Here is a 72,089-nt window from a genome sequence, read left to right as displayed (position 1 = left end):
TATTTATATAATCCTACACTTTGGGTCATCAGCTCACACTTTCTGATTTCACAGACTTCCAAATGGTTTATTGTATGCCATTTTTCGGGGGGCTGCTGTCCAAACCCCTCAGCTATTATTTGGCTGAACACAAGAAGCCGGATGGGAAGGCGATAAGAATGTGAAGATCGGCCCTTGTACCTGTCATGGTATGTCAGCAGCTTAGCAGGTCATTCGGTGTTGTGAAATGCCAACGATGATTTTTCTCTAAAGTTTTAAAGGTTAGAATGAAACTTGCAGTGTATAAGTTTTAAAAGTGTCAGAGTTTACTAGTCTGAAATGACTGAGAAACTTAAATTAACCATAATACAGATAGCCTAAAACAAAAGAGGGTTATTTATATTAGAATTTTTAAGTAATTTGTGTCTTAATAGACATTTTTCAATTACTCTTCTTAAATCCAGATGTGTTGGGATTGGGTCTGGGATTGAGCCAGTGTGTTATGGGCAAAGGATCAGATTTTATTGTGTGTGTGTGTGATGTGTGTCCCTTTGAGCCAGAGTTTATTTACTTATTCATTTTCAAGATTTATAAGGCTACCCAACTCAAACAATGTGACTCTAGGCAGCATGCAGCATAAACACACAATAAATCAAAAAGGAGGAAACAACAAATGAAAGCATAGAACAATATTTGTTTAAAACAGTAGACAACCATTTATAAATACAAAACCTAAAATGGTAATCATGCATACAATGAAATCACAGGAGGTGGGGATTTCTGCATAACTGGTTCTAATGCCTGGGGGTAAGTGTTGATTCCTCATGAATCCCTGCAGTTTTCTTGGCAAGATTTTCATAAGTGCCCTTGGCTCTTTCTTTCTAAGGCAGAGACAAGCGACTGGCCCAAGGTCACCCAGCTTGTTCATTGCCTAATCAGACTAGAACTCACCATCTCCTGGTTTCTTAACCACCATACCAAGCTTCAGGCAAGTTCAGGGCAAGTTCAGACAACTATTTCACCAAAGACATTCAATAAAAGCCCAGTCCCTTTTTGGTATGCAGTGCAAGCTGAGGCTTCAATTGCATAGTTGTGGCTGTCATCTTAACACACATCCCATCTCACTCTGGGCACACCAGCTGTCACCTGTTGCTCTTCCGAGTTCAGGTGCACATGTGGTCTTTGCACACATGGGAGTGCAGGAAGAAGAGCAGTTCCCCAAAGCTCATGCGCGTGCCAGCCAGTTGGTCTTCATGCATGCGGGAGCGCTGGAAATTGGAAGAGAAGCTCCCAGAGTGCATGCGTGTGCTGGCCAGCTGGTTTTCATATGCGTGGGAGCATCGGAAGCTGAAAGAGTAGCTCCCTGGAGTGCATGCATGTGCTGGCCACCTGGTCTTTACATGCACAGGAGCACTGGAAACCAGAAAAGCAGTTCCACTAGTTGATCTTTATATGCGCAGGAGTGCTGGAAACTGGAAGAGCAGCTCCCCAGAGCGCATGTGTGTGCTGGCCTGCTGGTCTTCACACACACATGCACTTTAGAAACTGGAAGACCAGGTGGCCGGCTGACATGCATGCATGTGCCAGGAAGCTAAGCTTCCAGTTTCCAGCACTCCTGTGTACATGCCTGGGAGCTCTTCTGGTTTCTGGTGCGTGTGCACTCCTGTTTCAGCACTCGGTGCCAAAAAGGTTAGCCACCATTGACCTATACCATAACTTAAATTGAAGGAGGAGGATTTGTACAACACCTAGAGATAAGACAGGGTATAAATCTGTTGAATGAATGAATGAATGAATGAATGAATGAATGAATGAATGAAATCACAGCAAACTCTGATATATCATAGCTGTTTTTTTTCTGTACTTTTCATTCCCACAATTCTGCCCAATTCATAAATAGAAGGGTACTTAAATGGAGAGAGATAATAGTATCATATTCATATAACAATTGCCTCCTAAATAGAAAAATAAAAATTACTTGAATAAAGGGACAGGCTGAGTAGTAATTTCAGTTTGGTTTAACAAATGTCTGTCAAGGTAAACAATTCATTTTTGGGTGATTTGGAGAAAAATACTACCCATTCTTAAGGTTAGCATCCTGCCTGATTCTTGGCTCTGTTATTCTAGGATCTTATGTTTATTAGATTTGATAAGCAGAAAGTCACTATTTTACTCAGCCTGTTATTGTATTAAGGTATCCTTTTTCTGTTTTTTCATATTACCATCTTCTGTACCAACTAGTATCAGGTCATTTTTAAAAATTGCAATATCTTTTTTAGAATATAAAATTCTTGGTTTGGATTGTGTTCATCTTTTGCTTCACTAGATGCTTTCAACTTTATTGGTTGCTTTGAAAGGCAATTTAGAACTTCAGTATAGAAATGAAACAAATGCCTTTAGGAAATTCAGTACTATACAAAAGAAGACAGGCAGCCTTCAACAAAAGACAGGATAACGGTGCACTTATAAAATGTAGGCTTTGCAGATTATTAACATGGTAACAATCTTGTATTCCTAGGCAATCTTTTTCAAGTTGGATGACAGTTCTTACATTTATACAGTTTCAGGGTTACTTTAAAAAGCAAGGCTCCTTTTTTATATTATATTTTCTTTGCTCCCATACAGGATTAAACTGGTTATGTCTCCAGGGACAGTCTCACTTTTTCACTTAAAAATATTGATTTGAGATAAGTGCTCTTTGGTTTCTCAATGAGCCAGGCAGCTGAAATTTTTGTTCCTGCTATTTTCCAAATGTGTTACTCTGGTGTTTCTCAACATTGGCAACTTGAAAATGGGTGGACTTCAACTTTCAGAATTCCCCAGCCAGCATTTTGAGGAGTAGATTTTTTTTTTAATTAGTACAAGGCAACTTTTCTATTTTGAGTTATTTGATGCTAAATTTATATTGCCTTATAAGTCTTTATTGCAGTTTTAGACCACAATACAAACTAAAAATGCAGCCAGTAAAACACAAATGAATAAATAATACAATAGTAATAAAACAGTAAATTAGACTTTAATTAGACTTTAAAAATGTAAATCAGAATTCATACAATTAATTCAATTCAATCCTGTAGAGGCTACAGTATGTGAAAAGTCTAGTAGTTGTAAAATAAAAATTTATAAGAACATATGTAACTTTAAGGTCCCTGCCAGCTTATAGATATATTGTCTATATGAAAGGGATAGACTGGTTACTGACTCAAAGTGATTTATATGACAAATAGATAAGATCACGTGTGATGTCTGCTATCTAACATTGTTGCTGACCCTTTGTCTAGGTTATTGAATCAAATGTTGACCTGCTTTTATTGTCATGCATGTCCTCTGTTGTTCAGAAGAGTCTACCTGCTTCTACTGCTCCCTAGGGCAATAAAGAATAAATCTTATAGCTTTATAAGAAGCAATCACATTTTTTTCTGTGCTAAACATACCCAGTTTCTTCATGTTAATGAGTCTCATAGCTTGGCTGGGTAAAGAGTTGTATTTCATACTGATATGTGAAATTAATGTTGGTCTAGTTTGATTTCAAAGGGTCTTTCTGTGTGCATGTTTTTGTGTGTATGATTTTAGCTTCTACAACATTTTAGCTTCTACATCTTGCGTATTAAGAGCTACAATGTGGTTATATTTAATCTTCCTTTTTCAACAGAAAAATAATCATATAATAATCTTAGAAAAAGTATAAGGTGACGATGTCTCAAAAAGGATTACCCCATAAAGCTATAAGAAGAAAGTAGAATATTGAATTGTTGTTGTTAGTCGCAAAGTTGTGTCCAACTCATCGCAACCCCATGGACAACGTTCCTCCAGGCCTTCCTATCCTCTACCAACCCATGGAGTCCATTTAAGCTCACACTGACTGCTTCAGTGATTCCATCCAGCCACCTCATTCTCTGACGTCCCCTTCTTCTTTTGCCCTCAATCATTCAGAATATTGAGTAATAATGACTATTTGGAAGGTATCTAGAAATTCCAGGAAGCCAAACTAAGGCATTATATCCTGCAGATGTTAGGAATGATTATGGATTGATAGAGAACAAGAGTTTACTAGAGGATGGGCTATTGCTTCAAATCTTATTATTGCTTCACTTTTCTTTCTTGTTTATAAAATAGTAATGTGTTTTCATGAAGAAGTTATGTTTCTGAATTTAGACAAAAATGCTAGGAGGTGATGTTTAATAGATAATGTGTGTTTTGTTAACTATTCTTGGCAAAAATGGAAGAAACTGCTCAACTTAATGAGATGGGTTTTATTAGAAGTAAAAAATTTTCTTTAAAGTAACAAAGTTGGTTGGAATATGGTGATCATGCCCCTGTCGGAGTCTGAATCTGAGGAGGAAGACAAACAGCTGACAGGGAGTGGGAGTGTGGCTCCTTTGGCTGTGGAGAAAATTGGGGAAGGCTGGGCAGAGCAGGGAAGAGGTAGAACAAGGGGAAGGAGTTGAAAGAAAGACCCAGGCCCACCCCCTCTTCATCCGAGGGCATGCAGGGAGGAATGGAGAAGAGAGCAACGTGGGTTGTGTGCCTTACAGGGGAGGAAAGGGCCCCGATTCCCTTCATTAGGCACACTTGGGAAGAGAGTTTAAAAGAAATGCATGCTGTGTGCGGCATCTGCTGGGAACAAACGTGAGTTTATCTTGTGTTGACTGTGGTTATCTACGTTCCTGGAATCCTCCCAACGGGGTTGATTTACTGCCATTCCTTCACAACTGGAATTCCTTCTGTTGCCCTGCTAGATTAATTACCTCATTTTGCCTTGATTGGACTTTATAGTTAAAATTTTCATTGACATTTTGGACTTGAATCTCTGCAGCCAAAGGCTGTTCCTGGGAGAGTTTTTCTCCAGACCAGAAGGTAACCAGGACATTGGAGGCAGAGTTGGAGTAATAAAGGGACTCCTACTTATTTGACTGTATTGCCTTTGTGCCATGCCCCGGGTCATCACAAAGGTGGCAGCCAGTGCTTTCATTATCAATATGCATAAATTCTTACTAATTAGTACAGATAGTTCTCTTTACCTTAATAATGTTTCAATAAAGCTGACATTTTTCTGTAGGATACTCAAGAGTTCTCCAATGTTTCAGAACCTTCTTAAATTAGCCTGCAAGTCATAGCACATTTTCAGTGTTATCAGGCTTACAGAAAGAAATCTGCACGTCCTCAGAAATTGCTGCATGGCATTTCTTCTTCCTCCTCCTCCTCCTTCTGAAGTAACTGGCAAATGATATTACAGCGGTCAGAAGAGCGAGGGGAGAGGATAGCTTTAACTTTGCTTCTGGTGTTTGTTATCTCTCTGTGTATCACTTTTGCAGCCAGAGGAAGGAAGTTCTAGAAAATGGAGATAGTAAACAGGTGGATTCAACCATCCAGATGCCTATTGCTTCTCATAGCTCTTCATCTGAACAATTCAGTTTTGGTAGGAAGACCAACCAGACTAATCCAGTGATCTTCAAACCTCATTTATCTTCCTTGTTTCACCTCCTCCAGGCTGCCAGTTGTGAGGCAACCAGAAGCAGGCTATATATTTTCTATGAGAAAATTCAGTGAGAAGGAAAGAAACAGATGAGTAAATGGGAAACTTGCATGGAATATGTCTAGAGATGTTTACCTGCACACATTCATCCAAAGTGTAGAAGATAAATAATGGGATATTTGGGTGAAGAATGACTTCTTTATGTAGGGCATACTTAAGACTAAGGAATTCATTACCTTTTGGCATCCCTCATCTGATAGCTATAACTGGAGATTAGATTAGATAGGTTAGATAGGATATTGGAATCTCATGCAAGATAGTTACTGCCTTCTAAATAAAAGATAACATACTTCTGGATGCCATTTGTTGATCAGCAGCAGTGGGAAAAGAGTTGTGTCTGCATACAAGTTTATCACTGTCATACAGTGTCATTGTATGAATGAGAGTGTTGCATTAGAATGGGTTTTGATCAGATCAAAAATGATGATTTGGGGGCTGGTTAACCTATATTGACCTGTTTACTTGAGGGATTGCCTGTCTCCCATAATGCCGGCCTGGGCAATCTGAAATGGCAGACTTAGTATAGTCCGGGTTCCTTCAATTAAGTAATGCCATCTGTTGGGACAGTAAAACTGAGCCTTCTCTGTAGCAGGATCTGCCCTTAGGAATGGGGTCCCCTCTGAGCAGACGTGGTATTCAGCAGGTTCTGACCAGTTCTGGAGAACCAGTACCAGAAATTTTGAGTAGTTTGGAGAACCAGTACCAGAAATTTTGAGTAGTTCAGAATACTACCTCTGACTGCCCCTGCCCCCATCTATTCTCTGCCTCCTGAACCCCGCTGATCGGCTGGGTCTTCTTTTGTTGCCCTGCAAAGGAGAATGGAGCTGGAAAGCAGGTTAGTCGGGTGGGGAGAGAATGTGAATTTTATAGTATCCTTCTCCTGGAGTGGGGTGGGAATGGAAATTTTGCAGTATCCTTCCCCTGCCAAGCCTGCCATGCCACGCCCACCAAGCCACACCCACAGAACCAATAGTAAAAAATTTTGAATCCCACCAGTGTCCCTGAGACCCAAACAGTCCTCAATCTACTGGTAGTTCAATGGGTCCTAAAGATGTGGCTCTTTGCCCAACCTTTGGTGAAGGTGAGTGAAGCCTCCTTTGCTTTTTACTTTGTTTCATTTGAGTTTATTTTATCTTATATGTTTGTTTCTAATGTTGTGCTGTATTTGTGATTTTTGTGTTGCTTCATCTTTAAATGTTTTTAACAATTTGTAATGTTCTCAAAATTCATATAGCATATAAATTTAAACTACTATTTTGTGTATATTCATAGATATTGTACTCTCTAATTGCAAATGGAGATGTGGGTACTCTATTTTTTTTTTATCTTCATCCTTAAGTGCTCTGGTTTTATTGTATTGTGAAAAGTTGCTGGGGTGCATCCACAGTTTCGTTGTACTTGTACAATGACAATAAAGTTCTTCTCTTCTCTTCTCTTCTCTTCTCTTCTCTTCTCTTCTCTTCTCTTCTCTTCTCTTCTCTTCTCTTCTCTTCTCTTCAGCAACAACAATAATTTTCCTGTATTGCTTTATTAACACAAATCTATTTTGTCTGATAATCAGTTTTTTTTTTCTTTTTGGGTAGAACAACCCTAACCCTTGGTTGACATACCTTGACTGGATTCACACAACATGTTTAACTAATTCATTCACTAACCATATCACAAATCCTCATTATTTATTTGGCAGCATATCATCAGACAAAGACTGCAGCAAAGCCTGCAAAACAAAGTCACCAATTACTTCCTTTAGTTGTGTCTTGTACACCATCAATCTTGCACTGAAAAATATCACTAGCTTTATTAATTCAGTGACTTTTCCCTATTAAGCAGGCAGCTGTGAAGATGCTTGTACATGCTGCAGTGAAACGCAGAATGTGGGAGGCATGTTCTATGACTGCTAGCCGGTGAGATTTGAAACAGACTGTTGTTTTTTTCTGCCTCCTTTTAAAATAAAACCACTTCCACTCACTAGGACGACTAAGTGGGGTTTGATCCTATCTTCATGATTATCTGAGTTTTTCAGACTGCACGAGATGCCTAACTGGAGAGGGAATGCCACAGTAGAGTTTTGGATTAAAGTAGTCTGTCACACTACTGACTGGATTAATGAGTTCATGAAACATGCTGCACTTAACACTGTTCTGGATTACTAGTTTATGATAACATAACAAGTTTTGGCTTGTTGATTAGGCAGAAGCAGAACTGACCACTGGAATATTCTGCTTCATAATAGGGCATTGAACTGGATCAGGGAAAAACAAGCTTGGTCCTCCAGGTGTTCAATTCGAAGCAAGTAGTAAACTACAACATCAAGAGAATTGTACATTGTCCCCTCTTGTTCTAGATAGTTTCACAGTTCTAATTTACTTTTTAATTCTCTTCCAAAGAGAATGGCCTCAGTTCCTTCTCATTGATCCAAACAGCAGAATGCATACGCATTGTGTTAAATATGTAATAGGTTTCCAAAGTAAGAAGATTTAATTGATTACACTTCAACCTCCCAAATTTGATTCTCCTGCAATGATAGCATGGGAAAGGAAAGGAAATTATAGAGTGCTCTGCCTACAATGAGAAATAGAATAAAAGATATCAGGACAGATTGAAGTATATTTGAGAACTGGAGCAGAACTTTCTGATGGGCTCAAAACCTGGGCCTGAGATCTACCATGCTTACAAACTGGCAAATAGTCAAACTGTCAAGAATTACTAAGTTTATATAATTATAAAAATAAAGAACAAGGAATCTAGGATGTCTCTTCAAGCTTTGGAGCAACAAGCATAGAAGAAGGAGACTATAAAATGAAGGGATTCTTTTTACAGATACAGTCTGGCTCTCATAAAAACACATATTTGAGTCAAGGAAAGAATCCAATAAACAATAGTTCTAAAATAAATAATCACTGAATTTGAGGTTGTAATCATGGGAAGCCATCCCTGCCAGCAGTTGGCTTTAAACTTGATTGCAATCAATGAGACTTGATTACATGATTGTATGAGTGTTGGACTGAAACCTTATCTCTGCATTTTTTCTTTTATATTGTTTTTAGTAAAACATATACCTGTAAGAAAAATAACATACCTTAAAACACGTAGCCCAATGACTGTTTTACAGACAGGTAACTTTTCTATGGCACTACAGATATGTCTGTAAAAATTTTATTATTACATAGGCAATCTAATATTGCGCATGTGCAAATGGAGCTTTGTGTGCTTGCCTGCTGCTTGTGAGGCCCAGTTCTCAACAGGCCATGGACTGGTAGCCGCCTGTGGACTGGAAATTGGGGACCCCTGATCTACAGCTAAAATTTTCTCATTGTTCTTATTGTTTATTATATAATGGTGCTCTTCAAATAAACAGTTGGTACTCATTGTTATTGTACAGCAGACGTACTTCACAGTTCATTAACAGCTTCGTTCCCACCCTCCCTCTCTTATTCACTGTTTTATTTTATTTAAACTCTTTTACATAGTTGTTTCATATTGGGGGCTGCTCTTACCCTATAGAAGAGAAAGGAACGAGAGAAAACTACTCTTCTCTTAGCCTCTTGGAAATCCGGCACCTTGGTCATACTTTTCTACATTGACTTTTGAGTTGATCTTTCCAAATCTGCTCAGTCCTTTTCACCAGATTCACCAGATCTGTCTGCAGATCTTGCTTTCAGACCCTGCTGGCTCCTCCTGGGTCATCAGCTCTATGTTCCTTCTTCTTCCAGGGATTTTCTCTCCAACTCTGGCTTGCTTTCAGCTTGCATTCTTATTCCTTGATTCACACAACCCAGAGGTGGGATTCAGCCATTTGGACCAGTTTGGGTGAAGCGGTTATTAAAATTCTACCCAGTTCTACCACTGGCTGACAATACCCCTGATCATTTTCCAGGCAAAAAATGCCCAAAAACTGGGCAAAAATGCCCAAAAAACCAGCCCAAAAACCAGCCAAAAATTAGACCAAAAACAGCCCAAAGAATGGCCATTTTCAGGCCATTTTTCAGCCATTTAAGGGCCATTTTTCAGGCCATTTTCGGGCTGTTTTCCAGGCCATTTTCCACCATTTTTTAGCTGAAAAACAGCCCAAAAATGGCCAAAAATGAAGGAAGAAAAGAAGGGAAGGAAGGAAGGAAGGAACAAAGGAAAGAGATGGGAATGAGGAGGAAGAAAGAATGAAGGAAGGAGAGAAGGAAGGAAAGAAAGAGATGGGAATGAGGAGAAGGAAAGAGAGAAGGAAGGAAGGAAGGAAATGACTTACTTTCCTCAATGATGAGACCAGAATGCTTTGCTGGTCTCTCCCCATCCTTTCACTGGAGAGGGAGGGATTTGCACCAGGAAACTGAGGGTTGGTTAACCCTTTCATTTCTGGAGGTTTTGCATATAGGTCCAAGGCCTAGGGAAAGGGAGAGTGACTGGGAGGGGGTCAGTGTGTGATGAGTGATGTTGAGTTGGCCATGCCAACCCAGTCACATGACCACCCAGCAATGCCTAGCCAGTCAGCAATGCCTAGCCAGTCATTAAGGCAGACAACCCATTGTTAAATTATTTGAATCCCACCACTGACACAACCCCTCTAGTCCTCACAGCAGAACTTAATCTCAACCCTCTCTCCATTGCCTAACAACTTTTCTCTTGAAATATTCTCACCCAAAAAAGAGACCATCTACATTAATTTGAGAAACTCTGAAGGGACTATATGACACTTCTCATGGAGTCAGACAAAAACTCTAACCTAAAGAGCAAATTAGGACTGTTTCAACTGGAGCAGCTCATGCTACTATATAATGCAATTAATAAAACCAGGATACCTTTGATTCAAATGTAGTTCCTGGTACTACAAAGATGCCTCCTCTTCTTTTCTTGGTAACAATATGAAACATGTCAGTCTAGACTGCAATCCTAGATTATCCTGATTGCTTCTCATCGAATTATCTAACCCTGCTTAACTTTTCAAACTCAGCTGCTGTTAGGTTGGTGCTGCAATTTCTAAGGATATCCCTGTTTTAATAGCTGATCTGATCCACAACACTGTCAGTTTCCTACATTCCCCGTGGCCATCTTGATTCTCGGAAGAGTTTGGCTTGGTTTGTACTGCTAAGCAACACCAGGGCTTTGCTCTAGTGCACGGGTGTCAAACTTGATCATGTCATGCAACACACTGTGATGTATCATGACTTTTTTGCCTTTGTGGAGCCGGGCTGGGCGTGGTCCGCAGATGATGTATCCGGCCTCTGGGCCACCAGTTTGATAGATTTGCTCTAGTGGGAAATAGAAAAAAAAAAAAAACCTGGAAGAAGATTTTTTCGGCTTATATCTTCCCTATTCTTTCCAAGAAAACTAGTAATTTTAAGGGCATTACGAGTTGAGCTTGACCTAGGAGACTTTGCTTTTTATAGAAGGAATAAACAGCAACATCAAAGCTAGTATTCCAGTACTAACTGGAATCATATTTTTAACACTTATTAATTCAGTCTATCTTTTCAGACTGAAATGAAGTTCGCTTTGTAAGATTCCTCCACCCCACCCCCTGACAGCACAGCTCCATGAAAAATGTTATGATTTGACTTATGATGCCACAGCATTACTCTGAAGTATCCCTATCCCTGCCTTTGCAACCATTTCCTATTAGGCGTCTTGTCATACTCTGTGCCGATCATTCATTATAGTTGATGGGCCAACAGTGGGAAACCATCACTCTCTTGCTGTTCTCTGGTGGATTTTATCTTAGGCTTTTTGCATTCAATCATGGCTAATAGCTCTTCTGGCACAAATTCAGAAAAGCAAACAACATAATGGTGGGTTTTTTAAAAAAAAACAAACCTGCCTTTATTTATTTTTAAAATGAATATATTTGCATTGGCCAGAATGGGAAGTGTCAAAAATAAGGTTGTGCATAATAATGCATCCCCCCATTTCAAAAGTATTTTTAAAGTTTTAAGAGTCTCTGTTAAGAATTTAACTCCTCCCTAATAAAATAATCACTTTTTGAGATGTACATTTTTGGCTAACAATAACAACAGCAAAACAACAACAATAACGATAATAATAATAAATACTATTTGCCTTCAAGCATGAACTGGTGGGGACACAAAACAGAGAAAGTAATAGAAAACGAAGACGCTAAAGTGCTCTGGGACTTTAGAATTGAAACAGACAGGAACCTGCAATAAAATATCCCAGATGTAACAATTGTCAATAAGAAAGGCAAAAGAATCTGGATAGTGGATATGGTAGTATCTGGAGAAGACAGAGAGAAAAAGAAAGAACTAAAAAAATATAAGAAAATATAAAGACCTGCGAATAGAAATAGAATGACTATAGCAAAAGAAAGCACAGATAGTAATAGCTGACTTGGGTGCAATCCCAAAATAACTGGAGCACCACTTGAACACCATTGGCATTGACAAAATCATCACCAGTCAATTGCAAAAAGTATCCTTCACTCAAATAGCTTACATCAAGTGACACCACCAAAAAAACAATATAGCCTATGAAAAAGGCTAATGAAAAAAACTTGCTAGGTGGACAAAAATGCCAAATCCAGTTTAAACATCTGGGTTTTGTTTGATAATGACAATTTATGTTTAGCACAGAGATCAAAACAGCAATGGATCATTGTATCTTTAGAGATATAACATTCCAATATTTTAACAAAAATCATTCCAAATTTGGCAAATAACTGTATGCCTTTATTTATTATTGGTATTTTTTTTTCATGATAGATATATTTAAGATGATAGATATATTTAAGTAATAATTAGTAATTTTCAACTGCCCAGAGCACTTTTTACAGTGAGATGGATAGTATATAAATTTAATAAATAAATAAAATAAAATTAAATAATGGGACAAATACTCACTCTGTTGCTGAGGGCGAGATTCAGGCTTTCTAGATTTAGAAAGATAAAGGCTTTCCTGCCAGTTGTAACTGACTCTAGAGCAGGGGTCTCAACCTTGGGCCCTTGAAGCCTGGCGGACTTGACTCCCAGAATTCCCCAGCCAGCTTGCTGGCTGGGGAATTCTGGGAGTCGAAGTCCGCCAGGCTTCAAGGGCCCAAGGTTAGAGACCTCTGCTCTAGAGGGTGGTGCTCATCTCCATTTCTTAGCCGAAGGAGCCAGCATTGCCCGAAGTCACTTCCATGGTCATGTGGCTGGCATGATTATATGCCGAAGGTGCACAGAACGCTGTTACCTTCCCACCAAAGTGGTACCTTTCTATCTGCTTGCATTCTGACATGCTATCAAACTGCTACTTTGGCAGGAGCTGGGGCAAGTAACAGAAACTCCCTCTGTCATGCGGTACTTAGGTCTCAAACTACCAAACTTGTGGTTGACAAGCCCAGAGTCTTAACCATGTATTTGCTCTGCAGAAGAACCTCTTTGGAAAGAGGCAATATGGAACAGGGATGGAGGCTCTCCTGTTTTTAATAAAAGGAGCTGTTCTCCTCTCTTCCAGAAAAGAATCGTGTTTCCACTTACAGACAAAAACCCAAATAAATATATTTGCAGACAGCTCTGGATTCAGTCTGCTTTTTCAAGTTTAAAAAAGGGATCAATTAGAAAGTGAGGTAGAGGATGATTGTTTCAAAATTAGGTAGTATTGCCCTAGATTGATTAACAGTGCAATGTGCTGTAAAGCAATGTCCCATTTCTAAGAGATATAATGATTTGATTCAGAAATATCTACCTTTGTTTCTTTTTCCCACTACATGTTTAGATTAATTAAATGGACAATTTAATTTAGAAATATTTATGGTTAGCACTTGTAGTGTTGGTCAAGTAAAAAAAGTCTTTCTAACTTTTTTGTATGTTTCATGGAGAGTTTGGAAACAATAAGTAGGGTTTATAAAACCAGCCAGGGATTATATGATAAATATACATATTTTAAAATTAAATTTTGACTAAAGGGAAAATTCATTCTACATGCTGATGTTTTTAATTGGTTTAACTTAGTGTTACTTTTTGTAAACTCACCCAGAGTCCAATGGGGTGGCTACATTAAATCTGACCTTAATAAGTTAATATTCTAAAGTCTTCTAGTGTTCTTCAGCATTTTAACAGCCAAGATATGATTATTAAGATATTATTATATTCCTTCTGTTCCCTTTAGCATATATAAGAGTAGGACTCAACTGTGATCAAAATAGAGTCTAAATTTGATAAAACCATTGGAACCATCAAACATTACTAGAATGTTGTTATAAACATAAACCTTGTTTTAGTAGTTTGGAATATGCCAGCATTTTTGCAATGTAAGAATTGTAAACCCCATTTACAAAAGCCATAGGCCATATGCAATCAATACTTCAGTCTACTTAATGAGCATGTATTTTCTACAGAATTATCTACAGTATAAACGTATTTACAAAGAGATTTGCACTGTAATTGCAGATGTTAAATACAAAGTAATGGAAGTTAAAATATCTTATATATTTAATTGATACCCATTATAAATCATCATAAGTTATGATGAGATCCAAAGCAAGATTAATCACAAGTAATTGCTACAGAGCTTAATGAAGCTCAATTTTTAGCATTTACATCCCACTTTAACACAAGTCAAGGCAGAATACATCATTTCCCCTCCTTCCTTATCCACAACAACAACCCTATGAAGTAGGTTGGGCTGAGAGAAAGTGATAGACCTAAAGCCTGCCAACTTGTTGTGCCTAAGGGAGGAGGATTAGCATACATGTTATCTTAATTTCTACTCCAGCATCTTAACTACCACACTGAATTGACTCTCTCATTTTTAGAATATTTGTGCAACAACAGTTCCAAATAGTTTGCATCATGCATTTAAATGTCATAGCTAGAAGAAATGAGGGCTCCATTTTTCTTTAATTTGTTGCAAAGCGTAAGAACTTTGGCTCAAATGAAAGATAAATAATGTGGATGAAATTTCTATGGAAATTTAAAATTTACATTCAAAACTGTTTCTTTAATGTAAATAACTTAAGAAGTAATTTGAATAGGAGGAAAAAATAGGAACTATGCAGACAGTCCTTGACTTACACCCATTCATTTAATGACCATTCAAAGTCACAACAGCACTGGAAAAAGTTACTTACAACCACACGTGTAAGCATCCCCACCGTCGTGTGATCAAAATTTGGGCACTTGGCAATTTAGCAAGTATTTATGATAGTTGTGGTGCCCCAGAGTCATTTGATCACCATTTGTGACTTTCCCAGCAAGCTTCCAACAAGCAAAGTCAACGCAGGAAGCAGGTTTGCTTAACATCCATGTTATTATTAACAATTGCAAATGATTTACTTATCAACCATGAAAAAAATTGGGTGTGACTCACTTACTTGCCTTGTTTAACAATGGAAATTCTGGTTCTTAATTATGTTCTTAATTCAAGGACTTACCTGTACCAGGGTTTTTCAACTTTGCAACTGCAAGATGTGTGGACTTCAACTTCCAGAAATCTCCAGCCAGAATGCTTGCTGAGAAATTCTGGGTCAATATATCTTCAAATTGCCATGTTTGAAAAACACAGAACTATGTTGGAGCTCTGTAGTGAACAAAAAAGCTCTACAGAGAATCATTAAAACTGCCCAGAATGTCATTGGGTTCCAGCTACCAGCCCTGGATGACATCTTCACATCTTGCTGTTTGAGGAAGTTGCACAACATTCTCAGAGACTCTTCCCATCCTGCTCACAATCTTTGTGAACTGTTGCCTTCTGGCAGAAGATACAGAACAATTAAAACTTGGACCACATGTTTTCTGAACAGTTTTTATCCCAGAGCTATAATTGCACTTAACAATGAACTTAAGGACCACCATCAATGAGCTGTTGAACAGTATTACTTGGTCTGTAGTGTGGATACTTGTGTGTTTTTAGGAGGCAGGGAATTTTGGCAGGTGGGGGGGTGTTTGGGGATTGTCATGTGTGTGTGCATGTTGGGTTCTGGTCTCTAGGTGTTATGTGAATTTCATTGTATGTATATTATGTATATATGTACAATGACAATAAAGAATTCAAATTCAAATTCAAATGTTGTGGAATCCAAAAAAGTGCCAATCTTGTTCTATGGCTCAAAACTTTTTTTCAGGAGAGAATTTCTGAAGAATGTAAGTCAATCTGCCTTTGCCTGGATGAATAATGATAAGTATCATTTGCATCTGTGTCTTGCCAGACCTATCAGTCAGTAAAGGAATGTTTCTAACATCCTGTCATATATACTTCCTGAAATGAACATCGCTCAAATAGAATAGGCTGACATTGCCAGCTATGCCTAGTTAAATACTACTTCAATGAATTCAGCAGTTTTCAAAACGTGTTTTGTATGAAATATACTTGAGGTTGCTCAAAAGTGCATTAGGGATTTGTCAATAAAATCACAAACTTACTGGACAAATTCATATAAAAGATATAACTTGAAAGGAAAGGATCTTGGTCAGGATACCCCTTGTATTTGAGGCAGTGGGCACAGCTGCATTTTAAGAACATGTGAGAATTGCATCTCCCACCTGCAAGATTGGCCAGAATTTACAAAAACCAGTCATCTAAATGTTGGAAATGTCAGGAAGAAAGGGGTACATATTATCATGCATGGTTATAAACCAGAGACCTTTTTATTGGGAATTATGTCAGCACAGTATAGTAAAGATGATATATATATTTAATAATCCATGTTATCACAGTGGCAAGAATGGTGTTTGCCCAGAAATGGAAGACTAGAGAAATACCTAACGAAGACAAGGGGATAGATAAGATTTTGATCTGTGCTGAAATTGATAGATTAACCTTGGAAATGAAAGATAAAGATGAATCTGATTATTATATGATATGGAATAAAATTTATTATTGGAGGGAACAGAAAGAGGGTTCGCAAAATGAATGATTCAACTGATATGTAACTGAAACTGTTTAGAATATATAAAGAACTAATGTATATAAATGTATATAAGAACTTGCATGAGATGAAAGGACAAAAATGTTATGTCAATGAAGTCTATCATGTTCAATGTGTTTAAATATTGTAATCAATAAAATTTGTTTAAAAATAAATAAATAAAATAAAAACATTACAGCTGTACCAGAATTAAACAGCAGATTCTAGTAAAAACAAAAAAGGATATGTGAGAACCCACCCCAAATGCTTGTTATCTGACATTTCTTAGTTTTGTCTTTTTTCTGGGCAGATATGCACACTTCTTGACAAAACAGAAGTACATGCCAGCCACTTAGAGGGTGATTGCCTTTATGGGGAACCTAGATGTAGTTTTATTGTAGTGTTTGCTTACATTTCATGTCTCTGTTTACCTTTTTATTATGTTATTGTAAATCTTAATCAATATATTGTGTCATTACACTGATATTTGTACAATATTGATTAAAATTATGGTACACTTGAATTTAAGTGAAACAGTAAAGGAAAAGGAGAATTGTGGAAAAGGAAGAGTGGACTAATTTGAGTAGAGTGGCTAAACTGCAAACAAAATGCAGGAGAGGAAGCATAGCTGGGCTTATAGGCCACCCATGAATGTAGCAGTTGACATCAGGTTAAGTAAGATGCTGGGAAGATTGACAGGTGGGTAGGGCAGAGAAAGAGGGGAAAGGAGAGCGAGTCCTCAGCCTCATAAGTCTCTTCCAGATTTTCTTCAAATCTGGAACAACATTTTGGATTGGCTGGAACACAGCAGGCCTGAAAACGACTGAGTGAACTTCTGAATCATAGTGCATTTTCTACTGAAAGTGCTGATTGGAGCTACTCATCCTCCCTCCCTCCCTCCCTCCCTCTCCCTTCCGCCCTCCTTCCACAGGATGACAGGATTTTTTTTTACTCTACAAAGAGATAGAATATTGTTTCTATCCTGTTTTTTTTTTAAAACTCTCCTATTGGTCAGAGAGAGAGAGAGAGAGAGAGAGAATGCTGATAGCATTCCTTGTCTGTTTACAATATTTCATGGTCTGCTGAAGACAATTGAAAAATCAGCTTCAAACTGATTCTGGGGATGGGAAACAAAGCAAAAAAGTGTATCATGTGCAGAAGTGCTTTAGTCCTGGGCTTTGGAATATGCCCTAGATGTATGCGCAATAAGATGGGAATTTGGTCCAACAAATCTTCCATTAATATAACAAGTCTAAATACTTATTTCATATTAATAATGTTTTTAACAGATACATTGTGAAATATATTTTCAATTTCCACAAGATTGGTGGCATAAAAAACCTCATCCATCCAATCCTCAAGGGAACTGTCAAGCTAGCATTTTACTATGGCTGATGTAGACAGTGGCTTAAAATATGTTCTGTCGGTCAGATTCCATTAAGTATTCCTCTATTTAGTTCAATAATGTAATTAACATTGTGGGTCTCTTGGCCCTTTTTAAAGGAATTATGCACAATGACTCACTTGGGCTTTATGAGAACAAACTCTCCTGACTCAAAATGATTCAATCACTAAAATTGAATCTGGCAGCCTTTGGAGATATATCTAAAGCAGAAGAGCCAGCACTTAACCTCATTTAGGGTCATCCTCAGTGTTTCTCAACCTGCACCAACAAAACTAAAAAAACTAAAAAACTAATAATAATAAGAGAATGAGAATATGGGATAAATTATTTTAGCTATAAGCCAGAGCCCTTTTCATCATAACATCACTAATGTTTTAAAATACAAAGCAGTATTTAAAATTAAAATCCAAGTAAATAGAATAAACTTTATGAAGTAACAATATGTGATAAAGTGAAGTTGAAGGGGAAAGAATATATTATGAATGCATTTGTATGCATATTCTGTATACATATTCCTCAACCTTATAAATACTAACCTGCCATTGTCTATGTAATCCAACAGGCTGAATCCATGATCAACAGAAAATGTTAGGGTTTTTCAAAAGCATTTAGGTACAAAATATGAGGAAATCTTTGTTGTTTGATAAAAATGTTGTTATTCTTTTATGTAGATAAGATAATGATCATGGGAAAACTTGATGAATCTGAGATAACTCAGTGGGTATGATTTGTATTTAATATTGTTACACAAGCTCTTGTTTGGAGCAAAAGGTGGAGAATAATGTCTGTATCAATTAAGAAGCAAATATGATTTGTGGTATAATGCAGGAAAAGATTTTCCAAGAATTATTTGCAATAAGAAGGCAAATATCCATGATCCTAACAATCACCAGAAAGTGGGATAAATAGTTTTCATATTTTTATTATCAGATGACAAGGGGGATCCTTAGTAAAGAAAACTATATCTATAGATCAAAGGCTTGGAGGAAAGAACATTGCATGATGCCTAAACTGAGGCCATATGTGGACCCCATAAATCACACAAATACTGCATGGCAACAGAAAGTAGTGTTGTTTTCTCAGTCCTGCTAGCAATGGTTATCCACATTTCTGCAACCAGATATGGTAGCCCTAATGTAGGAATTAATCTAGAGACCCTCATCTGCATCCATGTATATAGTCCAGTCAATGCCAAACACATTGGGCCCAAAACATAGGCAATGAGTGATGATGCAATGAAAATTCTTCAGTCACTTTTTTGCCTGATACTGCAACCATAAGAGAAGCCCTTGGTTTTTAACTACTAATGAAACAATACTTGTTTATATAAGCAGTAATGAATGGACATTGAGCATTGAGTATATGCCCATTTAACCTCCTTAAAAAAAAACTCCTGCTAAATTGAGTTACTTAGTGACATTGACCAATGCTCTAAATTTAAAATTTTATCTCAAGACATCACAATCTCACTTTGTATTGTACACTTCCAAGGAGACTAGTAAAGGAGAAAGTATAGGATACAATTACATCTATATCTGATTTAGAGAATTCCTAAGACACCAGTCAGTGCAAGTGATGATAAAAGCAATTACCTTCATTTAGTAAAATACATATATTGAATATTTAACATCGGTTTGAAATAGATTCTTTAAAATAGCCTACTTTGATTGTGAAGCCTCTTTAAGAATAATTGCATACTTTAAATTTTCTAGCAGAATGTACAGTGTCTACAGTAACTCATGAGAAAATCAAGTTTTTTGTTTAAGCTTCAGTGGTTGCCATATGTACAATAATATTTTATGAGTAAGCAGATAATATCTAAAATCTATGTCTGTTTATTAAGAGTTATGTCAATCCAGTGAAGGTGAAGACTGTATATTACTGCTACTTGAGTTACCACATATTTCTTCCTGTATCTGATGAACTTGTAGGCCATAGTAAATAAGCTAGTTTTTAAAGTGTTGCACATTTTTTGAGATTGCCAATAAGCTTGCTTTTTCCCCCAATTTAAATTGATTTCTTTTGTTTTGATTTTTCCATATAAATCACTTCCCACTGCTTTCAGCACATCCAAATAATTAAAAGATGCCAATAAATTGGAAGAATGCCAAATTGCCTATATCAGCTCAAACAGTATCAATGATTTCTCAAAGCATTTCATTGACATTAAAGTGCTGGGAAAAGCAATTGCTTAAAGAAGCTTTCTGTTCAATGAAGCTATTGTGTATTTTCTTTCCAACCTCATGGAAAATAACTATCTTCAGCAAGCTTCTATAATAACTCCTGAAAGTCATTTATCCAGCCTAATTTCTATGATGTGAAGTTGGTCCCTTTCCTTTTGCCATGATCATATCCTTGCAAGGATGTCTCCATCATTATAGGTAGTTTGAAATTTGGTTCAAGATGTTCTCCCATGAGAGTAATATTTTCCAATCTATTCTAGACTTCCCATGTCAACATTTTTGGTCACATGGAGGAGGGAATCTTCAGAGACTGACAATCTGCTGTGTGATAATTGGTCCATTGCCAAATTGCATACATTCATCCTGGTACTCCCATTGGTCAGTTCTCTTGTGGCTAAAACAGAAGTCAGAGGCATCACTGGCATGATCTGTGTCTACTGTTTTTGTATGATTAAGTCATGGATGTATTGGCTTTGCAGAAGCTCAGCTGCAGGTCTAGTAGACTACTGCAGGTCTACTCAGCTGCAGGTCTACTAGATGGTTGATATTCCTATTGGCCCACAAATTGAAAGCCTTGGCAGAACTCGCATAGATTTCTGCTCTCAAAAGAATACTCCACAAATATTTGTCATCCACTGCTTCTCCCAAAGACACACTCAGCTCCATAGTGAGAAAATAGCCTGCTGTAGCCATTTGTTTGAGCCCTAATTCATGTGGCAGCAATGTCCTTCATTTATTTGTTTTTGTCTGGCAACAGAGCTGCCCAATTTGATGTTGGCCTATGGTGGGAAAGGCTGTCTGTACTGTTTTTTGTTGAATCAATTGCTGCCCTAAAAGAAAATTAGGTTATGTTTTGTGGTGGCCTTGCTGCTAATATATGGTAAAAAGTAGTCTGCCTCAGAGGTGATATTCAGCAGGTTCTGACCAGTTCTGGTGAACCGGTAGCTGTCAGTGTCAGTGTTCCTCTTCTTATAAGGGCTTTGTGTGCTGAATAGGTCTTGTGACGGAGAGATCATGTCAGGTGAGCATCAATTAAAAACCAGAATCCACAAATAACCAGCTGACAATCAATTGCCATGATCCCAAATCCCCAATCAATACCCATATTGATACTGAACAGAACCAATTCTACTGGAGCAATACAAGAATCATTGGCAATCATTACAAAGATGGGATAAATTGCATTTATCACTATGGGTAGAATTTCTGTAATTAGGTTGAATATCTTACCAAAGACATTACCAATACTTACAACTGATAATCCATTTAAACAATGGCAGAAGGATATTTCTAAGTTCATTTTGCAAAGGAAAAAAACCCAAGAATTAGTTATAAGCTATTGCAAAATGCTAAGGAAAGGGGGGTGTGTGTCACAGGAGTGTCAAACTCATGTCATCACGGCAGTGTCATATGATGAATCAGGATTTTGTTTCCCTTCACTAAACTGGGTGTGGGCGTCGCCAGTTCCTGACGCACACGGCTCGAATCCTGGTCTACCAGATATGAAATTGCATGCTGTTTGACTTGGCAAAAGAATGGGTGAGCCGCCAGAATAAGAGATTACTTGAACTAGTGGGCCATGAATTAAGATTTGGATGGCACGGCTACTTATGGTATGATAAAAGTAAAGTTAATGTTGATTTTAAGTGCCATTCTAAGAGTTTGGAATAAATATAAAACAAGGCTCTCTATGAAGCTGCCCCTTTTGGTGTCATCACAGGAAGCCTTTTTTTTTTTTTTTTTTTAAAGAAATGGTAGCAAAGCCAGCCTGATTAATGTACAGTAAAAATTTATCTTTCAACTCTGGTGACCAATATTAAAGCCGAAGGAAGAACTCGAATCAGAAGATTATGTTTTCATAAGCTCAATAAGCCATGAACTGTGACTTACAAATGACAATGACGTGATGTGAGTTACACTAACACAAGTAATGCTAGTGGCCACAGATCTATCTATAATTCAATGATTAAAGGCTCTAAAATTCTACCAAATATAGTAATTTGAAATAATAATGATGTCAGCACTACTATCTTAAATGCTACCTACTACTGTCAGAACATTACATTACTTTTCATTATATTAAATTTTGTACAGGCTATGATGGACTGTCTGATGAACTTCAGAGTTAAAGCATTATAGTTCCATAAATCAATTTTTTAAAAATATAAGTGCTATCCAAAGATACAAATATTATTTCAAGAAAAGAAATCCTTATCTCCAATTAGGAGCTGTAGTTTTTATTAGATTAAAACATGATTTATCCTGAATGTGGGTGAAATAGACATCATTCATATGAAATAGGCATATATTTGCACTCGGTGTCAAGTTGTCTGTTTGCATCATTTGTTGCCTTTTGCATATGATGTATTTTTGTTTTGCATCTTGAAGTTCAAACTTCACTGTTACTTTTCTTTCAGTCTCATCAACAGTCCGTTTTCTGTGAGAGGCATACTTTGACTATTTTGATTTATGACAGCCATTTTGTAAATATATCTTTTCCATGGATGTCATTTGATATTGAACCTTGGACATTGTCTGAAAGTTTCAAAAGTGCTGTCAACCTCTAACCCAAACCCTCCACAGTAGTGTGATAATATATTGGATAATATATGAAGATCAGTAATATTTCTACTTTCAAGCTGTAAACATACACCTGGTTAACACATCTTACTTTAACAATGTATATTGTAAAAAAAATCAAATTTATCCTCTTAATAACAATTCTAATTGATCCCCAATTTCTGTTGAAGCCTTGAATCAATTCATTAAAAATCAAACTGAACAGTTGAATGTAGGAGGTAAAAATCAGGGTTTTGACATCAAGCTTATCTGTGTTGCTTCCCTAAACTATCTGCTCTCATTTATGAAGATCTGTTTTTCTTTCTAGGTGTATTTACGTATTTGGGATAGTTTTCTTACTGGGTTTCTTTTGATGATTGTTTCCAGAACAAACTGATCTTCAGGTAAAAGCTGGGTTGAGTTCATGTGATTTAATCTCACAAAAATAGAGATTTTAATTGCTATGCAAAAGCTTTTAAAAACTTTTTTCCTTATATCCATTTCTGATGTGCTCGATTGGTTTTTATAAGCCTCTGAGGAAGCTCATAGGCACTTACTCCACACCCTGCTCTTCCTTTCTCTCACTGCTAGTTTTATGATGATGAAGAGACCATAAATGTATTGATTCTTTCCTCCCAACCTCAGCACAATCTTTTTTATAGTCCAAAGGGAGTCTTCATCTCATTAGAAATAGGTGGTTTAATTTTCACCCTTTCCGCCTGATCCAATTGCAGCAGGAGCTGGAAGAACTATTAAGGACACTATCTTTATGCCTTAGCTTGAAAGACTGAAGACTTCTGTCATTACTGATGCTCAATATAAGAAAATAACTTAACCAAGTAACTCCTCATGCTAGCATTAGCTTTATTGGATTGATGGTTCTAATATGAATGTAGGTCCTTCAGATTCAAACTGTATTTTAGCACACATGGGAAACCACGTAGCATAGTTGATAACTCCTTACACCATCTCCATCTTTTCCTAAGATCAAAGTCTCAGCAAAAGATGATCGCAGGCATGTTAACAGGAGTAACAGCTGCCCCTACCTCTCTGCTCCAAAGTATATTTTCCCCCTGAATCTGAAGCACTGCAGAATCCTGTGTTCTAATATAGGTATCTGAGTTTTTTGTTTATTCAAGCAGATTGGTCTTTTTCATGCATTTAGAATATTCTTTTCAGGTTCATGTGGAAGCCTAAAGCGAGTTAAACAGCTTTAATAGCTAGCAGAAAGGTCCATCCTTGTGCTTGCAGAATGTCTAAAACACTTCTTGTAATCATTTTTGAAACCTGCAGAGTCACAATAATCATTTAGAGAAAAATATAAAAGCCATTAAACAATATTGCTAAGAATAATGTCTGATTGTGTGCATCTTAAAGAACAAAATATGGAAGTGTATATCTTAAAATTACCTCTGCATAACCCTCCTGGACACTGGAGGACAATTAGAAACAGTTCCTGGCTCCAGCTTTAGTAGTCTGAAACTGTAGCATCTGGAATTGCCTTAATTACTGATCTAGTTCACCGGGAAAGGAGAAGACCAAATCACATCAATATGATTTTTAAAAGCCCTTCTTCACTGAAGTGTTTATTTCTAATCTAAACATTTTGTGTGCAATCTCTGAAGAATCTTTTTAGCTTAGGTTCTACTACAAAGCCCCAACAGTGGCTTGAGTCCTACTCCTAAGCAGCAGGAAATTCTTCATAAACAGTTACTATCTAAGTATTCATATAGTGAACAAGACTCTGGTTTTGCCCCCCCCCCCCCCTGTCTCTTTTAGTGCCTTAATTTATTATTCTAAAATTGAAATGATGGGGGACCACCATGTAAACAGGTAGAACAACAGCACCTATTTGGGCAAGGATATTCTTTCAAAATGTTGAAATTTGGGAACTAAGATGTTCTAAAAATCACAGTGATGGCAGAGAGAAAGTAACATTATTCCCCCTGTTCCCATAGCTAAGAGGAGAAAAACAGCTTTGGCTAGAAGAATGAAAAATGAATAAAATGAGATGAAATAGTTTTGAGGCAGACTGAAACCAGAAAGTGACAACTGAATGTTGGTGTCTGAAGCATTTTGCCACCCTGGTTATTTCATTACTTATTGTGGGAACAGAGTATTTGGATATAGAGCTATACCAATGATCAATTTGTACATTTTAAAGAAAAGTTAAAGATATGTGTGTGTGGGATTGTTTATTGCTTGAATCCAAATTAACTGAGGTATTATTCAACTGATTATGCAAACTCGAAATATGTTACATTCAACAAATGCCCAATAACCACTTTCCTTTGGATTTTCATTTCACTTAAAATTGGGTAGAGTTAATAATTACTATTTTCTGTCTTGTTTTCTAAAAAGATACTGATTTTTTGTTGGCAATGTTATAATTTCTCCTGCTGTTAATTCCATTACATGATAAAATGATCCTTTTGATTTAACAACACATTGAATTGCTGTGGTGAGAAAAACTACTTTCCTAAGGAAAAGCAATTAATTTGGTTCAAACAATCATCACTTTTTACTCCAGGTTTCTAAAATGCATTCCAATGCCCACCTATCCATGATCAACAAAAAGAATGACTGTATAGTGCTATTCAGTTTTTTGTTGTTCTGACTAATTTCTTCAACAACAGTTTTTATGTATTTAATTTATAGTCCTTTCCAAATAATGGGGTCATAACTCTAAAATATATTTATAATGTATTTATTGAAATAAAAGATGCAGATGAAAGAAAAAGGAAAACAGAGAGCCAGTTTGGTCTAATGGACAAAGGACAATGATAGAGTGAATACAATTACTAATCCAGGAAAAAAGGTCCCAGTTCTATAGAAGTCTGAGCTGCACTGAAGAGCAAAATACCTTAAGAGAAAATGTACACAAAACCTTGCTTGAAAATATTCTGCCTTGCAAATAGCACAAGGAAAAATGATGTACAATTGTGAAACCATGCATCCACGAAGAGAGAGAGTGGTTGAGGTACTAGCTATGCAGCTGGAAATTTTCCGAAGGTAATTGGTTTATCTTTCATTTGACCATAAATCCAATTTGCCTCTTTGACTTCCTGTATTGATACAAATGGAGTAAATCAGTATATGGCTTAGGCAGTCATGTCCAGGCAAACATTTTTCATTCCTGTTTTATCAATTAAATGAGTGGCAATTGCATTACCACCGACTGTGCTCCCAGTGCCCATAAATATTCTTAATGCTTCTGTCTAGCAAAAGTCAGAGTGAAACAGACAGCTGTACTCATGACTCCTTCCTTTTTATTCTTTGACATATGGGTCAAACTGGTACGATTTGTGTTTGCTTTTGGAATAGAGAAATATTAAAAGGGCATCTCTTTGTCTTCATTCCCTTGCTTGCACGGGAACATATTGTCTGATTTTAGATGTCAACAGATTTAGCTGGAAGCACCATTTCATATTAGGAAGCAAAAACATTCTGAAAGCACCTGACGTCTGATGTTCAGGATGTATTTTTCAAGCTCTCATCTGATTGGAGAATAGAATAATAAGAACATGAGATACAAAGTGACATCATTTGCTTTAATAAGTATTTTAAATACACACAAACATAAAATGATAAATTAGAAATGATGTAATGATTCCCTCTCAGAGATTCATTTAGTGTTTTGAGGCTCCTAGCCTTTGAATAATCAATAAATGATGGCACCTGAAAATAAAGTCTCCCCAATCTATAAGTAAGAAATGACTTAGATATTTTTAAGTAGAACAAGCCAATGTTTGAATGCTTTTAAGGCATTGATAAAATAGACTTCCTTCTTTCTTTTCGTCATTTGGCAGATTGTCCTATCCGCCTACGGCAGATTAATTTTTTTTAAAAAAAAATCTCAATGTTTATTAACAATTTTATCACCTTCTATAATTTAAAAATAACACAAGAGCATATTAAAAATCTTCATAAAGTACATAAAAGTCACAGCCAAGGTATTCCCATTCAGCAAAACAATCACTACAGGTACTTCAGCAGCTCCATTATAGTGCCATGTTCCCAGGACCATTGACAAAACCATCTCTTCACAACCTTGTGAAAAGGCACCCGAGTCTGGGCCAATCTGATCTTTGGGGAGTTGATATTCCACAGGGTTGTTGCCATGGCAGAAAAGGCTCTTCCTGGCTTCCACCAGATGACAGGTCATGGCTGATGGGATCTGATGGGTTGGATAGATGTAATGTCACTTGATTGAAGGCTTTCTACAGCTGCTATGAATTGAAGCTCCTTTATTTCTCAATTAATTTTTAGGGCAACAATGATGGAACATGGACATCCTTTTGGGGAGATGGACAGCTTTATAATTTTGTTAAACAAACAAACAAGCAACAAGCAAGCAAGCAAACAAACAAACTGAGAAAGTCCAGATTCAGGTGGGCCATCTGTTTCCTTTTTCCCCCTAGAAATGTTGCAAGTGCAAGGTTGGATTTAATGAACTTTTACTTATGATTGAACCAGATGGAAATAATGTAAGACCAATTAGAATTGGCGTCATGCTGTGTATGAATTTTGATTTTGGAAATTTAAAATTTTGGTGCACCGCAGGCATTCTTTTAGAAACAAGAGGTGAATAAACATTTTGCTTTCTTGCTGCTGTATTATTTGTTTATTTATTATTGTAATTAAATACTGCTTACCCCAGACTCTACATGAAGGTAATGCACAAAGCTAAATTCCTATTATAATATAGTAGCTCCTAGGAACATTGTTTAAAGTTGAATGACAGCAGCCCTCTGTTATAAAAATTGTGATGCTAGCTGTGTTTATTTGAGAGACATTTCCACTGATAACAGAGGAACTAACTTTCCATTGACTTAGGCTTTATAACTTGGACCTTTTATTTTATTATTAGGTTTATATTTCATATTTATTTTGTATAACTCCAAGCAGTGTACCCAATTCTTTTACCTCCCATTTTTGGCCTAACAACACTGTGAAGTAGCTTGGACAGTGTCAGAACTCACAGTCTCTAGACCAGGAACATTAACCCACTACACCAAACTGGTTCCTAGATGCAATAGAAACTGTTGAAGGTAAAAGATTAAGAGCAATAACATTTGTATGTATACAAATTTTGTATGTATAAAAAGAAAGAAAAAGAAAGAGAGAAGAGAAAAAGCATTTCTTTTAGATGACATTGCCTATTGTATATCATGAAGTATATTGCTGCTGGTATTTACTAGTGTATTTTTACAGTCTATTTAATATTTAAGCTCAAATATTTCTCAACATTTTATAAAATCCACAAACACTAAGTATTTACCATTCCTGAGTTGGGATTACAATTACTCAGACATATTTTTCATTGTTTTATTTTTATTTTTTGTTCTGTTGTCAAAAAATAAAACACTTGTCTTGATGAATCAAGCTGCTTAGATACTGATTAGTGAACTACTGCTGTGATTGAAAGCATAAAGACACATGTCACATTTTCTGCTCTCACAGTCTACCAGAAAAGCTGGCAAAGTAAACAACTCTTGAGTGTTTCAGGTTTTTGGAATCCTCACCAGGCAGACAGTGGCACTAACAGTGTTCCTCAGGGATTGTTCTCATCCCATTATCTAATCTTGATTATGTAGTGAAAGAATGGCAATTGTAATAATCAGACAGACAATGGTCTTCCAGTAGTAATAGTATGTCTGTCAGATATATTTCGTAAGATTTGGGTTACTGTTTAGTTCTGTAAAATATTTCTACAGGTTCAGATATATCTCCATGGTAGCGTCACGTGACATACCAGGACATTCCCCCCCTTCGCTAAACCGAGTGTGGGCGTGGCCAGTGTGTGATGCATCTGGCCCATGGGCTGGGACTTAGACAGCCCTGCTCTACTGTGTTTTTCCTTGATGATCTCCAGAGGCCCTTCACATGATTTTTAATGCCTTTTTTAATGCCTTCCCTGTCTTTTGTTTCCACCCACATATCTAACTCACAAGAGATGAACAAATCCACTTCCTTCCTGTTCTCTTAACTTCTTGACCACATAGTGCTTTCTTATATTAAGTTAGTGTTGTATTGATTAGCTGATTGAAGTTGCAGGTGTCTACAATCTTCAAGACCGTGGTACTTTTGAAGCTAGCCACTGCTTTGGAGCACATATCTATCAAGGAGAAACTGACCTACTTGGAGCTCTAATAATGTCTCTAGATTTCCTAAGCAACCATCCATTATTTTACTTTGTCTGTGCTATACTAGAGAAATGGGGGGCATTTTAACATGTCTGCAGCCTTAGCTAGCCATTTAGAATAATACATGCTTTCGCCACTTCCCAAAGGTGATTTAAAGCAGTGAAGTGATTTGGAACCTACTAATCCTTTTGCCTCATACAAGGCAAGCAGATATCTTATTATGATATCTTATTATGCCACCAGACTTGAAACTCTAGACCTAGAAAACCTAGAACTATGCCACCTTCGGTCCGATCTAAATATAGTATATAAAATCATACATTGCAATGTCCTACCTGCAAATGAATACTTCAGCTTCAATCATAACAATACAAGAGCACACAATAGATACAAACTCAAGGTTAACCACACCAAACTTGATTGCAGAAAATACGACTTCAGCAACAGAGTGGTCAATGTTTGGAATATTCTCCCTGACTCTGTGGTTTCTTCCCCAAACCCCAAAAATTTAACCTTAGACTGTCTACTATTGACCTTACCCTCTTCCTAAGAGGCATGTAGGGGGTGTGCATAAGCACACCAATTGTGCCTACCATCCCTGTCCCATTGTTTCTTTTTATTTTTCTTATACATATCCATCTCATGTATTCATAACTATGCATATACTTATACCTGTTACCTTGTAAGCGATTGACAAATCAAATCAAATAAATAAATAAATAAACAAACAAACAAACAAACAAATAAATCTTTAGAGTAATTTTACAAATAACTAGGGCCGACACCATGTAGGGCTTTATAGGTCATCATCAGCACCTTGATGTACACTCACAAGCATATTGTTAACTGGTGCAGCTCACAAAGGAGTAAGATTGTCATGTGATCATATGAGGCATGCTCATTGCTGCTGGTGCTGCTGTATTCTGGATCAGTTGAAGTTTATGCGTAGCCTTCAAGGGCAGCTTCACATACAGCACATTCAATTAGTCAAGATGTGAAGTGACTCGAGTGAATGTCTTGTTTAGGAAAGAGCACAACTAGTGGGCCAAATGAAACCATGCAAAGGATTTCCTGGCCACAGATGCCATAGGCCACTGAGGAAAAGCTGTGAGCCCAGGAAGACTTCCTCCAGATTGTGCATCACTCTTTAATGGGCAATAAACCCATTTAAGGTTAAAGATGGAATATCCACAAATATAGGTTATCCTAACATCCATAGCATTCAAATTTAATAGGACCGAGTTCAGGATTCTTTTTCCTCATCCAAATCCACACAGTCTCCAGGTACTGGGACAGAAACTTGACACTCACTTAGGTGGCTGATGGTATCAAACCCAAACCAGTGGGTGACCTTATTCAGTGCTTCATGCAGATATTGCATAGGAAGGGATAGAAAGTCAAACTCTATGGCACTATGATAGAAGGTGATTATTTGTAGTAATTATTTTTTCTCTAGAGTTAATTTTTAAAATGTGCTTTTTTTTTGTTAATTGCTATTACAAATGCAGAACACCAGGGTATATCTTTTCACTTTGCCTACAGCAAATAAAGCTGATTATTCATGCTTTGGGTAGTGGGATGATCTTATATTATATCTAAGCTAATGCTGAACAATAAGACTGAGCACGGAATTTAATAATGTGCCAGAAATACTTTTCCTCCTAATAGGACTCATTGTCTTATAATTAATAGCAAGAAATTAATGAAAAATAGTTTTCATGAATGTCAATAATTCATTGAATCACAATGGATAATGCCAGCATCAATCTAAGTGCAATTACTGAACAAAGAGAATCACAAAGAATTATGCAGGTTTTTCTACAGGCTTATTTTAAATATATAAATGGTCTATATTGCACATTGGGACTTTTGTTGTTGATTAAACTGTTGTTTAAGACTGTTGCCCAACAGCATTAATAATGTAATCCATTTTCTTTATAAAGTCAACTGATTTGATTTCTAAAAATATTTCTATTAGCAAATTAGACCCCATCATTTGCTCAGAAAGCAATGGAACCAAAAATAGCTGAAGCTGCAAGACTCACACAATGCTTATGCAGTGTATAACTCATCAAAGTGATTACAATTTTCTAGCTGAATGGCTGATCAGGGGATTGATACATATTCCCTCTTGGTCCTGCTGAGCCCATGTTTCAGGCTTTGGTATACTATATATCAACTGACAATTTTCAGTTCTTAGAGCTTTACTTTTTGATCAGGGATTTGGGGATTCCATGCCTCCAATATGAAAAAAAAGAGGAAAATTCAGGGTCTAGACATTATTCCACTCTTTGCCTTCCACCATTCTTTGCTTTATTTGCTTTAGCAACAAGGGAGAAAAAGAGTGACCTTGAAGGAGGAATTATAAAGCTGCCCCTCCAATTGCCCTAAAAACAGAAGGGAGCCACGTGACTTGTTTTGGGGAAAAAAGGGAGACAATCCAGGAGCCAATAATGGTAGAGCTTCCAATTTGTGTACTCCCAACTGTTTGCTCACACAACTTTAGAGAAAACCTGTTCAACTTATTTTCATGGTTTCCTCTAGAGCAAAAAACTTCCCCTTTACAACCCTCTAATCCCTTAATTCAGAGTCCAAAAATTAATTGACTCAGATGGAGAAGTGGTACCAGACCCAGATTTAGCAGCCTTTCTGTACTGTCCATGTAACTGACCATGAGTGGAACAGAATCAATGCTTCCTTCCTTTCTTGGTTTTTATATATCTGGTTCAACTTAATTTCTCCAACTGGGCACGCAGTAGATTTCTGTGGATTGAGACTTCCAGAATTTCCAGGTCAGGCATTCTGTGCAGATTTTATTTGGTTGGGCTTTTTATTGAACACACAGAATGTTTTTAACACTTTGTACTAAATGCATGATTTGTGGACTTTGGTCACATTTGGTTCTCAAATCTGAGAGTCTCTCTAACAGTTGCAATTGAATTGAGGTTTTGAATTAACTATTATGTGCAAAAATTAAATACATCAGGGTAATTGTATTAATTATAATATTTAAATTTAGATTAAATTTACTTTGGATTATTTTATATTTTATTTTAGTTCAGTCCTCACCCCCTTCTTTGTTCTGACTCCACCTCAACTTTCAGAAGAGAGCCATTGTTTAATGTAACTCTTGAACCAGAAAAAGTTACTCAATCTTATACTCCAAAAATCCTGAATACTCCCAATGAGTTTGGCAATGACAGCAACAGCCCTATTTATCATGTCAGCATTTCTCTAAAAGGGTAGTTTTTCCAATAGATTTTATGTCAATGTAAAAGACAGAAGAACCACAGATACTATATGATAGATTGATGAAATTATGAAACTTTGATATAAATTTTGTGGACCAACTTAGAAAGATCACCTACTGTATAAAAAATCAAGTTTCTTCGAATTTCTGTATCAGATTTTAAGTAACTATTTGTGGTTTCTTTATAATAGGGAAATAATTTTATTATTCTATTTCATTATTTAGCTTTGCATTCTATGAATTTATGAAATAAATTATCAACAATACTAGCTAACTCAAGTATGGAATGCTTTGCATTGAAGCTCAAATGTTTCGGTTTTTTTGTTACTAAAAACTGAAACTTTCTACTTCCTGGCCAAAATAACATGCATAAGATTCACTGTCTGTCATGACATTTGGTACCAAAATAAAAGATTACTCATTGGGAGTAATCTGTGTATAACATTTATTTCATAGTCTCAACTGTCTACTTTCTAAGGAGAAAACAATAGTAGAACTTGAAATAAATCATGGAATGCAGCAGCAGCGGTTTGATGAACAATCAATAAATCATTTCTGCATAAAACTGAACACAAATTAATTTTATTTGATTGCCATTGTTGTCACAAGTAGAAATTTTGAAAATAACCATGCAGCATGGATACTAGCATTCTATAGAATGACCTGTGGAGCCATTCACCTGTGGGCTCTGAGATAGAATCGGGTATTCATGCTATAAATACCTCAGACTGATATTCTTGTGCTGCCGGTAAACCCAAGGTGATTAGAAAGGTTTACAAAGTCAGATTTGATTGACTTGAGTTTTCCTTCTCCTACTCCTGTGTAAGAATGTGACAAATATACATTAGATAAAATATATTGATGGATGATTATGTGTCGCCAGAGTCGACTGTTAGTGACATACCGCACATATTATTTTTCCAGAACTATATGTCCCAAACCTGACCCACAGAACCTGCAATGATACACCTATTGTTGCTGCAATCAAGTCCAACCATCTTGCTGCTGATTGTCCTCTTTAACTTTCACTATGTTGAACTTTCCCATATTCTTGTTTTTATATTCCATGTTACCACTGTAATTCTATTTGCCGTTTCAGATTTGTTTCCCTGTGTTGCAACTTCAGCTATTAGACAAAGGCTTTACTCTAGCTATACCATAAACACCATTAGTACTTTGAAAAATCCTAAATTCTACCTCAGAAGCATGTTGTGCGATCTGACCTGAGGGACGCATTAAGTGCTACTGTACTGCCAATTATTTTGTATTTTCTATCGATATGTTGCTCTTAATAAAAACATAATCATCCATTGCCTTTTCCTGTGCAGCATTAAATGACATCTTCATTGGTTGTCACTGACATCAGTATCTCCCTATATCATTTCTACCTGATATAAGTGCCTACTTACTTTAACTGGGAAGTTGAGTTGACATTCCTGCCTTGGGTGACTTTGCAAACGGATATGTTTTTGGCATATATTCTTAATGTTCGTTGTTCAACCTTCCCAGAACACATCTTCAATAGTAATATAAAATTAGCTACAACCCTCATTGACAACTACACCTGAACAGGATGTGCAGCATTTCAGACCTGATATCAAAAATGTACCTTGGTAAAAATGGGAGGAGAGAGCTATGTATACACTGTTCTGCATTCCTGAATGAAGGTGTCATGTCACTGATTATCTTACTGATTATCTGTGTTGCCTTTGTGCCATGCCCCGGGTCATCACAGAAGGGTGGGATTTAGATCTAACAATAAAAATCAAATAGACAATTTATCTTGGAAGATGATATTCTGAAACAATATGGTATTATTATTATGAAAGGCAAGAGAAAATAGGACACTATGGAATACATTCAGTGGAAGGACTTCCTTGTTTCTTAGAATCATTACTTCTAATAAAAATGCACATTTGTTACTGGAGCCTAAAAGGCTGTCACTTGACAGATCAGACACTGCGCAGTGTTTGGTGATTTAAATTGTTAATCAGCCAGTAGGGTCATTTTAGACATTTAATGAGAATGCTCAACTCCCTAGAAGTGCTTTCAAGCCTTGATTTAGAACTTAGTATAAACCGAAGAGGTTCTAATAGAATATTGCAGAATTTGACACGAAAGACCCAATATTAAGTCAAGGCAATTTGCCACTTGCAGATAGCAAAACATGTGTTCATTTAATAAGTACAGCTGTTTATTAGATTTCAAAAGCATAATATCAAACAGAACTGTACCTCTGGTGTATTTGGTGTATATTACAACTCTTTTAGTATATACATAGTGCTACACAATACCCTCATGTATTCTGAATATCAGAGTTTGGGTCATGAAAACAGAGTAGTCCTTGCTACATGAAATCTTATGTTAATGTGGAGTTTCCCCACATGTCTGAAAATAGATTGATGTTATTTTCTGAGAAAAGAGTCAGTCTATGAAGAACTGATGTAATCATGGACAGAATTGAAAAATCCTCAAATGATTCAAAATGCAGATTGTGCACAGAAGCGAAAGAAATAGTATATCATATGCTCAGCACATGTAAAAAGATTGCACAAACTGATCACATACAACAATATAATATATTACCAAAATAATTCACTGGAACATCTGTAAAATTTATGTGCCAGTAGTGAAAAATTGGTGAGAACATAGAGTTGAAAAAGTAGTCAAAATGAATAGATTAAAATATTGTGGGATTTCCTAATGCAAACTGATAAAGCCTTAGCATAAAATACCCCAGATTTAACTATGGTTCAATTGAAATGGCAATACAGGAGATTAAGTAGAGTAGAAGATTACAGAAAAAGATTACCAAGTGTCAGGATATGAAAATCAAAGTTTAAAAATTATGGTATACTGGACAGCACTTAGAAAATCTACATATTGACAAAATTTCCATCTGTCAATTACAAAAGGCAATGTTGCTGAATCTGCACGTATACTGTACTGATACATTACAACAACCTATATTCTTGGGAGGACTTCAGTGTCTATGAAGGCACAGTCTAAAGAACTGGCAGCTGTGATTTCACATTATTATGTACAGTATATAATAAAAATGCTAAAACATAACACCTCAGGCTTAACAATTTTTGATAAGGAAAACAAAATATCTGGATAATGGATTTTGCAGAATATGGAGAGAGCAGAATAGAATTGGAGAAAATCACAAATAAAAAGACCCGCAAATAGAAATAAAATGACTGTGGCAAAAGAATGCAAAGATAGTATCAGCGGTAATAAGTCCCTTGGGTACTATTCTAAAGCAAGCAATGGCATTGACAAAATCACCATCAATTACTTACAAAAGGCAGCTTGAATTTACATCCCATCAAACAACATCTGCCTATTCCAGGTCCTTGGGAAGGATTCAGTAGATGGATAAACTTGCCACATCTGGCTGACTGTGCTACCAACCAAAAGACAATAAATTAAAGTATTATGTATCTGTTTTCTGCCATCTAATATCTGGATTTTGTAGCCAGTCATAACCCTATTCTTTGCATTCATCATTTCTGAGCTGGACTGGGCTAAGCTAGCAAAAAAAAAAGTCTAACCAGTGAGATCAAGAGTGCTTAACTAGGTAGATCAATTCACGCTCATGAGGTTCTTTTGCTAAAGCTGAACACTTGAGAAGAACATATTGTATATGATGTGAGTAAAAGATATTGCATGTTCAGTTGACTTAATAGCATAAGCAAATGAGTTGAAAAACAAGAAGCATATGTGACAATATTATCACACATGAAGTTTCATATTTGATATTGGTGAAGGACATCTCCTTTGTTAACAGTTGGATCTATCCTTCTGAAAGTTCTAATGCTATTGAGTAAAAGTTGCATGGCTGTTCAGCATATATGCTTTCTCTATTTAAGATGATGAGGCTTTTGGGAGTCATAGGAATGATGGGAAATAGAGTCTAATACATCAAGAAACATCAAGAAAGGGCAGGTGGCCTTCAATTAGTATAGATTAGTATAATTTACTAAGGCAGTGTTTCCCCAAAAGGAAAAGTTGGCATAAACAGTTTGAGAATGTAGTTTTGCTCAGAAAGAGTCTGTGAATCCCATCACTGAACCAAAGAGACTGGAGAAGAAGAGTGGAGGTGTGCCTTTTTCTTGGATCCAGCCTTATTTCTATATGTAATGTTCATTTCATGCATCACATTAAATAATCCAAGAAATAATATCAAAACTACCCCATGAGATGTATATCTTTCAGCAAACATAGCAAGATTAATTTAACAAAATCCTCAAAGAATAGCAATTCTGTTTATTCAGTGTGAAAAGATCATGAAGGAACATCAATATTTTGACAGTCTTACTGAAGCTGAACGTCACTGCACTTCAGGCTGAGAGAGGGAAAATGAATGTATAATAAATAGCCAACAGAATACATGTGATCATATCTTGGCTTTTATTGCTATTAAGTAAGTAACTAAAAAGCATCTTAGCAGCAATAAGAGACTCATCTCTACAAGTCAGCATCCCCGCTGAAGTCCTGCAGAATTTTTTAAAAAAAGTTTTATTGTTTTTTTTAAAGGCAAACATAAACAAACACAACATAAAAAGATCAAACCATCTTCCATATATGTATGTACAGTGTGTCGGTTGGTTTAAAAATTGTTTTGTGCTTCCACTTCATAGTCTTCAATTAGAATTACATTGTATATGTTCTCATATTGTCAATCAAATATTCCTAAATACATTAACATCATTGTTAATCAGTCATTTGACTATACTATTATTCATTCATGTTTTACAAAATAATCAATATTTTACTTAATTTATTTTATGACAGTTCATATTTCCATCTCAAATCTATCCTATAATCATTTTGTAGATATAATTAAAAAATACATCTTTATATATTCATTATGTTCTAAAAATCTACATATTTCATTACCATTTTTATTGTCTAACCATTGATAGAATAGATCCCAAATTTTATAAAATTGTTTATCTTCTTGTTCTCTGATTTCAAATGTCAATCTACTCATTTCAGCACATTCCATTATTTTCTTAATAACTTCCTCCTGTGTTGGTATTTTCTCATTTTTCCAGTTTTTAGCAAATACGATCCTAGCCACTGGTGCAGAATAATTTTTCACTCTTGGCTGATGGAACTTTTCTCTCATCCAGTCTTTGGTGCATGTTTCATTGTCTGGCTGAAATAAAAAAACAAGCATAGCTGAACTTTGGAAAGTATACTTGAAAAGAAATGCAATTGTAGGATGTCTTTCCATTTGGTTGTCTGACCCCAGGCAGGTTTTCTGTGTTTATAAGTTATTATCTTATTAAGGCTTTGCTTCTCAACAGCCCCATGGAGAAATATTTGTCTAGGGGCACTTACAGTTTGCAACTGCAAAAAATAATAATAATCCTGGCCATCAGCATCTTGCACATCATAAAGGATTATTTGTAAGCAGACTTAACAAAATGCTGAGGAGTAAGGTTTTGTCCATTCTGTGATATCTAAGTTGATTGTGAAACCCAATCAACATTGTTGCTTGTTATATTAATTTTAGAGTTATATTCTTTTTTTCCTCTCTGAATTGAAAGCATTTTCCCTTCTAGTTTTATTCCCACCACAACCCTATAACATTAGTCAGGCTGTAACATTGTGAATGTAAGTGAGCTTTCCTGGCTGAATGTGAATTTGTCATAGATTTCATCTTCCTGGAGTAGTCCAACACCCATAAATTATTCATAAAAGAAGCAATACTGTAACCCTATATATAAAACTTTTTAAAAGGAGAAATGTTAGTTAAGAGTTACTGCTGAACTTTGGAAAGTTTGGTTGACTGCAAAAATGAGCTAATCATTCCACATGGAATTTGGAGAATGTGACAGACTTGGAGATCCGTTTTATGGGCCAAGTTTGCTGGGTGCTCCTAGCCAGCCTGAAAGCATTCCTAACCTTGATGCATCATCTAGAGACTGATGGAGGCATAAAAGGAATGAATGCAGTGCTGAAGCAGTACTTACATTCCTTTTACCAACTTCTAGCAAGATGATTGAGTGGATCTGTAGGCGATGGCTGAATTTGCACACAACAATCCACAGCATGCATCCACACAGATGACTCCATTTCTGACCAACTGTGGTTTTTCCCCATACCTGTTTCTCCTGACCATGTCTGACTCACTTGTGCCATCCTTCAGGACTTCCTTCAGGAGCTGCAAATCTTACATCAGTTTTTAAGAGGATTTACATTATGCCTGGCCCCTCAATTCCACTTCCAAATTTCACCTCAGACAGAAACCTGGTCTGCAGGGTGACCTAGGGGGATGGGTCATGCTTGGGGGGAATATTGTAATGGATGGTACTGAAGTGGGCTTAGTCAACAAGGAAGTGCCTACTACAGGAACTTGGGAGCGGAATGTGGCAGATCATCTAGGAGAAGAGGAGAACTCTGATTCAGGAGTGGATGGATAAAGTAGAGTTGGAGATACCAGGAACTTCAAAAGGGCCACAGGAGTGCTTGGATGAACAGCTGGCTGACAATGGAAAGTCAGAACTGCAGCTGCAGCCAAGAGCCTTGGAAGGCCAGCCAGAAGTAGAGGGTGGAAAAGGGACATAGTACAATTGATGAGCAGGGATGAGGAGGAACTTCCTCCTCTGCCTGGTCCTAGAGCACACAGGGCCAAGAGGGGAGAGGTGCAATGGAGGTCAGTGAAGCTACTCGTGAGGAGGAGGCTTTCCCTCCTAATGAGTTGCTCTGTCTGATAGCTATTTATCCTTGCAAGCGGAACAGAGTGATATTGAGAACAACTCTTCCATTTCAAATTGTGTCTTTGTTCAGCCATTGTATATGTTGCTTTGGAACTTCGTCTTTGGTTCTGTGTCTGGATTTTAGATGTTGCCTGGTGGGCTTTGGAATTCATTTTGTTTTGTGGGATTTGTGTTTTGGACTGAGAATTTGTCTTTCCTGGACTTGCTTTATATTTTTCATGACATGGGAAACTGAATTCATTGGATCTTGCTCTGGTTCATGGCTGGTGAAGTCTCAATAAAGATTTCAAATCCTTGTAGTGTGTGCATGTGTGAGTGAGACAGGGCAGACATATTTAAATTTAGTTTGCATTATAGAACATGTAGTATGAGTGATGTGATGGCCTAGAGGTAGAGCTCTCACTTCACAATCAGGAGGCTGTGAGTTCCATTCTAGGTAGAGGCAGATATATCTCTCTCTGGGCACACTGAGAATATATCTGCTGAACAAAACACATTGGTGACAGGAAGGGCATCCGGCCATTAAAACACTCCGCTAGCTCCATTCAGTTGCCCAGACTCCATCCCACAAGGGGTTATGGGGTCGTTAAATGAAGATGATTATAGAATATGTAGTAATAAAACATGTAGTAAGAAAAAGGTATGAAATAAGAAGATATAGTTTAATTTCCATTGTTGCTTATTAGATATTGTAATTTTGACCTTCTCTGAATTTTGGTCTGGATCTCCAGGCAAATGAAGCTTTTTAATTCCCACAATGTCCTCAGCTTAATATTTGGGACATTAAATGAAAAGAATGACTAGACCAAATTATCTAGTATTATTTAGGGCATGTTCATCACTGTCCTAAGAACTGGCAAGATGATTTTCAAAGGCAAGTTAGCCAGGTTAGATTTGGGCCTGTGAGATGACAGATTTGTTTGTTTGTTTGTGTGATGTAAACTGTACACTGAGAGGTTGGAAAATGCGTAGGTTTTGGTTAAAGTGCCTGATCTGTGAGCCAGAAATATGTAACCAGGGGTGGGAGTCTACCTGGTCGGACCAGTTCTATAGAACCAGTTGTTATGATTCTGCACAGTTCGGAGAACCGGCAAATCACATGCCACTGGCTGGCCCCTCCCCTACCCACCCAGTCACTCCTTACCTGGCAAATTTGCTTGCATTTGGTAAGTTGCTATTTTTCCCTTTCCCCTCCCCAACCATCAGCTGTTCTGCTGTCCCAGGAGATTTAGATTAGCTAAAAAGTTGGAAATCGTTGGGTTTCTTGCTTTCGAGCTAATCTAAAAGCAGAGCTGAACCTTCCTTAGGACTGAAGCTTCTATTTTTCAGTGCAGACTCAAGTAGCAGATTGCAGAAAGGTAGATCTCTGAGTGAATCTGTGATTCTATGAGCAACTCAATCTGCCTGCCTGCTTTGCCTGATTTTGGGTATAAGTTGCTCTTTTTTTAGATAAAAAATTCAATATTTACATACATAGTGTGTTCTGAGTTAATTTTCTGAGTTTGCTTGCTAGAATATTTTATGAGACAGACTCGGGTAGCAGATTGCAGAAAGATAGATCTCTGAGTGAATCTGTGATTATGTGAGCAACTCAATCTGCCTGCCTGCTTTGCCTGATTTTGGGTAAAAGTTGCTCTTTTTTAATAAAAAATTCAATATTTACAGAAATATTTATAATATTTACATACAAGCCATGCCCACCCAGTCACATAACCACCAAGCCACACCCACAAATTAGGCCACACCCACAGAACCAGTTGTTAAGAAATTTGAATCCCACCCCTGCATGTAACATTTATGCTTCACCTCAGGCTTAGTCGTAGAACTACCATAAAATCTAGCCATGATTCAGTTCTTTTGCTTGTTATATAATGGAGATACGTACTTATAGGGCATTGGCTAAAAATGTATGAGAATGTTTAGCCAAGACCAGTGGAAGAATAATTGGTTGGATAAACAATTTTCTTCATATTACTTATTTATAGCAGGTCATCGCGTATCAGTCTTACTGTCTAGATTTTCCTGTTGACTGAGCATGATAAATAAGACCTATAACAGATTAGCACAGGATTTGCTTCTTTCTCTACCATTTCAATTATATTTGGTAATATGTAATATGCAAATGTAAGACATGTAAATATCCTATTTGGTAATATGTAATATGTAAACCTTTTTACTACTAGGCTTTTAGACTTTGTTACTAACATAGTTTCTGGGGTGAAAGTGGGTGCTAGGGATATTTGTATTAATAAGAAAAGGAAGAATAGTCTCTTAAACAGCTGAGGCAAAATTGGATGGGGTAAATTTAATGTTATGCAATATTAACTTCATCAATCCTAAAGGAAAATATCTTGCTTTTGAGTCATTGATTGCACCACCAAACTGTCACTGAGGTAAAGAATTCTTTAGCTTAAATAAGTTTGAACACTTTATGTATTATATGCCTATTTACGTTTTCCTGTGCCGAGGAGGTGCTTCACAACAATGGTGGTCGCTACAATGTTGCTGAAAAATTTCTTAAATCCCTATCTTCCAATTTCATCCTGAAGGTCCAGTGCCATGTGCAATGTCTTGTCTTTCTGAATAACATCATTAGGTATTTGTTCAGATTTCTGGTACCAGCCTTACATATTTGCTAAGATATTCCTCAGCATGAGGTTGTTTCCTCATGCCTGATTAGATTATTAGATTATTTACATACAGATACAAATACATGTGTGCAAAATAGTCTCAGTAACATATCAATTTGTTAATACAGTTAAATAGTTGAACTTCTCCAAAATAACTTCAGGAAAAAAGTTAGGCTGCTGCTTCCATGTACTTGGCAAAGAACCCTGGTTATTCATTGTATGTCTAAAGAGAAGTGCGGTTAGAATGTTATAACTGGTTTGTTCAGGTTCCTGGCTTAGGGATGAATATTGTATTAAATATCCTTGAGAAAATAATAATTACTATTATTTTTGCAACCTAAGATATTTTACTGGATTCTGTAAGATTACAAAATAATCTTGATGAAGATGGTAATTTTAGGGGGTTCTCTTTTTGAAATGAAATATCTGTTGTAAGTTGTGAGACCTATTTGGGATACATTCTGAAAAATTAGCAATAATCACATCCTAATAACTTTGCAAATTTTTACCAATAGAGCAATTTAGTTCAATATATTGCATTGTAGAAATCATACACAGTGCACACTGCTTAATGTTAAAATAAATGTGTATATTTTTAAATAGTTAGACAAAAATGAAGCCAAAGTAGACAACATCTGATATTTTTTCCTGAATTTCTGGATATTAATATACTGCTGTACATGCAGAGAGAAACCAAGATATTGACAGCGGAACCCTTATTTGAGTTAAACATTTTTAAAATATATTTATGACAGACAATATATATTTATATATAATATACATTAATAAATAATAACTATAACTATTACCCTGTTTAAATAGCAGACTTACAATTATATACTGACACATTTTACTGGATCAAATCAGCACAAAGTGTAAACAGGTAATTGACCATGTTTCTGCCTATGACTTAAAATATTAAATGTTTTAATATTTTATTAAATATTAATGGTCACTCTATGAAAATAAATAACTAAAATTCAAACTGTTAAAAGTATTTGATTAATATCTTTCAAGTTTACATTCATTTCAGTCTTCATAATATTCATAACATAAGAATGACCAGTTTTGTCGCTAATGAAACGAAGTATTTTTTTTAAAGCTTACTTAGAATTACCTCCCTAAGCATTGGAGCTATGTAACAGGAGTTACAACAGGATGATTTTACCTACTTTTGTTACTATTGTTAAGTAAGCAAAGCCTTGGAACTTCAAGTTTTGTACTACCGTGAGCAGCTACAATGAACTCATTCTGGAGTTTCATGGTAAGTAAAATGAGCAAATGGCAGCTTATTTTCATTTCTGATGCTATTTTGATCTGAAGAAGTCTTTTAATAGAGTATTTTACCTGTTTCGTGTTTGAATCAGAAGTATCAAGAGGTACTGCAGTCCTGGAGCAAAAATAGCTTTTCAGTTTTGCTAGAATTAACAGCCACATCAGAATCATGACAATTTTCCATCAATAAATATAGAAATAATGCTAATGAAAAGTTTAAGGACATGATCCAATCTTATGAGTACAAGGCCAACATAGAAAAAGTTCATAGGCTTAATAGAATTTTGTTTGCTCCCTCTGTTTTTCTGTTAAACCTCTGAGTTTTTATGCCTGGGTGAATTGAGAGCATGTACGATATAGAATGATGGTCAGCTACCAGCACAAGTTACAGACTTTTCCATCACATGAAAAAATAACCCAGTGTTTAACATTACTTTGTTTCTGTGACTCTTTGTATTGTTTCAATGATCATAGATATGGAATAAGGATCATAAAGATTGCAGTGTTTTTTTAATGGAAAATTCTGCTTGGACATTTTGATGAGATGTTTCTCCTAAAAATATCTAGTGCAATAATAGATGCTGATAAAATATATTAAGTGAGAAGTGTGAATAATATGCTGAATCATTTCCTTTACGAGATCAGTCAGGACATTTCAAACATTGAGCCTTTCTATACACAAATTTGGTTTATCCTATTCTACAATGCAGTATTGTGTGATGAATTCACAATATGTTCTTCTTTCTTATCTTGAAATCTGAAAATGATATTTAGGAAGATGATCATAAAACTTAAATATGAAATATGGATCTGCTGTTGTCTATGAAGTGCTACCTGGGTTCTGCAAGATGCAAAATATAAATATTTAAAAGCAACATGTATATACAGTATTACTAACTCCTAGAAATACATATTTGCATAAATTAATATTAGAAGTTGTAACAATACAGCTTGCAGAATACCCTTCAGGAAATCTCGACACACACACACACACACACATACACACACATAAAGGGAAAGAAAGGAATACTTTGGAATATTGACCTTTACACCTAAAAAATATTTTGTTAACTGGATACAGTCAGGAATAACCCACATGTTGCACTGAAAAACTATTGTTGATTTTTTAAAAATCCAAAATAAATATTATTTTAAAAAACGCATGACAGTATACTGTATATCAATCATGTAATTAGCTTTGGTAAAGGAAAATAAAAATAGAGAAATTTTACATTTCTCCCTCTGTAACTAATGGAAGATTACTGGAGCTAATTTAAGTGAGGAGAGAAATACAATAAGAGATTCATGCATCTTTTCTTTTGTAAAATCAGGTCATGCTTCTATAGTATTTGATAAATTTTATTTCTTGTCCTACCATTTTCCCATGTCCAGCAGTACAGGAGTGGAAGTAATACAATTAACTAGCTTCACTGGTTAAATACATAACCAACATGTTGAAATGCCCATCTATGGCTTGTAACAATCCATGGCTTGTAGCAATCTCTGGGCATTTATAATTTGTTTAATTTGATAAGCTTCGCAATAAGGCTATATTTTTCGAAACCAACAGAACATATGGTGAGGATGTTTGTTGGACACAGTTGGCCAATAATGATTCAGTTCATAGACAGAAATGAAATTACAGGTTTAAAAAAAATTGAATATAAATAGAGCCAATTGAATTTGTTATCTTATATGTATTAGATTAGTATTAAAGAAAATTTGCATATTGATTGTAAATTAACCTTTTAAAAACTGGTGAAAAATGTAAATATTCAAAATCCTGATGATTTTTTTTCTTTTAGCAGCAATTTAAACTGTAGTTTCCACAAATTTACAGATTTTAATCAAAATATGTAATTGGTTAGTTTACTATCCCTCTCCTCCCTCAATTTTAAAATGCCTTTTAATAGACTACCAAGGGTATTTATACATATACAATTTTAGGATTAATTTAAGCATTTAAATTTACGGGTAAAATTAATTTGGTTTCCTTTTATGTTTTTTTTTAAACACATGCACTGCCTATTTTGCTATGATGTTAATTCTACTGGAGCCAATAGGATGTCTCTTTGTTTCTCTAATGCCGTGATTCAGCAATGCTCATATAATAGTACCAGCCATTTTCTATCTAGACTCCACTTGGAAAATACTTCATTCCGCAGGAAAGTAATGGAAAAATGGCAGCAGCTTAGGGAAATAATGGAGTCCATGAATCTCTTCTAATTTTATAACTCACTGAAAATTATCATTCTTTTGATGATTTAGTTATTTGTGAATAGCATAAAATGTTTCTGATTATCCTTAGTAATTTTCACTTTCAAGAATACAAGCCATCTTTCCAGCTTTTCCTCTCAGATTGAATTCTCAATTCAAATTATTGCTGTAAAATTTTTTGACTGCTGAGAGAAGAATATTACATATTAAGATATTTAATTAACTTTTGATGGATTATCTAATGTATAATTCACATTTCAATAAAAATTATATTCTGACCAAAACTAATTTCTTTACTACAAATCAAAGAATTTTTGCTGCATTGGTATTGGTCTACAAGAGAAGCAAAAATAATGCAGAGAGAATGACTTGATACATCCAATGAACGGAAAAAAGTCACTAGTTATGGAAAAGCAGCAGAGGGAATAAATGTAATCAGCTAATGAAGAAAATCTTTGGCGTGTACTGGATCTCAGTAATGTGACAGCATTTCTCTGTTTCCCTCTGCTATTGAGGAGAAAGGAAATGTTATTCAAGAAAATATTCCATAATGGCTGAGCACATTAGTAGCACATGCAATATACAAAACTATAGTTTTATGGATCAGAGTTTAGTGTGGAACACAAATTAAAAATAACAATTCACTCTTTTTTATTGTATCTGAGAATAAAAAAAGACAGTGTTAACAACCATGCAGGTTTTTATTTTTTACTTTTGCATTGATTGACCACTGTAGATCAGAGATGTGGAACTATGGCCCTTTTATGACTTGTGGACTTCAACTCCTAGAATTCCTGCTGGCTCAGGAATTCTGGAAGTCCACAAGTCATAAAAGGGCCATAGTTTCCCACCTCTGTAGCTAGATACTGGTGGGTGGATGTGTTCTTGCTTCCCAAAAGGCAAATTAAAACGGCTTTGGAAATAATGCACAAAACATGGATATAATTAGGTGAATGCATGCATGATAGCAATTTACCAAGACTTATATTGACACTGACTACAAAAGGTTATATGTGAGGCACTCATATAAACACACTGAATCCACATTGTTAGATGTTATACAAAGCTATGATTTTGACACAAGGTCAACCTTGTAGTCTAATCAAGCAGTTGGCTACCTAGCAATGTTCCACAATGAAAAAAAGAAGCAGAAAATCCAGGTGATTAAACTGCTGCCAAGAAATATCATTTCAGATGACAAAAGGGTTATCAAAAGTTTGAATAGTGTTATACATAAAATAAACTCTGCATATTTAAAACTAGCATGCTTGGAAAGCATTAACCAGCTAGCTTTTTAAAAAAATGACTTTTAATGATAGAAAATGCTGAAGAGAGGTGCTAAAAACCCCTTTTAATTTCTTCCCAGATCACTTTGAGCACTGAATATTTTTAAAAAACCTCAAGGGTGCTCTAGATATAACTACTTGAAAACCAGGATGGTTGCATCATGGCTATTATTTTGTACAAGCTTAATAAAGGGGTAACTGCTGAGAGAAAAGCCTTAATTTTCATGAAGGAAAAATGTTATTAGTAGAATATTTCAATTTATTAATTGCAAGGGCCTGACTCTACTTTAAGAAATATAAAATATACATGTTTGTTAAATCTATTAATTTCAGGAGCACGATTTATTGCTGGAGATCATAGAATCTGTATGTTTCTTTCCTTCCTTACTACCAGACAGGACGTACTAGCTGATGTTGAACTTCTTTCTCCTCCTACTTTTGAAGGCAAGGGAACAATGTCTGTGACCATTCTTTTTTTGATTAAAAAAAAATCAACATAATTTTTCCTATTAAACTTGCCACACAAATTAATTATATATTTCAAGAGTTCCTCTATTTCAGAAGATTCCATCCAAACTATAAACTAGAACAGCAGTTGATGGTCTCATTTTTTCCCCCCAACAACGTCACTAAAATAGCAGTGCTAAATATTGGCTTTTGTGTTATTACATTTTGTTTAAAATGTGCATGTTAAAATGTTAGGAGCTTAACACAACATTTGGTTTCTTATTTCTAAAATGCCCAAGACTAAATGTTCACTACTAAATGTTTACGCTTGAAGTTAACTTTCAGTGGTGCAGCTCTGGGAATGCTGCTGACGTTCAGCAGCTCAATCTTGTTCCAGGATGTGCAAAATAAAAGCTGCCAGTTAGCAGATGGAGAACTGGGAAAATGGGGATTCTGAATTTGCAAATTACTTCTAGCTGTGCCAATTAGTGATACAAATTTTAAAGAAACCAATGTGTTTCTTTTCCTGGATGTTGCGTTTTCTCTCTTATTGACATTCAAATACCGTGGTGGAATGAGATATATTATAATTCTACCCAACATGTTTTTGATAATACTGTATAAGAGTTTAATCCAAATTGTTCCTCTTTCAAGACACAAACTAAAAGAGCTGCATGGTAGTGGGTTTCTTTTTTCTTTTTGGTCTCCATCCATTTCTTCCCAAGCTACTTTTAATTTCCCATAGCAGCATACCCTGTTGCACTATGGGTGAGGCAAAAAGCAGTATTTCTCTTCATTTGGGCTGTTGTCATTTCTCCTCTGCCGTGGATACCTCTGGGCTTGAATCCATATCGCTGAAGGCCTCTTTATTTGTAAAAGTAGAGCTCAGAGTCAAAGTGTGTCGAGGGTTCACTGGTACCAGTTCATTTAAAACAATATTGTCACTTTTCACAAGAGTAGCCTTGTCCATGTTCTCTTTACTGTACTTTGCAACAACAGCATCAAGGAAGTCTAGTTTGGGTGGTAAAGTGCCACTTTCAAATAAGTATTTTGCTAGATAGGACACTGCAATGTTTGTAAAGAAAGAAGTAAGCATAGCTAATGTCTTAAAAGGAAATCTCTGGACGTATCCGCTACCATCATGATACCAACCAGGATAGAAAATCAAAGGCTGTAAGGATAGGTAAGGCTCTCCACCAGTAATTCGAAGTAGGAGCCCTAATAAGTATCCTACAATGGCGCCATAAGTATTTGTTCCTTTGATAAAAAGAACACATAAAAGTTGGGGGAAGATGATGATGTAAACCAGGTCAGAGCTGAGGTACCACAGACCATATATGGTTTGAGCTAGCAGAGCCATCACTGTCGCTGCAGCTCCAAATACAAAAATGGTAATTCGCATGACCCAAACTATTTCGTTGTCTGAAGCCTGTAAAATATAGGAACAGTTTTATTTTGCTTTCTATTACAGATATTTATATACTACATAGGTATCAACAGAACTTTATGAATTCAAAATGATAAAAAATGTTGTTAATTAGAATACTTATGGCTCATAAGCAATCTGATATCTATAACCTGACCAGTAATTAAAGAAGCTTAGACATATAAGATATATCTAACATTAACAATGATTTAATATACTGAATCATGATAATGCCCTTCCCTTCACAATTCTGTTCTGTTCTTTCAACCAATTCTGGTATAAAATGAATTTTTCCTGAAAGATAGGAAAATATTATTACAGTATTATTGTTGGTCGCACAGTCATCTGGATTATGATTAGAATGGATTTGACCTTTTTTGTCTGTCTATCAAGTCCTTCCCAAGGACCTAGGATAGGTAGATGTTGTGTGAATTATTATTATTAGTAACAGTAATATATCCTGGAATTTTATACATATAAAACTCAAGATAGCAAACTATGCTCTGCTTGTACAACCTGGAAGGAGAATATTATATGTAACTTTTTCAGTCTGTAAACTGTTGGGAAAATTATCTATGATTTTTCTGATTGTGAATGTGGCCAGCAGAAGAAAATCCAAATGACTGGAAACTCCTTTGAATACATGCAGGAGAATTGTTTTCAACCTCATTCAGGTCAAAAAGGCACTTTTAAAATTTTGTTTTAAATACTGCATCTTCATACATGGTAACATTGCATTTAGTGTAAGTTATCCAGGTGTGGCAAAGTTTCCACTTTGCTACTCTTTCATTAGTCAAAATCCTGTAAATTTAAATTCCAATATTATTCCTTCTATTTAACAAATTATTCACCTGGCTATGTTTTACTTAATTCATAGTTGCCTACTCAGTTACTTATAATTAAATAAAGTAGGTTTCAAGGCAAAGACCACTTCTTTGGAGCATATCTGCCTATCTCACAATTTTCAACGTGAAATGTACAATGAGAATTCATTGAAAAGATCTGCCTGTATAAATCATTAACATTCAAGTCATCAATCAATTTTAAGAGATAAGATTGCAGCTCATGTTCAGTATAAGGTATAGGATTGCTTTTTCCCTTTAAGCTTTGAAGATTAAAAACTATGGCAGATTTTTGCTTCTAAAACATCCAAAAGTTTGAGAATATCAGAAGCAAGCGGGCATAATTCCTTCACTTCTCAATGATTGTCATAGATTGAACACCAAATGATTCAAGGTACTCTTTCCTTCCTATATACATGAAAACATCAACTGCCAACTACAGCTCTTATAACATTACAAAATGATACTGTGTTTATAATATAGCCTTACAGTTTGCCGAAATGAAAGCTGGTATATATTTCGTGCAAACATAGAACTTGCTGATAAAATGGAAGAGTCAGCAGAAGACATTACAGCAGCAGACACTGCCCCAAGGCCGAAGAACGAAATGTACACTGGACAAAGATGTTGAAGGACAATTGGTAATATCATGTCGCTTTCATTTTTCATTTTAGGGTCTTCACCAAGATATTCAGTCTGATTCCAAGCTGTAACATAAACATACACTAATTACAGTACTAGTGGATAGACCTGTACCTGAAAAAAGAAATCAATAATCAGAGTAGTTATGGCTCATAAACAATCTGACATCTATAACATGATCACCAATTAAAGAATCTTAGACATACAAGATGTATCTAACAGGAATGTTTATTTAATGTACTGGATCATGATAAAGCTCTTCCCTTTACAATTCTGGTATCTGTTCTGTCCAATTCTAAAAACAGGGTTTTTTTAAATAAATAAATAAATAAAAAGTTGGATTTAATTGCTGAATTCTGTGGTCTTTGCCAATATTCACAATCAAAATACAAAATATACCTTCACAAGTTTTAAATTTATGGTTTAGATGCCAAATTTGGCTAGTATTATGCCAAATTTGCAGTTGTGAAATCTAGTAGACTTTAAAAGGCTTTAGGCTAAGCATTTAATTCATGTTTCATAAAGGTCAACTATACAGTACATCATGGATACAATTAAAATTTAAATAGATCAGTTGCCCAAATGGCCTTTCCAAACTGAATTCTATTCTTCTTTGAAAATGTTTGGGACAGCATATTTGTTTTAATACTACTGGGGACTACACCATAATGATGAAAATAGCACTGATATATTGCAAACATTGTAAGGTTGCTACAGCTTTGAGATAACACATCTCTACTCTGGATATTCATTTATTGCTAGATATTCACTTTCAAACTGTGTAGAGGCTCATTTCTTGAACCCTCAGAACCATTAATTTGTTATTATAATAAGTAGTTGATGTACCTGTTGATGCACCAATGGCACCAATAAGCACTGAAGGTATTGCCATTACAAGACATCCAAAAGCTGCCAGAAAAGAGAGCATTTGTGCATACATAGCTGATGAAGAAGAAAGGACTCGCTGGAAATAGGCTTGCCATGGGATTCCTCCTAACATCTACAAATAATCATAAATAACATTACAGTCATTCATTCCTGGCAAATAGCATGAATCCAAGCAAAAACGCATTTAGCTAACATGCTCCTTTATTGAACCTATTTGCCTAGCAGCCAAACCTATACCTTCAGCAGTAAAAAAAAGTGCTTTAAACATTCTCTTCCTGACCAAAGTTTGGAATATGATATTTAAGCCGAGCCAGAAAGTTGTCCCTTTAAGCTAGATTTTCCCCCAAATCCCATTATTCTTTGGGTTACATTTCAACAAAGCAGCAGGAGAGAAGAAAGTTGCTGCACATTTTTCCCCACAATTCCTTCATCCTTAGCTTGTCTCTAATTCAGTGCTTCTAAACTTCAGCAACTTTAAGATGTGTGGACTTCTACTCGCAAAATTCTGGGAATTAAAATTGAGACATCTTAAAGTTGTCATTGAGAAACATTCTAATTCCTTTTCTTCTGGACAGAAAATAGTTCCAGAAAGGGATCTCCAGTGACATGATCAGCAAACCTCAAGAAATAACTGTTTAACCACAGAGAAGCTGGTTTGGCTTTAAACATTCACTGGGTTAAAAACCAATTGCTGATGCATCATTTTTATGTTAATTTTGCATAAGGAATTCAGAAGTGTTACAGAAATTGTATTGGGAATTTTATCTATTAAACCAATTTCTATCCTGCTCCTTCACATATTTCTATCCTGCTCTGTAACCCAGAAATATACCTTCCTACTTCAACATTTTAAATGTTTTTTTTTCTAAACACATTTATCCAATCTTTAAAATATGCATCTATCTAATCACTCTTCTCTTGCAGATCTACTGAATCCTATCATACTCACTATTAGAAGACTTCCTAAGACACTTGCAATAGAGAGGTCTTCTGCTTTTTCACAATGTCATATAACGGTAATTCAGCATACAGATAAATTTAGAAGGTTATTTGTCCAATAGTTCAAAGTTATTTTGCTAGGGCACATAATTGTACAGTTCAATCATTTTGGATTACAACCAACACAATTCCTTGTTGGTTGGAGTTGATCTCCAAAACATCTGGAGGGATCTAGGTTGTCTCTCCCAGCATTAGACAATTTGTAATTTAAGAGGTTTGGAAAATAAACCTTAAGCGGTTTATTTTAACCTTCTCACCAGTAAGAAGAAATCGTCAATCCATTTGCATATGTCAGGTGATTTAATGGTTCCAAGCCAGGGTTTTTGATATACTTCATGCACAGCTGTGTAACCAATGTTTGTTACTGCAGGATGGGCCAAGGCAAATGGGATGCTGATCCACTGTAAAAAAAAAAAAAAGGAAACAGACAGTATGGCATAAACATTTCTGCGTTTTGTCTTTTTCATTTGTCATTTTTTAGTTGCAAAACATTTTGCAGGCAAGAACATGCCGAAATAGTTTTATTTACATTTCTTCTTATCTTTCTACCAAACTTAACAGAGAAGATTGGTAACAATACTATAAAATGGAAATATGATCATTCAAAGATTAAAATATACCAATTAAAAATGTATGGAAAGAAACACATCCAGAGAAAATAAACACTTTATTGTTCCCACTGGCTGCAACTTTCTCCTTCAAACAAATGAGATTATGTATCAGAATCATATCTTTTTTAAAGGTCTTTGAGACTGAAAGACAACAGGCATGGAACTGAAGTCATCTTCTTTGGCAGGAAGTTTCAAAATTGGTAGCAGAAGGTCCTTTCTCTGATTCTACTATGTGTGTGTCTGACAGTGAGAGGACAGAACCTAAAACCTAAACAATCCTTTTCTGTTTAACTGGCTTTCCTTTAATCACTCGGGGGAAATTGTAGGCAACTGAAATTATTTTCCTGAAAACATATTGCTCACATTATCTTCTTGTGAAGGAAAGGAGAATTCTATTTTCTATTTTGAATTCATATTCTATTTCTAGAATGAATTGGATCAGAGAATGAAAATGGCTGTTTTAGGAACAAAAGGTATGAATCTATAGCCTCTTACTTAAAAGGGGAACATACAATACTAGGAATACAGAACAAATTCAATGGCCTCATCCTGGTTCTTGGGACTGGGAACTCCTGGCTGTATTTATTTGATAATAAGCATCAGTGAACGTAGCTTAACCTACTTAAGCAGAAGACTGAGCTCCAGTTTTATAACAGTATTCAGCTCTGCATATGTGTGTGTATACAGGCATGTTGGAACTGTAGAATGAAAAGGAAGTAGTATGTGCGGAAAACAGAGACATCTGTCTACATATACTCTCTTGCACACACTCCTCAAACAAAGTCTACATTGCATTGCACTTACTGATGTGACTGGGCACGTCTTTAAGAACACAATAAGTAAACGTTTGTAACTTCACATCTTTGTCAAGTCTTTGAAACTCTCTGAACTTGGTTGTTTGCTTGCAGATGTTTATCACTCAACTAGGTAACATCATCAGTGCTAGTGGGCTTTGTTCCCTGTTTATAAACAGCTTACGCTATCATTGTTGGTGGGGTGTGGTTTTTTTCCTTGGCAGTTTCTTGATTAGACGGTTCCTCCCCTTGATTGTTTGTTTCATGTTAATCCCTGCTTATTGGGTTTAGACTGCTATAGAGGATCCTTCTTAGCTTTTTTTAATTGTATTTTTTTGAATGGAATGTAAATGTAATTTATCTCTATGTACCTATTGATTTATCTCCGTGTGTCTATTGATGACTGATTTGTCTGAATGACAAACTGCCAGGAATTCCCTAGTGTTTTTGCATTTAGATTGGTCTAGGATCCTCACAGTTTTCCAGTTGAAACTGTGGTTGAGCCTATCCATGTGTTGTGAAATGAAGGAATTTCCTGCTTGCTAGTTGGTATTCATGGATGTGCTCTGCCAGTCTTCTGTCTGTCTGTCCTATATAATGGCTGTTACAGACTTTACACTTTATGTTGTAGATGAATCCTGTTTCTTTTGTTCTTGGACTACTGGGCCTTTGGTTTACTTAAGATAGTTTGAGGGGTTTTAGTTAGCTTGTGAACTACCATAATGCCACCTGGTTGTAATAGTCTGTTATTTCTAAGATGTTTTTGATGTATGGTTTTTAATGTATCCTTTTCATAGCTTGTGTTATGTGCTATAGTATTGGAATAATCAGACACTTTTAAATAAAGTTTTGCATGGGCATCTAGTTTGCTGGAAAATATTTTATAGTAATGAAACAACTGCAAGCAAGATAGCAAGCTCAGAGAACACCAAGGTCTCCACAATTCATATCTGAATAAAATAGAATAGAATTCGTTATTGGCCAAGTGTGATTGGACACACAAGGAATCTGTCTTGGTGCAAATGCTCTCAGTGTACATAAAAGAAAAGATACATTAATCAAGAGTCAAGAATCAAGAATCATAAGCTACAACACTTAATAATAGTCATAGGGTACAATAAGCAATCAATCATACTAGGAAACAGTTAATATAAATCATAAGGATACAAATGACAAAGTTACAGTCATACAGTCACAAGTGGGAGGGGATGGGTGATAAAGGGTGATGAGAAGATTAACAGTAACAGTAGTGGAGATTTTGTAAATAGTTGGACAGTGTTGAAGGAATTATTTGTTTAGCAGAGTGATCTGAACTATATATATTCTACTGGATCCAAGAATCTTTGTCAGGATATAATTAACATAGATGCTAAGTGGATGCTGACTATCTGATATTATTATTGAAAGGCCTTCTTAAACATGTGATCAGTCACATTTAAATCTGATCCATAAGGCAACAGATAACTATAAGGTTAAGATCAGACAATGTATTTAAAGTTGAAGACAAGTCTTTTCTAGCATAGGGAAGAGAAATTGAGGGAGGGATGGGATAAATGAAAGAAAATGTAAGTTATAAAGAAATAAAATGTGTCAATTCTGCCAATATTAGAGGAATGGTTGTTGCCACCTGAGGGTTTATTGAGTTTTGTATTTGGGGTTTTACTTCTGTAAGTCATCCAAAGTCACTGCAACTAAGTTGGGTGGCCATGCAAATTTATTTTATTTTCTGGAAGAGGTATATTCTCTGATAGGGATCTCTGCCTTTTTTGTGCAAAAGTAGGTAGAGAACACTATTTCTTTGCATATATTTTCTATAAACAAAGGCAAACAAAGGTTTCCTCCATCACAATGCCTTCTTCTGCATCAAAGAAGGGTATCTTTTCTCTATGGAAAGTAGATACCTGTTTGCCTCTGTGTGCACAAAGAGAGGGAGTACTGAAGGTATGTTTTACTGGAATAAGCAAAATTTAAATGAGGGGTTGGGATTTTGCTTTCAGTTTTTCCTACTGAAATAATCTGGATACAATGGAGTGGAAGGGAGAAAATTCTGGTCTTGAGCTAAATGAAAGCATTCTCTTCCTATATTAAATGTGTGAACAATGGAGGGAAGAACAGAGGGAGAAGCAGTAGCAAAGTTTGGAGAGCAGAACTGTAGTTATCACATGCCTGTTACGCACTAAAAATGGTGCCCTCAGAAAAGATACTGTGGCCAGAAGTAATTCTTCAATTGATTTCAATCAGGGGTGGGATGCAAATATTTTTACTACTGGTACTGTGGGCATGGCTAGGTGGGAGTGGCTAGGTGGGCATGGTCATGTGACTGGGTGGGCATGGCTTTTTTTGCAGCACCCCACCAACATTCCGTTTTTTTTTTTTTTTGCCTCCTGGGGTTCAGGGAAGTCTCCTGGGTGAAGCAGTAAGACAGCGAGGGGAATCCCAGCACAGCTGATTGTCAGAACAACTCAGAGGTGGTATTCAGCAGGTTCTGTCCAGTTCTGGAGAACCAGTAGCGGAAATTTTGAGTAGTTCAGAGAACCGGCAAATACTATCTCTGACTGGAGATTTTACAGTATCCTTCCCCTGCCATGCCCACCAAGCCACACCCACAGAACCAGTAGTAAAAAAAACTGAATCCCACCCCTGGAACAACTGATTGTCAGAGGGGAAAAAAAGAAATACTGGTTTAGCAGAACCAGTAGCTATTTTTTTACTACCGGTTCGGCCGAATGGTAGCATTTTTTACTACCGGTTCACCAAACCAGTAGAATACCACCACTGATTTCAATCAATGTTCAGATTTGATCCCTTTTTAATATAAATAACAATTATGGTTATAATTGTGATTTATATTAAATCACAATTTATAATTATGGTGCTTATTCTGAAACAATAGTTAAGACAAGAGTAATATAGACTCTTAATATTCCCTTTCTTCCACACATTAATCAGCATGTTCTTGTAATCTGTATTGACATGAAGCATCTTCTTCCTCTGCTTGGTGTAAAATACAATCACCTTGGTATGATATATGGAAAAGTAAATGCAAAAAACTCACCAGTCCTAAGAAAATGCAGAACAGCTGTACCACATCAGTGTAGGCTACTGAATAAAGTCCTCCCACTAAGGTGTACAGGGTTGCAACGGAGGCAGAAATAATAACTGAAAAGCTTATGTTGATGTCAATGATCACACTTATGGTGGCACCTGTAACAAGGCAGATAAATAATTTAAATGTCTGCTAACAATTTATGTACTTTCCAGAGTGTTTCAATGTGATTGAAAAATTCATTTGTGTACCTTTTTGTCTCTGTTTCTGAAACAAGATTATAGTTTCATAAGGGGGAAAAAAAAGGAAAGAATTGACAATACTTTTCTTGCAGAAAATTTATGTAGTCTGATCTGTATAATATCTTCTCAAGGATCTAATGAAGCTCATCATATTCTAAATTAAATATCAGTAAAAAGATATCTGGGGGAGAGAGAGGGAGAGAGAGAAGGGGAGGGAGGGAGAGGGAGAGGGAGAGAAAGAGAGAGAGGGAGAGACACACACAGAGAGAATGAGAATGCAGTGCTCAGCATAATAAACTATGTGAAATGCAACATATGCAGTGACTCTTGAGAAAAGAAATAGGTAAAGAAATTAAGAAGTGCTGAATGAAATTCTGTAGTAACAAACTGGAAGAATATAATTGTTATGCTGGTAGATTACACTGAAATATATTACTCTAGTCTAGCCATTGTTTCTAAAGTTAATTATGAGAGTTGTAGGGTTTGCTCAGCACATTTGAAATGAACATGTGGATACACCCCGACAATGTTACCTAACTATATAAATGATCCTGTTAATATCCAAAGTTCCGTGGACAAAACATAGTGCTTATGCTTGAATGTGTTGCTGTCCTTGGTCCTGACTCAATGTGCATATAAGTGGCACCCATTCCCCAGCATCTAAAGCAGTAAAATCATAGTTCTTATATTATAAGTTGTCCTGTGAGCATAACAGGGTTTTACAATGTCTGCTTCCACAATGTGAAACACAACAGAAAGCTTTCACATACAGCAAATTGTATTAAAAAAACCTTGCATTTTAAATTCCCTGAAAATTGTTTAAGCCACTCAAGTTTCCATCACCTCAGCATGTAGTTTATTCTTGGTTTCTGAAGCACTTGCAATAAAATTATAGTTAAAAACCTCCCTGTTGCTTTCCAGATAATCAAAACACAGCTGGAAGTAAGGCTGATTATTTTATTTATTTTAAAACATATCATGGGCAACCCACTCTATATACATAGTGATTGGTTGTTAGATGACAAAAGTTGCAAAGGACAGTTCAGAGATTTATCAGATGGATTCCCTACCCCCACTTACATGATTTATTTATTATATAATTTTGTATATTGTCCCACATCAAGATGTACAACAGGAAAATAAAGACCAATTATTATATTAAATTGAGTTGATATATTAAATTGAGTTGATAAAGTGAGTTTGCAATGAGGGCACAGGAACCTGTGGTAGCAATCACAGTAGTGGTGGGGATAGTAGATTGGTATTGGAAATTGTCAAGTCATTATTAGGAAAGAAATATTATAACTTTAAGGGCTATTTTATGTTCTGATAGCTGTGTCAGCTTTTAGAAAGTTTCCAGCCCTCTAAAGAACCTGATCTTCCTCCTAATAAATACAGTTCAAAATAAAATATTCCAGAAAAGTGATACATATTAAGTGTGTGTACCTCAGACTTTTGGCAATCTGGATGCCACCTTGAAAACAGTTAATGATATTTAATAACTTATCTTGCATTGTTAGAATATATAAGCTTCAATTTGTGATATTTTGCATTGTCAGTTGTAACTGGAAGGATATTACAGATGCCTTATGATAAATGGCCCCCTAAAGGAGGCAAGCTTGTTTCTTAAACTTCATTTGAGAAGCCCATTCCAGATACCTTGGAGTTAAGGAATAATAGGGCAAATTTAACCCTTCTTATTTAAGATGATTATTTAGGATGATTGAGACAATGGTGGCAGCTTCTTACCTGCAGACAATTCTGCAGGAAAGATTTTCCTGACCCATTTCAGGTTGACCTATGGGGTTGAGATGACTTTAAGTTGGCTTGAAGAATGATTTTTGTTTGGACACTGACAGAGGGTGCATAGTTTTCTTGATACTCCTGGACTTGCTTAGTGACTTTCAGTATTATTTGCATGGTAAAAGAGTGATTTCTCATTCTGATCCTGATAAAAAGGAATAATGGCTACTAAAATAAAGAACAGGTACAAATTGTCTCACTCTTTACAGGAAAGGCAAGCCTTATCCCTTTTATAAAAGCTGTATAAAAAAGCTTGGAGAAAAGGGAAAGAGTTTCTCTACCATAGGCTGTTGATATATATCTGTTTTGTTTGAAAGTCATCACTAGAATTCTTGTGCTATGACCTTAATCTATTTCCTAATAAATACAGTTAATCAGAGTTCTTAGATTCTTGTGCTATGAATTAACTGATTTCAGCCTAGATTATGAGAAGAGGAATTTGAAGGAATTCTTCTAGATCACTAGAGAAATCTGGGAACAGAAGGCATGGTTGTACAGGTTTTCCATTTCTATCTTTCAGTTATATTTCAGATGATATCATTTGTAGATATTTGTTCCTTGAAACAAGAACTATTATATCATCATTCTGTCTCCTACTTGAAAATGTTGGGAAAGATTATGATTTATTTTTTTTTGCTGATGTATTGAAAACCCAAATGAATTTCTCTGTGATATTTTAGGAAATTTAGGATATTTTAGTATACATTCCTTCAATGTCTGCCTGAAGTCGGTAATGAACTGGAAGAGGGATAATACACTGAAATAAAATCCAGACAGGATGGAGGTGATCGTTGTGAGTGGCCAGACTTCCAAAATCATGGTAAATGTGTATATTCAGAATGGGATTATACTCTCCTAAAAAGAGCACATCATAGTTTAAAGGCAAGCTTCTGGAGCCAACCTTTCTTCATCTTCACAGATTGAGGAAATAGCCCCGAGTGCCTTTTATCGGCTTTTGTTGATATGCCAGCTGAGTCCATTTCTAAAAGATAACAGCCTTAAAAATGTGGTCTTTTTATTATATGGGGCAGCCTTTCATAAGGAGGTTTATACAGATCCTTTTAAAATACTATAGGAAGCAACAGGATCAAGCCTTTGCATATTTTTGGATTGTATTTCCTACAGAATGGAGGTGCCTTACATCTTTATTAGCTATTTAAAAATCCTTTAAAGCACATTTTTTCTTGTAAGCTTTTAATAATATAAATACTCAGTAATATCAATCATTAATGACACTTGCTTGCTGAAGTGGTATTTTAACCACTTTTAGCTTATCAATTTTATATTTATTTTAAATTGAAAAATTGTCATTGATAGTCAGCAGTATAACAGTTTAACAAGTAGGTAAATAAATATCAGGGAAAATAATCTGACAGCTGTGGATTTCAAATTGCTCATTCAAGGTAGGAAGTGGGTTTCTTTAGAGCTTCATGTTGGGGTTTGCCTTTAAAGCCATACATAGTCATCTTAGAGACTTTCTGTCTTATGAACAACTTAATTGATGGGCATTAAATCTTTAGATAGGTTTGGAAGTTGAGTCATGACAACTGGACTTAAGTCCAGTTGCCATGACTCAACAGACAACTCTACTTGGATAACTGAAAACCTTCATTGACATCTTTAGATAGGTTTTTCTGAAAATGATCTTGCAATCAGGAATTTATTTATCTAGCATATGAGTAAAGTCCTTCTCTATATGACTTTTGGGTGGTGGAATGTCTTCCCTTGAAGTTTTGTTCATTCCAGCTCCCTTTGCTTTTAGAATAGTTTAAAGACATAACATATGACTTAACAGGCTATAGATCATAAATTAACATTTATATTGGTTTAATCAATATTCAAAGGCATATATTGTTATTAGTTGCCAACCTGAATGAAAACTAAAGTGATATCACTATTATTATATCAGGACAGTAGATGAACCATTCTGCTATAAAAGTGTTTTGTAATATCCAGCTTTGTCTCTAAATTGATTGTGTTTTGTACTGTATTTATTTTTGACTTTTATTGTATTTTATTTTTACTGGTGTAGTTCACCCAGAGTCATAAATTGTGAGTAGAATGATCTTATACAATCTAAATAGATAAATAAAATTATTCAATTTTATGTCTTCATAAAATTACTCATTTATAAAATATCCACATTTAAATGGATATGCAAGTTTGCAGTGATAATGTAAAAGCTTAGCATGCACAATCCTCGATGTTGCAACTAAACAGCATATATATGTATGATACATACACAGGTATAATACTTAGACTTTCAAATATTAAGGTATTCACTACATAGGCCAAATGTTTTAAATGTTTAAAATTACATTTTGAATTGTGCCATCCCCACTCAAAATTTCCTTAAATCCAATTGTACAGTTAAATCCTTATGATTACTCTCTTCAAATATTACTATAAAAAAAGAGAACACCTGGCTTTTCTACACAGTATTTTAGTATCAGTGTTCTGATTAGTACTACCACACTGCAGTTATGATTTAACATTTTTATCTATTTGCATATTTCATCCTTATTCAGACTGATTTTATACAATCAATTTGTTTACAAAATTCCTCACCTAGTGCAGAAAAGATGGCTGCTGCCCAGAACATTTCTCCCATCAGGGCAGGTATGAAGATAAGTCCTCCCATCCGTTTTCCATAAATTTGCTGAAATGGATCCAACATTGTCACATACCCTTTGGAACGCATGGGCTTGGCAAAAAACAAGCCACCTAAAAGATTCATTAAAAAAAAAAAGTTTGGATTCTAATTATTTTTCTGGGTCAAGTAGCCAGATGCAAAAATGGAGGATGTTTGGTTTTATCAGTATATCTGTCTGCTTATGAGAGACACAACTGATACCTAAATAATTTTCCACAATATAATAATCCAATAAGTCTTTCTTTTCAATGATTGTCAAAGTGGCTATATAGTAATGGAATTGAAGTTCTTATAGTTGTTCCTATTACTGATTGATAGTGCAATAACTAGTGGAATATTATAATCAGTATTAGGTCTTTCAGTAAAAGAATAAAAATTATCACTTGGACACAGACTTAATGTGTGCAACTCCTTTAGTTAGTCTTATGTAGTAGAACAGTTATCTCAACTGAGGAAAAACTCAGCAGTGAAAACTAATTAGTTACAATACTGGGTTGGGTATATTAAAGCAAAGGTTGTATTCCCATATGCTTAAATGCTTTAATTTGTACTCCTGCCCTGAACAGGAAGTAGGACAATGGCCTAAATTGTCCCAAGTTTTTGATTCTATGATTCATAAAAATCAACAGGACTTAATTTCCATCACTTTTCACTTGTTTAGTAAATAGTTTAATCTAACAATGACTAATTCTAGATGCCACTCAATATTGAGAGGAAAATAAGAGAAGGATCTTCCTCTAAATTTCTCATACATTTTAAAAAACTGGCCACAAAAATCACTAAATACCAGACTTTGACAATTTTGTACTTAATATCTTGTTACAAGATAGATGAACCTAGTTCTGTAGATACCATCTGTAGTGCTGGCTCCACCTATCCTCCCCAAATTCATTTACAATGAAAAAGAAATACAGAAACAGATATTCATAGTATATTGGCTTCAACTTTAACTTTGTCATTTTAACAATATATTTTTCTTCTGCTTTGTTTCTAGCTTACCTACAACTAGGCTAAGCGAATACCCAATGGGTGCCTGAGCCCAGGCAAGTCCATAATCTGGAGTATACACTGCTTCAGCTGTTCCATTTATATAACCGCCTCCAACCCAGGTGGCTGTGGAAGAAGTGAACAACATCCATTACATAATGGATGGACAAAGCAAAACTAAATACTTGATTTGCGCAGCAAAAATAATATAATGAAGAAAATTGCACAGAATCACATCTCATCTAAAGATCTATTTGAATGCATGTAATTTGCAAATTTAAATTACGTATATATGAAAAATTAGTAGGTTTAGTCTATTTAAATAAGTGATGGGAAAGAGAGAAAGAAATAAAAGTAAAATTTAACTGGCATATATACATACCTCTAAATACTAGCCTAAATGTTCTTGGTGCTTTGTCTTTGCTTACACTGTGTATTTCCGCAAAAGTCTCATCTTCACTCACAGAAGAAATGGCAGTGAAGTACTGTTAAGTAGCTCTTTTCTGAGTGCCTAGTTAAGTGATTCTCAGTAGCATGACCATCATACTGAGCACTCTAGCGCAGCTCACAAAGATATGTATTATTAGTCAAGCTGAGAGAATGTTCAGACATTTAGTAAAATTCTGCATTATAATGGCAGTGATTATGTCTCCTACAGGTTGACTTTTAAAAATATTTTAAGAACTAAGAAATACATCATGGATCCCTACTAATTATTGTGATCAATGTGGTCAATGTTTGGAATACTCTACCTGACTCTGTAGTTTCTTCCCCAAATCCCAAAAGCTTTAACCTTAGACTGTCTACTATTGACCTCACCCCCTTCCTAAGAAGCCTGTAGGGGGCGTGCATAAGCACACCAATCGTGCCTACCGTCCCTGTCCTATTATTTATTTTTATTTTTCTTATACCTGTATCTTGTAAGCGATTGACAAATCAAATCAAATCAAATCAAATCAAATCAATCAATCAATCAATAAAAAATAAGTAATGGCCATCATTGGCCTTGTGATCTTCTGAAGACATCCAACATTATCAATAGTATAAAGTTGTTGAATAATAGGGTCTCCTATTCTTGGATTGAAATTGCTAGTTGGGCCCAAGGAGAATGCAGACTGGTATCATCATCTAGTAATGCGCCATCTCTGGTTTCCAAAAGAGTACAGGTAATCCTCAATTTATGACCAAAATTGGACCAAAATTTCTGCTGCTAAGTGAAAACTTTGTTAAGTGAGTTTTGCCTCATTTTATAATTTTTCTTGCTATAGTTGTTAAATGAATCTCTACAGTTGTTAAGTTAGTAACATGGTTGTTTAAGTCAATCTGACTTCTCCATTGACTTAAAACAGTTTTTCTTCCAATGCCCCTGTAACTTTGAAAGTCACTAAATTCACTGTTGTAAGTCGAGGACTACCTGTATAGATATTCCAGGTGAAATTTCTGTACAGGCAGTCCTTGACTTACAATGATTCACTTTGTGACTGTTCAAAGTTACAAAGGCACTGAAAAAAGTATCTTATGAACAATTTTCACACTTAGCAACATTGCAGTACCCCCATTATCACATGATTTACATTAGCAACTGGTTCATATTTATGACGGTTGCAGTGTCCCAGGGTCATGGGATCCCCTTTTGTGACCTTTTGACAAACAAAGTCAATAGGGAAACCAGATTCACTTAACAACGGTGTTACTAATTTTACAACTGCGGTGATTCGCTAAACAAATGGGGCAAGAAAAGTTATAAAATGGGACAAGCTCACTTAACAAATGGTTCGCTTAGCAACATAAATTTTGGGCTCAATTGTGGTCGTAACTCGAGGATGTATTTCTATGGGCAACAATCCGTTTGGCATTCTCTGACTCTCTTCCTTCTTCATTTCTGTCTCTATGTATGGTATTCCACTTAATAACTTACTTCGATTGGAAATACGGTTTTGAGCAAACTGACTCAGTGTAATTCATAAGGCTGCATTACTTAGCCTTAGTTTTTTCTTGATCCCTGGAAAAACTGACCCCCAATTGTACCAAAGGTTATCCCACACAGAAACTCAAATTAAAGTCTGATTAAGTTCCCTTAATCCGGTCCAGATCACTTTTCCTATGCCCAAGTTTGCTAGCTGATATAAGAGGCATTTTTTTCATAACAGACTTTAATATTTAATAAATGTGCCCCAATCAGCTCCATAATTCTGAACCTGAATGGTACTAGGTTGGGGAAATTTTAATATAGATTTAAAAATAAGAAAAAACCCTCCCCATTGGGATAGCAAGCAATAAATCTCAATAAAATCTCCATAATACAGGTAAAAATAATATAAATGGTATTATTTATTGGAATGGCTTCCTAGGATCATAGTGGAGGTTAATCTATTGTCTAAATATAAAACATTGCCTAATTCCTATGCCTAATGATGAATAATACCCCCTATACAGATAAAAGGGGGTATTATAAAGCACTCTGGCCTACATATAAGTAACAGAAATGAAAAAAAAAAGATATTATTCTGATATTACTTCTTACCAAAGGAATAAGATATTGTAAAATTAGTGGCATGTAATCTTCTAGCTGTTAATATATGAGGATATAAATATACTAACAACAATATTAATTTATATCCCTCCTTTTTTTTGTGGAAGCTTTCAAGCCAGATTTTAAAATAAACCAATTTAACCAACAATGCAGATAACAAATAATTGAAACTTGCTGTTAACTAATTCAAAGGGAAAGGCTTGGTTAAAGAGAAAAATCTTCCCAAGAAACAGAAATAGAAGCAAAGTATATTAGGAAGCTATGACTATTGAATGAAGACAAAAGTCCCATTGTTTATTCTGTTTGTGTTGATGGCATAATTTGGCATTATAGAATCATAGTGGAAAGAACACGGAATGGAATGGCTCTGAAAAGCCAATAAAGCCAATGACAGCTAATAAATTTTAGCTGCATGGATATGGTCTGGCACATTCCGGTGGCATTGCTGGCTTTTGCAGCAGACCTTATATTATCCATACTGCGGTCCTGTTCTAGCCAAAGTAGCACTTTCCATACACAAACCAAGAATAATATAGAAAAAAAAAACCCTATAGAGATTGTCCTCAAATTATGACCATTTATTCAGTGACCATTCAAAGTTATGGCAATGCAGTATCAATGATATTTACACCCAGTCTCCTAAGTTATGGCCATTGCAGTGCCCATGAAATCTTGTGATCAAAAAACAGGTGTTTAGAAGCCTACCCACACTTACAACCAAAGGGTTGCTTCAGCTCTCTCCACCTCTCTATTCCTCCCCAATCTCTTGTCCCGTGCTGCCTGGCACAGTAGCACTCCTTAGCAACAGTAGTGGTACTAGGACTGAAGCAGAGCCCTAGAGCCATCAGTAGCCTCAGCACCATTACCGTAGAATGCTGCTTGAAGCCCTGCGGGGCAGTTAGAGCCAGTAAGCACACAGCAGCAAGGCCAGCAAAGGTGACAGAATGTGAGGTAACTGAAAAGACAGAGTTACTGGGGAGGGGAAGATAGGTGGATATTTTTTTTACTTATGTGATGAAAATATTTACCAGTTACATCACTGTTGCCTGGAGGATGCCCAGTTGTGTCCCGATGAAGCTATTCACCAAAGTGGTACCCATTAATCTGCTTGTGGTCACTGCTTTTGAATTTGTGGGTCAGCAGGAGCTGGAGCATGTGATGGGAGCTCACCCTGCCCTGCGGCAGGGCTGGGTCTTGAACGCAAGCTGCTGATCGGCAGTGCGGTATTCTAACCTTGTGAAACATCACACTCCAGATGGGTAGATGAGGACAATTGAAGAGGAGGCAGTCCCTTGTTTTATAGAGGCTGGGAAGGACCAATCCAGAAGTAATTTAGATTGGGGAAAGTCCTTATCTAATGATTGGTCATATTTAGTTAACGATAGCAATGGGAACTGCTGGATTTCCATTGCTAAATGATACTGACACATGTGGGTTTCCAATCACATTGCTTACTGATAGTCCCAATTACCATTCTAACCTGAGGAGTACCTGTAGTGTGATTATAATTTAGTACACTTAGTTGGAACTTCATGATAGGATGGGAAAATATTATGTAGGAAAGTGAAATAGAAAAATCCTGCAATTGTAATTGTAATTGACATCACCAAAGAAAAAAATTCTACACTCCAATCCAAGTTTAGCTCCTATTGGTATAGATTCCTTTAAAAAACATACACATCAAACAGAGCATTTCCACATCACTGTTCCCCTAAACAAATTATTATTCAAATACTTTATTCCGGAATCCATTCTCTTCCAATAAATTGCAGATGACTTATTTATTATGTTTTTAAACTCTCTGTTCCCAACATTTTCTGGGCAAAGAATAAATAGTGAAATCCAAGGTATCAACACTATAAAAGAAATCCTCATTTAAAATAAAAATTAAAAAACAATTAAATAGCACATCATGTAGCACTAAAAAGTTATATTATTCATTCACATCCTTGTTTTACATCTGTCACCCCAATCTTATACTCCATGCCTTTACAACTCAATACACTATTGGGTATTTATATGAAGGAGAGCCTCATATAAATTTTCAATTTTCAAAAGTGCTGTTATAATTGTTTCATTCATACATTAATGTTATATCTCATATAATTATTTCAGTCATACATTAAAAAACTGTATATGTCATGTTAGTTCCCATCCTTTGGACCTTGATGGATGGAATATTTTTCATAAGCTTATGGTAGAAAAGGTACCAAAAAGTCTTTCCCCACCCTTTTGTGACTAGTTTTAGTTGTGATGAGCAGAGAGTTTTGATTTTAGTTTTAGTAATAGTACTATTATCGGTTCTTTTATATATATATTTTTATAAAAAATTGAAAGTTATTTTGAAATAAAATTTAAAAATGCAGGCAAAACATGAATAACATTCATAATGGTAGAGTTAAATAGGAAAACAAAGAGAAATTAAGGGAAAAATTAAACTTGTCTGTTATATTAATTGCTTAATATAGATTACAGATTTAATTGTCCTAATTTCAGGACAATTAGAGAACAACTATTTAAAGAGAAGCTGAAGGCACAGAGTAAAACCAGGTGTGTATTTTTCATATCAATATAATTCCATAATATTAGAATGAAATCAAACATTAACATACATACATAGACACACATATACACAGATATAAAAATAGGAAAATAGAAATACAGTGTCACTTATTTTATTTTCATTTTATTGCTCAGTGTTTCTAAACTGGTCTCTGTAATTTCTTGTTAACTGTGTCTTTTGTGAACTAGTACATTCATTAAAAAAATCTTATTTTTACCATTTATTAATTGAAGAATTTATTTTCCCATTTTAAATATTAATGTAGATAATCTTAGACAGTTGGCAGTCTGAGCAAAACAGACTGCAAAATTCTGATTGTTCTCAGGACTAGTATTCAGTTTATTGACAAAATTAAATGCAATTTTACCATTCAAATGGCTATCTTATATATTTTAATATTTCCAAGTCAAAAATAATTGTGGAATTACAGTGAATTACAGTGAATTACAATGAAGGGCAACAAATACTTATAGGACTGATAATCTACCAAATAATTTTCCTTAGTCCATATGGCTTCAGAACACAGCACTGAAAAGTGATGGCAGTTGTGTCTCTGGATGAGTGGAAAATAGCAATCCAGTCCAGTTGTAGTGCATATTTATTTATTTGTCTTAACAGAACTATGGATTCTTGCAACAGAATTTGATTTTGTGAAAGCACAGGATTTTACTTAATGATTGAATTAAATATTTCCTTATTATAAATTTGTACACCTGCCTATAACAGAATGTCATCAGAATTACAGGTACTGATATAATCTTGAAATTAATTTTTCAATTAAAAATAAAACCCAAATAATGTGATTTTGAAAAATTAAGGCAAAGCATTAAAAACTCAAAGATAAATAAAAAAAATTATAAAATTGGGGACTTGGGTGATTTTTTTCTTCAAAAAACATTAAGCCATTTAAAAGACAAATCCTTTTGTTGGATTGGAATCATTTCATATCTCATTGAATTTTATACAATTCTTATGTGACAGTAACACTGTCATAGTCTTTTTATATATTTCAGTGCATTTAGTGCACCATGACTCATCATTTGGCATTATGGATTACAAATATTTGGAAAAAATAGAGACTTCATGGTCCACTATTTCTGATATCTGTGAAAATAACATTAAGGGTGAGCTCTTATGTAGATAATCAGGCCAATTCTACTTATAAAAAATCCATTACATAGAATAATAACTTCTGATGAAACATTTTCAGGATTCTTCTCCATTTGTACTTATGGTGGCTTAACTACAAATATTTAATTTGGGAATCACCATGTTCCAAAGTGATCTGGCTAGATCATGACGAAGAAGTTTCAATACATTTTTCATGTAATTGTGTTGAAATGAATAGGTGTCTGGGTAGGACTAAAGTGGTATTGATGCATTATATTTCCCGTTGTGCTCATTATGCAAATAGCTATGACTTTTTTTTGTTTATCTTACTTTCTTTCAATTTTACCAAAAGTGATAAAAATGGGAAATGTAATTCATTCCCTAGATAGCTTTTGTAATAAATAATAAGAGGATGTACAGAAGAAATGTTTATACTGTTCATGTTGCATTATTAAGCAAAACTCAGTGGGTTGTAATTTTCAGAGACACATATACAAATCACCATTTTCAGTACAAATACTTGGAAGCAACTTGTTGAAGCCTTTCAGAACTATTCAGATCTTGTAGTTTAAGTGAAAACTAATAAGCATTTTCTCTACGTGCAAAGTTGCATATTTGGAAATTCAGTCACCTTATAAATTACACACTTGAATAATAGGTAAAAAGTATAAAACATACCAGTCATGGTAAATCCACCAACTAGCAAGCCAATATCTCTTCCACCAACTATAATAGCTTCACGACGATCTCCTTCATTCCCAGAGTTTTTTGTCTTCCAAGCAGCCCATATTCCAACAAACAGGATGACCAAGTAGAACAAAATGATAGCTATCAACCCTTCCACGTGAAAAACCATTTTGAAGCCACAACAGGTTTCTGGATTGCTATTTCATAATATGGAAACTATAAAAAAATCACGTATTATGTACTTGCTGAACATACATGTATTGTACATACATAGCAAATTACACCTTATAATATCAGAATTCAATCTACAATTCTTTATGATTTTATTTTTTATTTTAAACATAATCTTATCAATGCTCCAGACAATCAGTGTCATATTAATATATTATTTCCAAGTTTTAGTCTCAGGATTAAAATGATGATTTTGTTCTGATTTAAGCAAAAGAAACTAATCAGAAATCTTTAAAAAGTGTGTGAAGCCAACTTTAGTCTTTTACAATGAGAATCTTTCTTTACTATCCTTTTGGTAAAATTATTTTTTTTATTAAACACATTGTGCCAATTGAAAAACTATAAAAAGTAAGGAACAAAAATGTGAAAAGTAATATTTTCTACTTTTAAACCAGTAATTTTTCTTGACAAAACTGATACTTCTATCCCCACACAAGAACTGTTTCAAGTTTGCTATTATTATGATAAAGTCAGCTTCAGCACAAGAACACTTAAAAAATAAATACAATCCAGTGCAATCAAGAATCCCAAGAAATAAACGATGAAAGTGTAAAACTACTTTTTAATTCAATTTTTGCTATTTATTCAGAATTCACGTTTAGTTTAAGCCATGCTGTTTTATCAAAACAGGAAAATATGTTTTTCAATCAAAACAACAGTGTGTATAAGGTTCCTATCTATCATAAATATTTATATTTCCATAATAATGAAAATAAAACCCAAACATCTACTACAGCACTAAGATTCAGCTGTAGAACAGGAATTTCTCTTCCCAGTCAATTTTTACTGACAATTCTTAGAAATTCAGCTTTTTTGAAGTTCAGACATAAAAGGCTGCTGAGAATGCTGTTTGAGTTTACACAGACAATTCTTAACTCCCAGAGTAGCTTCAATATCAAGTTAGATTAATTTTATTATCCCCCACCCTCCATAAAAACACAATTATTCTTCCTATGACTATTAAACAAAAGCTCGCAACCCACCCACCCCCGGCCCTGTTGCCTTTATTTCACTTATCTTCATTTCTGCCCCAATTCACCTCTTTCTTTTTTTCCAGCAGGTTTCCCCCTCCTTCCTCCTTCCACTGGATCGTCTTTACTCTCTCTCTCTCTTTCTCTCTCTCAAGCGGCTCAATCTCAGCACCTTGTGTTCACCCACAGAGGCAGAGTGTGAGAAACAACATTCCCTTCCTTTAAAGGGACAGGCACATTTACAAAGCACTTTTGACTTAAAAGACCCCTGTGCAGGTTAGTTTAGGCTCACGTAGGGTCTGGTACAGCACCGAAAGGAAGCTGGATATTTGGATTTTCTCTGGGGTCTTGAGAACTGTTGCCTTCCTTGCCATTTTACCAGATTCTCAGCTGCTCTTTGAGACTTCGACTATCACTATCCAAGGAGACAACCAGCCAGCTAACTAGCCATCCATCCAGGCATCACCACTGGGAAAGTGATTTTGGGCTCCTTTTTTCAGGAAGAAGAATTGCCTCGAAGAGGTAATCTGTAAATCAGAAATACTTCGATTTGAATGCCCTATTTTTCCTCTAATCCACTGTGGAGAAAACTTCCTCCTCCTCTTTCTTCTTCCCTTCTCCTGTCATTTGGTTGTTACTGGTTTCAAAAAGGAGATGCCATTATAAAGGCATTGGATGAGATGACTATGCCCGTCAGAAGTGGGAGAAGTACGTCACAGGGGAAAGAAAGGTCTGTGGGGGTAAAGATGACTCAAAAGATGCTGATGGGGGAAAGATTGGGGGTGTGAAGAAGTGATAGGGAGAATTAAAGGTAGAGACAAAACACTGAGCAGCTTCTTGTCAGTTAGTAATGGAGATCAAGATTCTAAGCGAAACGCAGCATTAAGTTCCATTTGGAATATTGTCCTTTAACATTCAGGGCTAATTAACTGAAATTCATAATGGTTTTTTAGAATTTGCTTATAGACTATTCTAAATTGCCTGGATAACTGAGTCCTCTTTGATTTCTCAACAAAGTCATGCCAAACTGATTTTCTGTCATTCTCCTTATGTCAAATTCTTTTAGCAAGTTAACTTATTTGAGATTTACAATGTTTACTCACCAAGCTATTTGTTTTCCTATTAACTCAGATATACTGATAAACAGATCTACAGAGTAAAAGTTCTATATATATGATCAAGGAATAAGATCCACTGAAGACAGCAGGACTTATTTTGGGGGAAAGATGAATAAGATTTCATTGCACAGTAGTATCCATTGGATGGTGGTTTGTAAACAGGCATAAGGAGATATATGAAATTTGCTCTCGGCCTTCTAAAAAGGAAGTCAGCCATATTGCTCTGTATAAATTAGATCTGAATATCTTATGATAAAATAGGCAGTGAAAAGACTTATTTGCTCTAAAAATTAGCTTAAGCAAGATATACAATATATTCCAATCCTTCAATTTTTGTTGCTATTTTTCTCGTAATCTTTGTGACTTTCCTCAATATTTTTCCAAATCTTCACTGCCTGAGATGGGATATGATACTCCAAACAGAACAGAGGTGTGTAATTTTACTTGCTATATAAAATACAGATAACAATTTTCTTTAATAAGTAATAACTAAATTATTTTTGTGGCAATTCTATTTATTATGAAGATCCCAATTCTAGTCTGCAATCACAATTATATTTTATCCAGAGAATTTAATAATAACTGGTTAAATAATCTTAATCATAAGAATTGCATCCAGCTTTTAGCTACTGGAACCCAGTGGTAAACCTTAGAGCTTTTGCACATGTTCATTTAAATAGGCATCGGACTAGCTTTACAGATCTGAAGTGATAAACATGCTAGAGGGTATCGCAGAAATACTCACATGATAATTACAGTTGCTATTTACATTTTGGGGCTCCTTTACTCTTGCATTTTATCCAAAACAGAAACATTTACTGTATTCTAGTTTAGAAAACTTGGATGGCTTCATAAATAAATCTAATACATCTTGCAATGCTTAAATACATGTCATTTGTCCTTTATTTTTAACATTTTAAAGATAAAATGTGATTTTAAATGGACTCTTGCAGATTAAATATTTGGCATATGTGGCATAATATAACTCTTTGACCAGATTCATTGTCTGCGTCTGTCTGTCTGTCCGTCTGTCCATCTATCTATCTATCTATCTATCTATCTATCATAAAAATCATCATTCTTCATAGCTCAGGTTGCTGTCTGTCTGCACACCATTCAGGAGATGTAGGTCAACATTATTATATCCATACTGCTATTTTTTAAACAGTGATGCAACATGGCATATGGTGTATGTTATAAAGTGGCAGATGGCAAAAATTTTGTCCAGGTGTTTTTAATTGCTTATTTAAATGTCTGTTTAAACAAAGTGCTATAGTGTGATTTCATATGAAGTATAAAGTCATTATCTAAATGATAAAAACAAAGCAGCTCTCATCTGCTCTTTTTGAGTTTATGACCAAAAACATCATCAGTGTGATATATAGATGTTCTGGGACCTCAACACTGGAGGAATGAAACTGTAGTAACATTTTTCTTCTTCTTCAGAGTAATTCGTAATTGCTGA

The 72,089-nt window shown here is 35.6% G+C and overlaps 1 protein-coding gene across 2 annotated transcripts; it reads right to left on the bottom strand.

The window, feature by feature from the left end:
• Positions 1-46,499: 46,499 nt before the first annotated feature.
• Positions 46,500-70,116, bottom strand: SLC5A7 (solute carrier family 5 member 7). 2 transcript variants are annotated; one of them, XM_026666948.2, is made up of 9 exons: positions 69,575-70,116; positions 68,296-68,520; positions 61,424-61,537; positions 60,340-60,495; positions 55,736-55,884; positions 51,533-51,676; positions 50,235-50,388; positions 49,236-49,453; positions 46,500-47,907 (listed from the first exon to the last, which is right to left on the bottom strand). In XM_026666948.2, the coding sequence occupies exons 2-9, from the start codon at positions 68,471-68,473 to the stop codon at positions 47,287-47,289; spliced, it is 1,734 nt and encodes a 577-aa protein (XP_026522733.1). In that variant the 5' UTR covers positions 68,474-68,520; positions 69,575-70,116; the 3' UTR covers positions 46,500-47,286. The 2 variants fall into 2 exon arrangements, with proteins under 2 accessions (XP_026522733.1, XP_087823335.1); XM_087967209.1 differs by having other exon boundaries at positions 69,886-70,116.
• Between the last annotated feature and the right edge of the window lie 1,973 nt (positions 70,117-72,089).

The sequence above is a fragment of the Notechis scutatus genome, chromosome 5 (genome assembly GCF_049901735.1).
Source record: "Notechis scutatus isolate UNSWTSFEM ecotype Mainland chromosome 5, rNotScu1.2, whole genome shotgun sequence".
In the NCBI taxonomy this organism is placed as follows: domain Eukaryota; kingdom Metazoa; phylum Chordata; class Lepidosauria; order Squamata; family Elapidae; genus Notechis; species Notechis scutatus.
Note: the sequence above shows the minus strand (reverse complement) of the source record. Positions and strands in the feature narration are given on the sequence as shown.

Coding starts and splice junctions, on each gene's coding strand:
- SLC5A7 (XM_026666948.2), bottom strand. CDS start 68,473: ATGGTTTTTCACGTGGAAGGGTTGATAGCTATCATTTTGTTCTACTTG. Junction 61,538..68,295: donor TGGTGGATTTACCATGACTG/GTATGTTTTATA, acceptor CTTCTTCCACAG/CCACCTGGGTTGGAGGCGGT. Junction 47,908..49,235: donor AGCTTTCATTTCGGCAAACT/GTAAGGCTATAT, acceptor TATATTTTACAG/GCTTCAGACAACGAAATAGT.